Genomic DNA, 60948 nt, shown 5'->3' with positions numbered 1-60948 from the left:
TATGAACTAAAAGTATAAAGCATAACGACAAACGTTGACAAACAGGATGGCAGTCAGCTGAGACACTTCCGACCATCAAAGGAAACAAACGAATCAGGAGACAGCAGAGTGGGAGGAAATATCCATCAAGTACGCATCTACCAAGGAGTTAATATCCTGGATTTATAATGAATTTCCAGTAACCCAACAGCAGAGCAAGCAAACACCGACCAAATAAACAAAATACTCTAATTTGAAAGTGGGTTTAAGGGCAAAAGGGCTCAGAGTGTGTCCACTCAAGCAGGATAACCCAAGTTTGATCACTGGAATCTGCAATAGAAAGAGAGAACAGCTTCAAAACTGATGGGCCTGATCGCCACAGGTGCAGCTACTGGGACACACATTTGCTCATGCACACATCCTCATACAGAGAAATAAAAGTTTAAGTAGGTTTAAGGACTGAATAGATGATTCAAGAGAGAGAGAGAGAGAGAGAGAGAGAGAGAGAGAGAGAGAGAAAGGAAGGAAGAAAGAAAGAAAGAAAGAAAGAAAGAAAGAAAGAAAGAAAGAAAGAAAGAAAGAAAGAAAGAAAGAAAAAGGGAGGAAGAAAGAGGAGAAGAAAAAAAGAATTATATGGTCAACAGACACATGGAGAAAAAATGCCCAACACTAACCTCAGGGAGACACGATGCTTCCTCCCCCAGTTAGGATGGAGAGAATGACAGTTTCCAGAGGGCATAGGGATGATGGTGGAAATGGGAGCTAGTGTAGCCATGTGGGAAACAGAGTGGGGACTTCTGGGGAGATGCAAACGGCATAATTATATGGCCTGGCAATCCCGTTCCTGGGAGAAACCCCAAGGCAGAAGTGAATCAGCCTATAGGAGAGACAGCTGTGTTCTGGTGTTCATTGAAGTGCAACAGTACAGAGTCTACCTTAGTCCATCAGCCACTGGTTAAACAAAAAGGCACCCCATTAAAGCCAAAAGAAAGAAGCCAGACAGGAAGACAAGCCCCTCACAGTCTCACACCCTCACTCACTGGTGGAATTCAAAACACAGTTGATCTCAAGGACGTTGAGAGCAGAGGCTGAGAACGCTGGAGGGTCTTTGCTGGTTTTACGATCTTAGAAGCAAGGAATTCTGCTGTCTGTGGCACAGCAGGGTTAATTCCAGTGACAAAAATGTGTTGAGCATCTCAAAACAGCACACACCAGGAAAACAATCCATGATTAAAGTGATGGGCATGCTAATTACACATTGATTCAATTATTATTCTGTTGCTCCCCCATTTTATATATATATATCACATTAAATACATATGAATAATTATTGTTAATGAAAATACTCAATCTTTGAGGGTTGAGTTTATCCTTATTTTGTTTTGTTTTTATTTTCTAGACAGGGTTTCTCTGAGTAGCCCTGACTATCCTGTAATTAACTCTATAGACCAGGCTGGCCTTGAATTTACAGAGATCCTCCTGCTTCTGTCCTCCCAGGGCTGGGATTATAGACGTGCACCACCACCGCTCAGCATCGGTCATTGACTTGTAATGTCTCTCTTCTTGTGACAGATACAGAAGTCTAGAGCTTCGGACTTGAACTTTGTGATAGCCCTTCTGAGTGCTGAGTGGAGGAAAGAACCCCAGTGGGGTCAGTTTTTTTCTTGGGAAAAAACTTTATTCTTAGGAGATTTCTCTATTCCCCTGAAGTATTTCATTTTCAGACAACTGTGAACTTTAGTCTATCCTCAGAGGTTCAAACTCTCTATAGGAAAGAAAATCAGGACGCTAATCACAAGGGGTTTGGAACATCCTTTGTTCCTGGGGTGTGTCCCTTCCAGGAACATGCTCAGGAATTTGCAGAGGAACACGAGAGACTGAGATTTAGTTCCCCACACACAAATCAGCCTTTGGTGCGGCTTGGATCCAGATCTGTTCGGTGACTAAGATCTGTGGTTACTAATACATGCCCTTTCCCAAAAATGTTCCTTCTGGGATCCTGTCTGATGGTTATCACAGCTTCTCATATATATTCCTCGGGTTTCAAAAAAGCACACATTTCTTTTAATTTTGGTCCTAAAAACTTCTCTCTCTCTCTTCAGAAATTGGAAGCATTGTGCTTAAACCCGACATTTTGAAAGCTAAGCACTTAGTGAATTAACTTTTTCAAAATGACCACACTAAGAAAGCAAATTGTGATTAAAATGAGCTGGGGAGGGATGGCTCTCTCATTGAGGTGTCCAGGGAGAACCTGAACGTTCTCTAATTTGACAAATTAGAAAATGGAAGGTAGAAATGGAGAGCTATAACCCAATGTCAGTTTTCAAAGAGTAACTTTAGTAAATCAACATTTTAGCACATGGTCTGGCCAGCTTGGATCTGTCTGGATGGGATGGATGGACTGTCGGCCGTTTTTTGACAGTTACCAGCTGGATCAGAGAGAGCAACACTTCCTGACCTCCTGACTCCCACTTTGTACATCAGCAACACCTCACTGGCGTTTCTTCTTGCATTTCACAATCATGTAGGCATCTTACCACAGACCAGCGTGCCCTTCAGAAACACCTCCCACTTCTATTGCTGACTGATGGTCCCTTTCCCTCTCCAGCTCTGCTGTATCATTAGTGGTGTTCACAAAAAGCTTGTGAGGTTAAAGACTGGGTCAATTCTAGAGAGGCTTCACACGGGAGGGCTTAGATCACAGGTATCAATTTCTCATTTTCACCGTGGTGTGTTGTCAAAGTGTGCGAGAGTATAGGTTACCCGCATCACACAGGTAGTCTCTTTGGAACCAACATGATTTTAATGGCCATAGAAATGTCAGGAAAAGCCAGAACCTTTTATGAACTGTTCTACATGCATCTATTTTCTGTTAGAGCCTTCCATCCCTAACTACTCTTTTCTGTGCTTAGCCATGATGTTATCACTCACCAGGACCTTTTCTCCATTAAAACTGTGAGGGCTAAAGTTCAAGTCCGAAGATAAGGGGTGCTTAAGAAATCTATAAAACAAAAAAAAATGCCTCCCACCTGTGAACCCCACAGGTAATAGAATGCTGGGGGCTGTTGTTCAGGTAAGATGATAAGTCACATGTTTTCACTTCTGTAAACAAGCTTGGTTGCCCCAACTGCTCAGGAAGTGCTTGACCACACATAGGCAGAAAGCATGTCAGGATGTATGCTTGCCTTTGTTGGATGAAGGAGGGAAGTGAGTAGCCATGGGGCTTTACCTTTCTAAGCATCTGTCTAACATAATTCTCAGCCATTCTCTGGGAATTCAGGATATGGTCTGTCTAGTATTTAATAAAGCTTGATTCAAATTTGGCTCAAAAATTGTGGTATTGAACTTATTTTTACCCAGTGGGATTTACAGTACATCCCAGGGAGAGGAGATGGAGAAAGGCAGAAACAGGAGCAGGAAGTTGTTACTGGCAACACTAAATCATGAGTGTTTATCTAGTTGGTATAAATCAGCATCATTGTTCTGTCTACAGCCAAATCTATCACCAGTGTTTGCTAACTTGCGATTTGCTGCTCATGTTTTTGCTTGTCTCTTTATGATCTGTTGTCATGATCAGAGTATATGGCTACTTGTCTACATACTTTAGAAATTCAGAGTGCATCTCAAAATCCAGGTGATGGAAGAGAGAAGGGAGTGAGTCATCCGGACGCCATCTTGGATCTCATTTATTTCCTCATGTATCTTCCCTCCTGGTAGCCACACAGTAAATGCTTGAAGTGGTGAGTGGGACCCCCACTCTGCCGTTAGAAGTTTGCTCTAGGGCTGGAGAGATGGCTCAGCCGTTAAGAACACTGACTGCTCTCCCAGAGGTCTTGAGTTCAATTCCCAGCAACCACATGGTGGCTCACAACTGTCTGTATTGGAATCTGATGCCCTCTTCTGGTGTGTCAGAAGACAGTTACAGCATGCTCGTATATATAATATAAAAAGTTTGCTCTCATTTTTTCCTGCTTGTTTCTTTGCTTTTGGGGATAGGTCCCATGGTGCCTCATGGACCCCAGATTGGCCTGGTGCTCCATAGGTGCTCTGAGGTTGATCTTGAACTTCTGTTTCCTCTTCTTCCACCTTTTGAATGTGGAGATCACACACATGAGCCACCATGCCTGGTGTATGTGGTACTGATGATCAAACCCAGGGTTAAAAGTATTTCATGACTGTAGGCACGAAGTCTACCAATTACGCTACATCCCCAGCCCTACCCTAGTCCTTTCTATGATGATAACAAAAGCATTTTTTCCTCCAACCACAACTAATTGTATTCTATATTCTTTAAAAGACATACAGTTAATTCATACTGTCCTCAGGAGTTGCAAAGCATCTACAAGTGATGATCACTATTGGGGTAGTAAGGCTTGATCCCCATGTTTCAACTTGGGACAGTTTTACAAGACATCATAGCATAAAGCTCCCCACGGGATTGCCTAAGAAGTTATTATGTTTTTTCTTCTGTCCAGACCTACTTCCATTTCAATACAACTCCCAAGAGCTTCCCCCAGTAAACTTCCTGCAAGGGAATAAAGTCTTTTAACCATCTCCCTGGGCAATATGAGCTGTATAACAACCTGTTTATTATTTTTAAAATTCTTACTTCACCACAGCTTGAATTATGTCAAATATGTTCTTGTGTCTCTTCCTTAAGCCTAGGCTAACAATATGTTGCCATACTGAGACCAGTGGGTCTAAAGTAGGAATGGAATCCTACCGTTGTGACTTGAGTAATTATTTGGGTAGTTAAATATCAACATGTAGCCTCCACATGACTATTTATATCCTACAGGAACAGCCGACCCTGCCTTTCTCTTCTCTCACCCACTCCTCCCCACCATGACTCAACGTTTTCATAGTCAAGTTCACAATAATACTGAACTGTGGTTTCAGAATAGGAAATGACTTATCTTAGAAACAACACGAAGGGATTAAGTCTTTCACATGTGCAGGTATGCTTTTTAAATTCATTTATTTCTTTGGTTTATTTCTACAGTTCTTTTTCTCCAGGGGTTCAGATCCCAGTAGTCAATGGACCTTAGCCCAAAAATTTTCATGTTCTCCACATCTTCATGTAAAGTCTTTGTGGTGAGAAACTAGGGGGGTCAGGCGCAGTCCACTTCCTGGTTTGTTTTTTATCTGCTTAAAAGACCTGGTATTTTTAGGAAGGTAAAGTAAACAGTGTTGGCTCCTATTGGGATTGGTTCGAATGCTTTGTCTTCATTAGACCCCCAAAGCCACACTTCCCTTGGTCTGGGGGGGGGGGGTCCCTGTCCCAGCTGGTTTTGATTGATAGTAAAGTATTGCAATACAGTCAATGGCTGGGCAGAAAGATGGAGGTAGGACTTTTAGATTGCTCAAATAAGGGCAGAGAGAGAGGGAAAGAGAGGGAGAGAGAGGGGGCAGAGAGGGAGAGAAAGGGATAGAGAGGAGGAGAGAGGGGAAGAGAGGGAGACAGAAGAGAGAATCACCATGACTTGGAGGGAGAGGGACCAGATTTAAGAGCTATGTGGGGGGAGGGCTGCCCAAAAGACAATAGGACAGTAAAGAGAAAACATAGATTCAGGTGTTAAGCCAGGAATACCAGAGGGAAATGTATGCTAGCCTCGGGGAGGATTAGAAATGCCCAGTCAAGGCATATCAAAATTATCTGGTGGTGTGTTAGTGTCTTTCATTCGTGAATTCAGAGAACTCGAAGTTCGTTTGTGAAATATGATTTTCTGCACTGAGCCCCTTTCCTGCTGAACTTGCCACTGTGGCTCTTCCTCCATCCCTGGAGACCCCTTAGCCATTGCCAGCTTCCTATTAATTTCTCCCCACAGCATACCTCCTCTCCTTCCCACAGCTTCCTCTGTTCTGCGGATCTCTGTCCATGGCCCAGACACAGTCTGATGGCGTCCATGTCCCGCTGCAACAGGGAGTTCTCTGCTCCATGGATCTTCCTCTAAGGCCAAGCTTACTCCCCTCCTTCAGGAGTCAACCCTGCTTGGCATCCTCATAGCCAGTTAATAAGTATTTAAATGAATGATTGAGTATATGCATAAATGATGCTTTCCCATACTGCCTAATATCCATCCTACCCCTTATCTTCCCAAAACATATGTATTTATACAGGCCTAATGAAGGCAGTTTTCCTTTGAGTCACAACCCAATGAGGCGAGCTCAGAGAGGAGAGCTAAGACAAGTGTATGCATGATAGAGCAATTCATCTGATGCTTCGACTTCAGAGACCCACTGTCCCTAGAAATTCTGACCTTCCCAGCAACCCGAGCATCGGAGAGACCAAGAGCAACGAAATATAAATGTTACCTGGTTGCTGTGGTCTCATCCAAGCATAGGATAATGTACAATATAGTTTATCCTAAGCCCTTTATAGTAGCCTGCTGGAGTACTCGACTCTTCTCTCAGGAAGTATATGGTGGCTATGCGTGGTTGTCAACTTGACTACATCTGGAAACGGAAGTCATGCTTGTAGGAGATATCTTGTGAGATTTGAAGCGGGTGCACCCACATCCAGTCCAGACCGTTGAGGTAGGAAATCACACACCTATGATCTAGATCTTGAGGTGGAAAGACACATCTTTAATCTGGGCCACACCGTCTGCTGGAAGCCTATATAAGAGCTTGCAAGAAAGAGGTTGGTCTCTGACTGCTTGTTCTTGCCTTGCTAGCAAGTCCATTCCATCACTGGCATGAAAGCCTTCGTTTTTTAGGATTCTAATTTCTACTGAAGACCAGCGGAGACATCCACCCTGTGCACTGAGCAATTTCTAGATTCTTAGACTTTCTGTTCATAGCCTGCCATTATTGTATTAGCTGGACTGTAACCTGTAATTAATTCCAATGAATACCCCTCCCCCAGAGAGAGCTTCATTCTATAAGTTCTGCTACTCTAGAGAACCCTGACTAATATAGTTAGTTATGTATGGACCTCAGGGATGGTGAGGCTGATCACCTGTACTTACCCTTCATTATTGTTTTGGTTTAGAAAGTACCACATTTGGTGAAATCATTTCTTTTCCTCTGTATCCTAGAAATACCCTCTCAATTCTTAGGGAATTCCACATTAATGTGCATGAGATTAGCATAAGTGTTTCTTCAACCTTTGAGGTCTCTCTATTTCAACACCAGAGAGTCAGGAACACTTGGCTGCCTTGGCAGGTATCCTGTCCTCCTTGAGAGTGTAGCTCTTGTCTTTGTTTCAACAAATCAGCTCCAACTTAGGTTTCTGTGCTTGTCTGAGGAGATAGACATCTTCTGGGATCTTGGAATACAAGGGCACCAGGGCTAACCAGTTCCTAGAAATAGAAAATAAGCCATTGGCCATTCATGTTTCCGCTGCAAACTAGCTCAGAGACCTTACTGTTGCATGTAGCTTTCTAATACCCTGGCTAAGGTCTGGGATCGGGCTGTGCTACTGCCCCCAGCTTCCCTTGAATCCATGTATAAAAGACACAGACACACAGTTGTTCAATTTCAATTTGCCTTCTTGGCACAATTGCTTGGCGCAACTATCTCCCGCATGCTCTTATCAATATTCTTAGGTCCGAACATCCCACCTGCCCTAAACTTTAGTTGCTAAACTCCCCTGACCACTTGCCTGTAGGAGCAGCCTGTGTGGCAACTCCTTTTCGAGATCTCACATGGCTGGTCATTTCTCTATCAGAAGCCTGGCAAACTTTCTCTCTCCTTCCTTCCCATCTCTCTGCCTCCTCCACGGACCCAGAATTCGCCCCCCTATCCCTTCTGCCCAGCAATTGACCATCGCTTCTTAACTGACAGATCAAGAACCAATTGGGGAACAGGACTGTAGCATCAACACTACCCCTACAGCTTACCCCACCTACTTTCCTGATGAGATCTTTTGCTCTAGCAGCTGTCCTGTTGTCTTACTTGCCCCAGGGTCAGAGTCTAGGCAGCTAAGGACAGTCCTTAAGCCTGTGAGCCTGGGGTATTATTCACTCAGCAGCGTACCCTCCTTCACTCTCATCTGTCCTCACCAGTCCTTCCTCAGGGAAACGGCTGTAAAGGCTTTTGCCCACATTTCCCTGTTGCTCAATTTGCCTCATCAGTGATAGAGATGCTTCACTTGAACATCCTCCCTCATGGCCAAGTGAGCTCTTATTTCTTGTGAGTGCTCATTTTAACACTGGCAATTGTTTCCTGCTCTGGTGGCCTCACTACATTGAGTAATAATGAAAGTGATTTAAAGATAGTTATCCCCAGAATTTCCCGCTGGGCAGGCTCATTTGTTTAAGGAAGTTAGTAAGTGATGTCTTTTTGTTTCTGTAAGCTGTGACTACTGGAGAAGTGACATGATGGGGGGAAAAATACAATGTCAAGGCTTTGATGTGTGTCTTCAGCCTAGTGTCTCAAAATATCCTATGTAAATGACTTTATTATCTTCAACAAGTTTGAAATGAATCTCCAGAGACAGAGACTGGTTCTCCCAAAGTCCAGGAAGGAGTCAAAGCCAAACTTTCCTAACGTGCTTTGTTCTGCCCATGTGCACCCCCTCCATCACAGTTTTCCAAATCTTCCAAGTTATATGTGATAACTGCAGACTTGATACCATGGAGAGAGGGTATGGTTTTACCAGTGGGAACTACTGAATGCATCCAGGCACAAACCACCCAAGATGTCCCGTTATCCAAACAGGAGTGTAGACTCAGGGAATAAATATGAAGTCTTGAGGAATGATTAACCAGTGACAAGGAAACATCTAGAAATGGCAGAAGTTTTAGTAGGCACCAGCGTTAGCCAACAGAAACCTCTTCTTTTGCCTGTTTTGGTTTCACACACTTACAATCCCAGTCCTTCAGCAGCAGAGGCAGGATGGTCTTGACTTTGAGGCTGACTGGTTGCATAGGAAGGAACCCACAAAGGCCTCAAATAAACACACCAACAACCCCAAAGCTCTTCTCCCTAAAGGAATTTCATGCGCTGGTTTTGAGCCCTGAAACCTAATCAGCACCGACAAAGACATGGGGAATTCCTGGCTTTCAAAGAGCCATGAGCTGATGAAGAATAATCCAACTCAACAAATACAAACACACAAACACAAGCATCCAAGATGCTATGGGACAGAATTGCTACAAGACATCATCAACTAGAAAATAAGCCTGCATCTTGTTATCATCTATGGAGTCTGTGCTGGCTATCAGCACGTGCGGAAGAGTGTGAGGATATGTATGGTAAAAATAACCCTTTATTAAACATGCTATGATTTGGGGCTTTACTAAAGCTTAGGGTACTATCATTTTAAGCAAGAAGTAAAGACAGTTGAGGAAAAGGGAAGAGAGAAAATGATGGAGCGATGAACACATTGGAAATGAAAGGTATAAAAGTTGGGGTTGCATGGAGGACCTGAGACCATGTAAATGGGCTTAAAAGAAACAAGGAAAGGGGCTAAGCATGTAGCTAACTGGTAGAGCACTCACCTAGCATGCATGAGTCCCCAAGCTCAATTCCTAACGCACCAAAAACAAACAAAGACAACCATGGAGTTGAAGGTATCCTTAGGGTAGTGATTCTCAATCTGTGGGTTGTGACCCTGTTGGCGGTGTTGACCTTTTCACAGGGTCACATGCCAGATGTCCTGCCTATCAAATATTTACATCATGATTCACAACAGTAGAAAAATTACATTTATGAAGTAGCAATGAAATAATTGTAGGGTTGAGGTCACCACACCATGAGGAACTATATTAAAGGGTATGCTCATGCCTTGGACCCCAGCACTCAGGGGGCAGAGGTGGGTGGATCCCTGTGAGTTTGAGACCAACCTGGTCTACAGAGTGAATTCCAGGAGAGCCAAGGCTACTTGGGAAGACCCTGTCTCGAAAAATTAAAATAAAATTAAACGGTTTAGGAAAAAAAAAAAAAAGGTTGAGAAGAAAGCACAGCCTCCTGGGGGTTTGGGAAACCTCAGTAGGGCATCAGAAAGAATTCTTGAATGTAAATGTCAAAATGTCCAGAAAGCATTCTGGGATGAGCTTGTTTTGTACCTCGGGGCTTGTGCAGCTCTGGGGCGACCTGGTGTCCCTCAGCTCCTGGTTCCTTTGTCACTGCAAGAGTTACTTTCACAGTCTCCTTTCCAGCCACTTTCCATGCCCAGGGGCCACCGGGTTATCCCACAGCAAGGAACAAGCAAGCCTTTCACTCCTTGTCCCTCACTTGGAACCTTCCTGCCGTACATCCGGTTTTTCAGCTCTTCAACACTTAGTTGCTTTTCTTTAGAGCCAAGGGCCTGGAGTGGGTGGGAAGGCTGCGACAATGTAGCATCTGTGTGTTGACAGTAGCAGCCTGTGGGCCAGCGACCCACAGTCAAACTCGACTGCATCTGCTGTGTGCTGGACTGCACACCTTACTGGCAGTAACCGTGGTTAACCCCAGCGCGTCCTGGCGCCAAGTGCCCCTCTTGTGTTGCTCCCCAACCTCTTACCTAATTGACTCCCTGGCTCCTTTGCCACATTTGTACCAACTCTCACGCAGGATGATCTGGTCCCACCACCCATCCCACCCACACAGGGAACAACACATCAGTGGATCACGACCTAACAGGACACAGAACCCTGGAGGGTGGGGCGTGTATCACTGAGCTGGGCAGCTGTGTTTCTCTCCAAAGGGTTTGGCTCTGGGTTTTATTTACTCCATGGGTTGCTGATTTACACGGGGAATTGCAATCTCTAAATGAGCGTAGCTTTTAACATGCTCTGTTTCTGATGCGTTCAGAAACTTGGAGACATCCTTTAACTTTTGGGAGAGATAAAAAAAAAAGCCCCAAAGCAAAAAGGCATTTTTGTTCTTGGCCCCGAGTCGGAGAAGGATATTTGCTTCTGAAGGAGGGGCGGGTCTGTCCTCTGATGACCCCAAAGAAACAGGAGCTGTTGCGTAAGCCGTGTGCAGGGTACCAATTCAATGTCAGTGACACACCAGCATGTCCTCTCTCTAGGAACGCTTGCCCTTCACAGAGATGCATGTCTCTGAAGCCCCTGTACCCCCGGCACTCAGGCACAGTTTGAAACTAGGCATGGGGAGAGGGGATAGGAAGTTGGAAACAAGAGACAAGTGGGATGTGGAAACAAGGCCAATGATTGTGATCCTCCCCCTCCTTGTTAGAACACCCGATGATCATGTGAGTGTTACAGAGATTTGAACAGCTCCCTTTTATTCAGCACAGAATAGACACAGGGCAGGCAGCGAGCACAAGTTCCAGGGAGCCCTCAGAGCTCCTCCTTCCCGGAGTCTCCTTCAGCTTCGAGATCTCTCTGAAAAGAACATAAGAGTGCACCGTTAGTGACTGGAGAAACCTACATCCACCCTAACTTTGTCCTGCTGACCTCTTCTGTTATGCCGATGCTGGTTTTTGTTTTTAAAAAAGAGGTTTCACTACTCAGCTCTGGCTGGACTAAACTTATTATGTACCCCATGCTTGTTTCAATCTGTGGCAGTCAACCTGCCTCAGCCACCAGAGTACATGGCGTGAGCCACCACACCTCATACAAGAGCTCTTTATCTGGGATTTAAGTTATTTCCCATCGGCCTTTTAATTAAAAAAATGGAGAAAACCCAAATTCAGTTTGTGCATACAAGCCCTTTGTAAATCGGCATCTCTAGCTAATAGAGTCCCATGAATCATGTGTTCAGAGTCACCCTACTCTGCCCTCTCCATCCACACCCTCTGTTCTCACAGGGCTAAAGACCTCTGATTCCTTCCATGAGAAACGGAGCACATGGAGAGAACAACACAGGCATGTTTACCTGCAGCATCCCCACACTCACCTGCAGCAGCCCCACACTCACCTGCAGCATCCCCACACTCACCTGCAGCATCCCCACACTCACCTGCAGCATCCCCACACTCACCTGCAGCATCCCCACACTCACCTGCAGCATCCCCACACTCACCTGCAGCATCCCCACACTCACCTGCAGCATCCCCACACTCACCTGCAGCAGCCCTTTTAAGAATCCCTCGCAGAAGCCTTGGACTTTCTCCACTGTAACCTCTGCGATGGGCAGTGTGTCCCACTTGTCATCCACAGATTCATAAATGGCCAGAGCTGGCAGCTGAGACTCTTTTAGTTTGAAATAGGACATCACCTTTCCATTTTCCCTTTTGCTGCTGTCCACCAGAACAAAGAGAATCTGTAGAGGGAGAAAGAGAGGGAGAGGGAGAGGGAGAGGGAGAGAAAGAGAGAGAGAGAGAGAGAGAGAGAGAGAGAGAGAGAGAGAGAGAGAGAGAGAGAGAGAGAGAGAGAGATGAAAGAAAAGGGTCCAGCTAAGATCCTGGGGGGCAAAGGGATGCTTGTCATTACTGTCACTAGGCAGACTGGATTTATGCTTAGTGTCACATAAGTTTAACTTAAGTTAAAGCCTGGCTTGATGGAGTATTCAGGACACTCTCAAAATTCTAGTGCTTGGCAGACAGAGGTAGGAGGACCAGAAGTTCAGAGTTACCCTTCATTACAGCAAGCCAGCAAGTTCAAGTTCAAGGCTGGTGTGGGCTGTATAAAAATCTCTCTCTCTCTCTCTCTCTCTCTCTCTCTCTCTCTCTCTCTCTCTCTCTCTCTCTCTCTCGTTCTCCATCTACCTACCTACCTACCTCTCTCTCCACATACACACACCCCATCTTGATTGAATTTAAGTGAATTTGAAGTTTATTTTTCTTGCTTTGGCATTTTATCTCTTTAGTCAAATGTAACGACATGAATTTGGGATTTGGGGGTTAGATCAGTGATTCTCAACCCAAAGCCACCACCCTCTTAATACATTTTCTCATACTGTGGTGATCCCCCCACCAACCACTAAATTATTTTTGTTGCTACCTCATAACTGTAATTCGGTTAGCGTTATAAATCACAATGTAAGCATCTGTGTTTTCTGATGGTCTTAGGTGACACGGGCTGAGAGGTACGGGGTTTAGAGAGATGGCTCAGAGGTCAACAGTTTATACTGCTGTAACAGAGGGACCTTTAGGTGACACGGGCTGAGAGGTATGGGGTTTAGAGAGATGGCTCAGATGTCAAGAGTTTATACTGCTGTAACAGAGGGACCTGAACTTGGCTGTTAGCACACAGTACCAGTGAGTTCGCAGCACCCTGTAACTCTAGCTTCGGGGGAATCCAACTCGCTCTGATAGTCTCTGGGCATCCTCACCCACTCCCACAACCTGATTAAAAATAAAAAAATAGCATTGTAAGAAAGAGTTTGGGCTTTGAAGACACTGAATTTTCCTTAAGCAAGAAGGTATAGATAGCCCTGTGACTAAAGGCAGAGAATGAAGTTAAGTCCGATTCTGTCTTCCTGGCTGTGCGATCTGGGGCAACTTAGTTTCTTTGAGACTCAGTTTTCTTGTTTGTAAAATGTACTGGTTGCGGTTGGGATAAAGCGAGACAGTGCATTTAGTGATTGTCGTGTGTAGCACGTGTTTGGCAAATGTTATTTTCTAGACCTATTCTAAGAACCCCCACCTCAGTGGCTCGCTAGAGTCACGGATGTGCTCTTTCTTGCTGTATGTACACATGTTGACTCTAATAACTAACAAAACAAAACCACTGCAGTGATGTGCGGCGGCAAAGGCCTTGAAAGCATACGGGTCGTTTATGTCTGGGATTCTCCACTGACTAATTTGAGTCCATAGTTGACTGTGGCAACTGAAATGTAGAAAATGACACTAGAGATGAGCTGGGGGCAGGGAGAGAGGACTGTCTGTCTGGGAAGGAAGGAGAGGATTGTCTGTCTGGAGATTAGGGAAAGAAGACTGTTTAAGTCAAATCTACCCCAGGAAGAAATCTTTGTGGTCTTCTGAAGAGAGGATTGTCTGTATTCAGGAACTCACAGTGCTCCCCATGTCATGGGACCGGTCCTCCCCAAGATAGCTTATGTGATAATCAAATGTATCTCATTAGAAAGGCTTCTGGTAGATTCTGCAATGCAGGATGGCTGTTTCAGAGATCTCAAACAGGAGTGCACTCAGGAGGGAGGGAGGAGGGAAAGAGGGAGGAAGAAAGAGAATAATGATGCACAGTGCACAAGAGGTAGGCACACGGTCCTTGGTAGACTCTCATCATATTTACACATATTCTCTCCCTACAGATCAGTGTGAAACAGCCACGGCTGGAAGATAGATTACATGGGTTTACAACACTAAGTATCTTTAATTTCAATTTTTTTCACTTCTTACATCCCACTTCATACCTGGAAACCATACCACTTCCATCTTCCCAGTCCCGTCTTCCTTGTGGTGGCAGTCATTCCCAGCTCACCTGTCCCTGGAAGAGCTTAGCTGCCTCCCGATATCTGTGCATGCTCTCTTCATACTCTGGGGAAGTCTTCTTCATCATCAGGAGAAGATGGGTCTGAACCATGGTGTTAAATAAGCCAGCTGCAACCTGGAAAAGTAGGGTTTGCTATAGAAGAAGAATAGGAAGAGGGAGAAGGAGGGGGGGAGAGAGGGAAGGAGGAAGGGAGGGAGAGAGGGAGGGAGGGAAGGTCAGAGAAGCAGAGATACCGAAGATTGCCAGTGCAATGAACAGAATAACACGAAAGCAAATAGCCTCTAAGATGGCTCCTAAATACTTCACCGCCTGGAATGTATTCAAAATCCACTGTATACATGTGTGGAATTATCAAATAACACAAATAAAAATATTTGTAACAAGTAAAATCATTGAAGATCCTAAAGATGGTTCATGGGTTAAGAATACATTTAATTTTTTAAATCCTTCTTATAGAGGACGTTGGCTTGGTTCTGCATTCTGTCCAGAGACCCTAAGGCAAAAGCACCCAGCCACCCCATGCCCAGTGGCTGACTCCTAGGATCTGTGTGAGATTTTTCTAGTGCAGCTGGTCATAGAAGGGCCATGGGCAGGCAAGCATGGTCAGATGAAGTGCTTCCTAAAGACGTTTTCTTGGGCTTTAACAGCAGGCTCGGGACTCACTGGGGGCACTGTGTGACAAATAATTGATTCTTGTTATGATAAGATTTGTAATTATAGTACTGACTCATGCTACTTAAATTCAGAGTAGGATCCAGTCTGTTCAAGCAGAAAGAATTCTTGGGAAAAGTGAAGAGAAGAGAACCAAGGAGCCAAACGCATGGGATGGGGGTACAGAAGTTTTATCTGGATTAACCTCAACCGACACAGCAAAGCCACACACGGAGTGTGTACATTAACTGTACACGCAGAAGCAGGGCACGGCTGTGACTTTCTGCCCAGCTTTTCTAGCACAGATGTTTGTACCAGCACAGACAAGAAACAGCAGTTACTGAGTAGGCAGCTCTCCAAGTGAGAAGGGATGATTTCAGATATGTGAGAGCCCCAATATAAGTTAAACATGCCACTCTAGAGAGCTTCTTTCCTGACTTTCTCTTGATGTGATTTGCTTTCTCTACTAGTGTGAAATTTTTAAAAAGAACGAATCACTGTGCTTCACATCACTGTGTGTAAGATAACAGCTGGGGACTTCTGGAAGATGTGTCCTCACACTGGCTGGCATCCAGGACACCATGACACCAGGGTTGTGTGCACAGGGAATATTAGGACATCTTTTCCGAGTCCACATGCAGTCCAGTGGACACAACAGAGACAGTGGTGATTCCCCAGAGAAAGAAGACTATATGGTTACGCTTGTGTTCAACTTGATTGGATGGAGAACGTTTCCGGTCATGTCTGTGAGGGTTTTTCTAGAAGAGCTTCAAGAGAGATGATCAACCACAAGGGTAGGTAGAGCAAACCAACGGGTTTCAGTCCTGGACAAAAGGAAAGGAAAAGCAAGGGCACCGTGGCCCGTGGACTGTACCCACCTCTTCGTGCGTCTTGGTTATGGATGCACTGTGACTAGCTTTACATTCTTGACTCCACACCGCGATGGACTGTATCTCTCAAACCGTGAGCCAAAAGAAACCCTTCCCTCCTTAAGCTGTCTCGACCACAGCAATAAGAAAAACAAAGAAGAAAGAAGCTGTCTTGATCACAGCCTGAGAAAGGTGGTTTTGCAGCTGTCTCAGAGCCAATGACTCCAGAGAGCACACTTACACAGCAAGACTCCCGATTCAGAAGGTTTTCATCCAGATACATTGTATTTGTGTTTTGTTTTTTTCTTATGAGTTGTGTTATAGGTCACTGTGGTCTCCCTTCCCCCCAGCCTGGAACCTGCCTGCTCTAGGGTGGAGCTACCGGCTCATTCGTCCTGCCACGCCCACTGCTGGAACCTGACCTTGCTGCCTGAAGGCACACACGTGTTCGTCCTGCTACTGGACCCTGAGTTACTTGGCGGGAAATTGGGTTCCCTCCCCCTTCCTTTATAAACTGAGTGTCTGGAAATATTAAATTGAGTCTTGATCAGAGTTTTGTCTTGACTCCATTGTTTCTTCCGCCCTATCTAGTTACCTCTCTTTGCAGGGAACTGCCATTCTCAGTTGAACCGTTCGTGTTGTGGACCGCGGGCGGGCCGCAACAGGTCACTTAGCCTTTCTGTGTCTGTTTCTCTCTTTGTCCCATAGGGAAAGAGGAACCCATCCATCTTAAAGGGTTAGTAAAGATAGTAGTGTAAACAACAGGTTAGGTGTTCAGTGAGAGACGGGTACCAGCAGTGGAGAGAACATCTCTGTTCTGGGGGCAAGGACCCTTCCTGACACAAGAGCCTAAGACTGGCCACAGGGACTAGTGTTTACCATAGGGCTGTACTCCGTCACCCAGTGGAGGTTGTTCATGTGAATGAAACGGCTCAGTTTGGCAGCATCGAGATTTTCAATGTCTCCAGCATCCAAATGTAGTTGTTGATTATCAACCTGGATTTAAAAAACAAAAACAAAAACAAAACATATCAAGGGACAGAGTGGCCCCTCTTTTGTACACTTTGAGATCATTGATAAATAGCATTTGATTATGAAAATGAGACAGACACTGAGCACAGCTCCAAAGACAGAACAGGAAGTAAGTTTCCCACCCTCAGGGACTTGCTTTCTCTGCTTGTGTTTTAAGGGATATTTTTATGTAATATAATCACTGATATATTGAATTTCCCATCAGTGCAGCTGTTCTGAATTCCATCTTCTTAACTTCTGGCCTATTCTGCATTTAGTTATTTCCCAAGATTCCTCCCTTGGTTGGGAAGTTTCTCAGACTTGGTTTATCCCTTTAAGGACTGCCGGCATGCATTATGGAATCCGTAGCTTCTAACATTCCAGAATCTAGGATTGTCAGGCAGCTACATCTCCCTGTTGAACATTAGAACATACACACAAAGATGAAGAACTAAAACAAAACAAACAAAACCTTAAGAGACTATCTTAAGCAAATTAAATTTACAAGATAATAAATGCCAAGGTATAGAAAATATACTTCTGAATTCGAATTTTTGGGGAAAACTCCACCCAAAGCCCTAGATACTGTTAAAACGTGAAGTACAGGCTGGCAGTATAGGTCAGTGGTAGGGCACTTGCTTGCCAGGTATATGTGAGTTCCTAGGCTCAGCTCCTAGCAGCAAACACACAGAAATGGCACTAGAGACGTGTGGATTGGCTGGTAGCACGCTTAGATGGCATGCAGGAAGCTGTAGATTTGATCTCCAGCATTACGTGAAATAGCCATGTTAGTGTCTGTAATCCCAGGAGGGTCAGAAACCCAAGGTGCCTCTGCTACACAGTGAGCCTGAGGTGAGAGGTGAGTGACGTCATTCGGTACATATGCAGGTGTGCTAAAATCCACCACGCTCTCGGAAGAAACACTGAGGAAAAGATAGAAGAACAATAGGAAAAGGCTCCGGGGACCTTGCTCAGCTTTGTAGTCCTAATATCCACACCAAATCATAAAAAAGTAGAAGGCTGCTGTGGTGATTCATGCCTTTAATCCCAGAATTTAGACAGACTAGGCAGGAGGATTTCCAGGAGTTCAAGGCCAGCCTGGGATACATGGGAAGTTCTAGGTCTTCCTGGATGATAGAACAAGATCTTGTCTCAAACAAACAAAACAAAAGAAGGAGTTAGAGAGTAGTTGAGAGAGCTTGCTGCTCTTTCAGAAGATCTGAATTCAGGTGACTCCTAGCAGTTTACAATTCCAGCTCCAAGGGGACCTGAGGCCTCTGGGCTCTGCCAGCACCTGTTCCCATGGGCATATATCCACACACAGACACAGAGACACAGAGGTATTCACAGAGCCAGCTAGCCAGGCAGCCAACCAAAGAGAAACAGACTCAGGAATCAGAGGGGGGTGGGGTGTGGAAAGGGGGGGGGGGAGAGAGAGAGGAAGAGGGAGGGGGAGGGGGAGAGGAGAGGGAGAGGGGGATAGAGAGAAGGGGGAGAGAGAGAAGAGGGGAGGGGAGGGGAGGGGAGAGGAGGGGAGAGGGAGGGGAGGGAGGGGAGGGGAGGGGAGGGGAGAAGAGAAGAGAAGAGAAGAGAAGAGAAGAGAAGAGAAGAGAAGAGAAGAGAAGAGGAGAGAGATTAGACAGAGATAGACAGACAGACAGACACACACACACACACACACACACACACACACACACACATACACATGCACAGAGAGATCTTCTCTGTTGCTTAAGGCCTGGCTTGCCAGCTGGCAGAATACCTCACACTTAGGGCTTTGCTATTACAACCCACTCAAGCCATTATTATCATAATCAAGGCCCTCTTAATATTGACTACGTCCAAATGCTTGAGGATTATTTTTCTAGGACGTAGAAGCCTGGCATCTGTGCGCAGCTGGCCTGGCAGCACGTGGACCAGGAGGCTCCGCCCGCCCGCCCGCCCGCCGCCTTTCCAGGCAGTTTTTCGGGTTTCCCAGAACTGGTGAACTGGAGGTTCCAGGAACTCCAGGTGTTTCTGGACAAGGAAATGCAGAGAAGGAACAGAGCATGTGCAGCAAGAATAAAGTTTCTTCCCTGGGCAGCAAGGGACCTTCAATAAGCCGCCCCCTCCCCTGCAGGCTCTCCGATTGCTGGGGTTCTTCCAACAAAGCATACCCGATTATTTCATTATTTCCTAAACTAATAAACCCAGAAGGGTTCGTGTGTAGGGTTCCTGGAGGCAGCACTTGAACAGGAGGCCTGCTTTCTGCCAAGGGGATCGTTTGCATAACGCACTGCAGAGAAAGCTCTATCCTAGCATAAGGCTTTGGGGGACATTTTAAACATCTATTTTGCCAGGGTTTGGAAAGAGTTTTACTTAAGCTATCCTCCCCAAGGACAGAGATGCCCACAGCAGAAGAGAACAGCTGGGGGGAGGGCTTTGAGCTCAGGACTGTTGGTTTAGTGCCCAGTGCTTTGCTAGGAGGGGGTCTTCCTTTGCGTTCCCGAGAGCTCTCTGACCACCTAGCTTTCCAGAAAATGCATTAAAACTCATCTTAGTTTATTTATAGTCTTTCTTTTTAATTTTTAAAAATTTCAGACAGGATTTCATGAAGTGAGGTTGGGTATTGGTTTCCACTGCAGCCAAGACGAATCTGAGTTCCAGCCCCTCCCCGTTCCGCCTCCCAGGTACTGGAATTGCAGGCTCACACCAACATGCCCTGTGTATCTTCCTTTATATTGCAGCTACAATATTTTATGACAATTGAGTCATAAAGTAACTTGGATAGGGCTGAAAAGTGACTTGAGCGTTTGCCTCACGTCTCTGATCCCACACACTCATGCACATGCACACATACGCGCACACACACACACACACACACACACACACGCACACGCGCACATGCACACGCTCACCCTCACACTCACGCTCACACACGCGCACGTGCACATGCATGAACACATGTTGCTCAGATGCCATGTACTTGTAGATATATACTTTTGTTTGTTTGTGTCTCCTGTAGCCCAGGATGGCTTTAAACTTGTTGTGTAGCCCAGGATGACCTCCAACTCTTGGGTCCTCCTGTCAGTCTCCAGGTATGGGATTACACATATGCACCACCATGACCAGCTAAACACATACTTTATAAAAGCGTAACCACTTGATTCATATTACTTCCCTCTTTAACATAGTCATTTCTTCTGACTCATCTGGTATGGTGCATCTCTTATGCCAACTACTCAAAAGTCACTGTATGGGGGTCAAGAATGATCCTCTGTCTCTTATATTTCCCTGGGTCAGAGCTGGGCTAACTTTATTTCTTAAAATAGAAGTGAATAAGAAAACCCGAAGTAGTGCAGATATTCAAATAGCAGGACAGGGTCACGGTCCATTGACACCAGGAATTGGATCTCTGTGAGGATTACATCTCTGTGGGACCGTGTGGAAAAGCAGAGGGTCTCCATGCTGCCACACCCACAGGCTGGGTCCCTGACAGCCACACTGTCACCTGCAACTTCTTACTGTTCCCTGACTTTCGCTTAGGGCTTTCTGGGAACCTTTATAAGAGTCAGTCTGCACTAGTTTTGGAGAGTAAGTTCCTTTCCTAGTTTCTTTTCGATTGCTGTGCTGAAGACTGTGGCCAAAACAGTTTGAGAGATGAGGAAAGGGCTTCTCTGGTCACAGGTCACGGTCTATCATGGAGGGAAGCCAAGGAAGTGAATCGAAGACTGTGGAGGAGTACTGCTTACTGTCTGGTTCTATCTGATCTCTGTTTCAAGTTCCTGCTTTGAGTTCCTGCCTGGGCTTCCCTCAATAATGAACAGTCATCACATTAAACCAAGTCAACATTCTCTTCTCGTATGGGTGTTGGTAACGGTCTTTATCACACTCACAGAAACTCTAAGAAATCAGTACCAGCGTAGACTACTTCCGTGACCAATACGATGTTGTTGTTATGGGGGGATTGTGAAGGATTTTGGGAATTTTGGGCTACAAAAGCCATTGAGTGTTCAGAGCCCTCTCTTCTGTGGGAAGTTTGGGAGAGAATGCTGAGAGCAATGGAGATGTTGGAGGCCTGACTTGTGAAGTTTTGAGGCAAGTCTGAGAGTTCTTCATGTGATATTTTAAATCAAGACTACAGACTTCTGGTCAACTGGGGCTAGAGAGTCAGCTGCTGTCAAGAAGAGACCAGCATCACTGAGGTGAAATCTTCTGGGAATACTTCCTCAGGGTTATCACACAGAAGCTGTGGTTAAGAGGGGCCCAGGCTGCATCTTATGCTGGCAGCCAGACCCCATAATGTATGAGTCTGCCTCATGTTACTGATTTTGGCAGCATGAAAGAGTCATGCAGTGCTGTTGAACCTTGGCAAAAAGTGACAAAGTTAAAGTCCCTCAAGAGAGTTCAGGAAAGGCCATGGTGAAGATTCAGTCTCAGCTGCAGTGGAGACCCCAGCATATTTGCGATGTCAGGACTGGGTGATGACCAGCAAGTATTACGAGCCAATATGAGTCTCCTGGGCGAGCCATGTGTGCTATGACAGGGACGGATGCATAAATGAAAGAGCCACAGTGAATGCTTGCCAGGACCTCTGGAGCCCAGAAGAATGAGTGTCAGACACTGGGCAATGAGTTACTGACAATGAGTTACTGACAATGAGTGACTGACAATGAGTGACTGACAATGAGTGACTGACAATGAGTGTCAGACACTGGGCAATGAGTTACTGACAATGAGTTACTGACAATGAGTTACTGACAATGAGTGACTGACAATGAGTGACTGACAATGAGTGACTGACACTGAGTGACTGACAATGAGTGACTGACACTGAGTGACTGACACTGAGTGACTGACACTGAGTGACTGACAATGAGTGACTGACAATGAGTGACTGACACTGAGTGACTGACACTGAGTGACTGACAATGAGTGACTGACAATGAGTGACTGACACTGAGTGACTGACACTGAGTGACTGACACTGAGTGACTGACAATGAGTGACTGACAATGAGTGACTGACAATGAGTGACTGACAATGTGTTACTGACAATGAGTGACTGACAATGAGTTACTGACAATGAGTTACTGACAATGTTGAAGGGTTTTTGCTTCAATTTGATTATGGCTGTGCCCTGGTTCTCACCTCTTGGAATAAGAAAATATTTAACTTTTAAATATTATTTCTTCCACAGAACTTTGGAGTATTAGAAGGACTTTGGTTATTTTAGAGAGACTTTGAACTTTTAAAGAGGCTTTGGATATTTTTAAAGAGACTGCACTCCTGAAGTGTTTGAAATTTTAAAGGCTGTGGGACTTTAAAAGTTATTTATGTTTTATTTTGTAATATTAGCATTAATATGAGATTTGGGAGATCAACAATAACCCCCTTTAGTGATACATTTATGAGGAGTCAGTTTTACTGGCTCGATTTTTGCCAACTTGACACAAGTTAGAGTTGTTTGGACAAATGGCTCCTTAAGGCGGGCGTATAGGCAAGACTGTCAGGCAGTTTCTTGATTAATAGTTGATGTGGGAAGGCCTAGACCACTGTGGGTATTTCCTCTTTCAGGGTGGTGGTCCCTAGTTGCATAAGAAAGCAAAGTGAGCAAGCAAGCATGGAAAGCAATCTGGTAAACAGCATCCTCCATGGCTTCTGTTTCGGTTCCTGCCTCCAGGTTCCTGCCTTGAGCCTACCCCACCTGATGTCCTGTAATATAAAAGTCGGAGATGATACAAACCCTTCCCCAAGTTACTCCTGGTCATAGTGCTTCACCACACAACAGAAAGCCCAACTAATAGAAAGCTGTGGTTTCACAAACACGGCTTCTGCAGGCCCAATCACAATGAGCCAGTGTTCTTTTACTCAACCATTATTTCCTCTTATCTTTACAAATATTCTTACTCTTGTGAATCCAGTAACCCTAAATTCTGAAAATTTGCTACCACACTATATAATATCTAAATTAAATTCTGATATATAACCCCCGGACTTGATATATCAATACCAGGGGTTTAGGGAAATGGTTTGGGAGAAAGTTTCGGAACCGAGACTTCAGAATAAGGAACATTAAGTAAATACAGCCTAGTGTAAAAATAGAGATTTTCTTCTGGGGCTAGAGAAATGGCTCAGTGGTTAAGGGTGCTTGGAACCCTTGTAGAAGATCTGAATTCAGGTCTCAGTACCCACTTCTGATGGTTCACAGCTGCCTGTAACTCCAGCTCCAGCGGGTCTGACACTGTCTTCCGGCCTTTGCAGCACTCAAAAGAACATACAGAGACACGGACACACAGAGACACATTTGTGTAAACGCAAACAAATCATTACCAGAGTTTTAAGAGGACTGTCCTTGAGTGCTCTAGAGAGCCCTTGTAAAGCAGTAGACAGGGGACTCGGAGTACGGAGTCAGGCGCTACCTGACGGTTGTCAAACTCTGGCGAGTTGCTTCAACCCACCAGAAGCTTATTCACTATTGAAAATCCATGGCTCATAGTCTCTCTTCATATTTTGTGAGAACTATAATAGTGGCTATCATAGTTAGACACACAATAGTTAGACACACATAGTCATACACACAGAGAGGCAGATGGACAAACAGACAGACAAACACACAAGCGCGAACACACACACGCACACACACACACACACACACACACACCAAACTGCAGAAAAAAAAATAAGCAAACTGTGGAAAACTGAAAATGATAAAATGTGGATCGAAGTTGAAAGCCTTTCCCAGAAAGTTTGCAATAGGCTTCTGTTCCCCAGTGTAAAATAAAATGGTCTGGGTTCCCCTTTGTTACAGTTGCTCTGAACTCCTGAAGGATAATCTTATTAACATATGTAGCCAACTTTTGGAAATGTAAACTGAGAAATGTGTTTATGTAACGGTTGGCCTTTCCAGCCTTTCCAAGCACTGCCAAGGAGGTGGTACAAAACCAGCCTGTTTATTTTCTGGCATGGCACATAAATTTTGTCCACCAAAGTTCCAAGACTTCACTCAAAGTAGAGCTGTCACTAGTGGTCAACATAAACCAGATGCTAAGGAAGGGGGCAGAGCTCAAAAGAGCCACCAACAGGGCTTTATAAAGGATACATTGTAAGCAAAGTTAACACTACCAGCAGGATTGCTCAGCTCTTTTGTGTGTGTGTGTGTGTTTGTGTGGTAGCCTTGAACCTGTGGTCCTCTTACCTTAGACTCCTGACTGCTGGGCTCACAGGGCTGAATCTCCTAGCCTGGCATAGCACCCTTTCTATTACTTCTATTGCTACTTCTCCACTATAAATTCTTTATGTCTATTTAAATATATATGGGTGGATATTTTGCCTACGGGTCAGTCTGTGACCCACCTGTGTGCTTGGTGTTTGAGAAGGTCAGAAGATGGAATCAGATCCGGATCTGAAGTTGAGAGCTGCAATGTGGCTACTGGGAATGAAACCCATGTCGTCTGCAAGACATCCAGCATTCTTAGCCTCTGGGCTGTCTCTCCAGCCACTGCAGACCTTCAATAAGCGTCACGGAGTCCATTTTGCTTAGCTAGCAAGGTCTCTCACTTCGAATACCTTTTTCCTAATAATCCATCTTATTCTTTGTTTACAAAATAACCTTGCTAAAGCTCACTCTTGTCCATGCTACTTTACTGATCCAAAGGCTTTGGGTGCTTCCAAATCCCAATCAAGTTAAGTACAAATCTAAGGTGCTGGTACTGCGGTTTTAGTACAAATGTGGTTCTAATAAACCCTCCCTGTCTTCTATGCCTTTCCCTGTACCCTGTGCCTTGGGGTCACGTTGGCATCATTGATTCTTAAGTACATTTAGTTTTTCTCCTTTGGCCATGATCTTTCTTTAGAGTACCCTAGTTTCTCTAACATACACTTCCCAGTTTAGCTGTCCCCTTTGTATTGTTTTTTTTATATATATATATTTTCACACTATTTCCACTCCTGTAATACCTTACCTATTGTGGTGTTCTGTGTTAGTATATTGATTATAATCTTCACTCCGATGTAAGAACTATGAGAGCAGACAGTATATTCAATATGTTTTTATCACAAGCTCCTTCCACGTAAGAGCTGTCTAATAAAATGTTTGATAAACTTAAGTCAAATAATCAGCATATGAACAGATAAAATTATGGGGCTGGGCATGTAGCTCAGTTGATGGTGCGATTGCCTGAAGCACATGAGGCAACAAACATGGGTTTGATTCCCCTGCGCTGTGTAGGTGGGGCACACCTGTAATCTCAGTATTTAGGAAGTGGAGGATCAGAAGTTTAAGGTACTCTTCATCTATGAATCGAGTAGCCATCCTGAGCTACATCAAACCTCATTATATATGTGTATACATATGTACATGTATGTATGATATATATCATAAAACTCCTGGTCCCTGTCTTTGTCTCTGTCTGTCTGTCTGTCACACCATCCCTGGTGTGTGTGTGTGTGTGTGTGTATGCGTGTGCACTTCCTTGTTTAACATGACCTTGGAGATAATATGGTCAGACCTTTTATTCTATAGATATAAGAAGCTAATAAACACTAAGCAGCTGACCCGCTCCGTTTTTCTGGCAAGGGACCAAGCAGCACCTTTACCGCCCCATCTTGGCTCTCAGTTCCTGTTCTCTGCAAGCCGCATCCCCACCTGTTTTGCCACCCTGAACTGAGTCACTCTCCTGGTCAACAATGTCCCTGAACTTGGCACCAGCGTTAGTGTCAAAGACATAGAGTTCTTTCCCATCTCACAAGGGAAAACTAGAGGAAGGCTGGAGCTGCCAGCCCGGCTTACCAGTCGAAAGAGGTAGATGCTGTTGCTGGTGACGTTGTAATGGGTCAGGACCTCAGAATGGTTGCTGATTCCAAACGATACATCTTGGAACTGTCGTGCCATGCTCCGGAACACAGACACGATCGGAATTTCTAAATCCTACAGACAAAACAAAGCAAACAAGTGAAGAGACATAGAGGGAAGAAAGATATGCTCATGCCAGACGTTATCCTTACACATGCAGGCTATACTTGCAGTGTCATTTTTGAGTGTCCCAGGCTCTGTGAGAATATAGGTAATTATCAAAATTGTGTGGGCTAGTCGTACAGCCTGAATTCTACCTGTAGCTGAGGGATGCCTTGGTGTCCAGAGGTCTGTGAAGTTGGACTGTATAGCCATTCATGCACCCAGAGAAGCAAATGTTTGGGGAACAATTTGTGGAGGAACAGGAAGATGTAACATAAAGGAGCAGGGGCTTAGCATGGTCCTCGGGAGATGTGCAGGAGCTGAGGTCATGTCCTCCCCTTCCAGGGATCCTTCAGGCTTGCGCATGAGGGTACTTAATGGCCTGTGCACCTGTGGTACCCCAGGCCTGCAGTTAGGAAGCTGGGAGGCCAGTCATTAGTGATGGCCTCTCTCCTCCCACAGACACTGACTGGCACTGTAGTCCTTGCTGTGTCAGGATGGCTGTCCACAGAAGCTCCAGGCAGTACACAAGAGTACACCTACTTCCCCTGCATCTCAATGAGCTAAAGGCCATGTGAAAGGAGAAGGAAAGGTTGCTACTCTTGAATCTGGGCTCACAAGACAGAACTGGAGACTCGCTCTTTTGAAAGGAAGAGGGTATTCACTTAGAAGCTGTGGACATTTGTTGGAGGGCTCCCTGGTTTGTAATCTGGGCTTTGGAATAGAATTGCTCAAGGACCCGATGGCTCCATCTGGTGGTCTTTTATGTTACTACACCTTTCTCATTCTTTGCTCTTCCCTTTCTGAAATTCAGTCCCTTAGCACCAAAACCGGACTCCTGCTGGCACCCCATCTCAGCCATTTCCAGCTGTGTACACGGAATGGACAGGGTGACTGTGGGTTGGAATCAAGGGATGGAAGTAGACAAGAATTCTGAAGAGGGGCTGGGTTAGCTGTGAGGATTGCCATCTGCTATTAGCAGAGCGAGAGGGAAAGGTTGGGGTGAGACCCTCTTGTGTGTGACTGTCTACGTATTAGCCTACAGCCAGCGAGGAAGCTGTCAGTTATCCTGTCACCTTCCTCAGTATTTGGAGAAGGTGAGAAAGACGAGTGAGGGCCTCCGTATATTTTTAGCATATCCTGTGAAAAGTGTTTCCAGGTTTTATTGGTTTGGCCTGAGTGTGTGGCATAGTCCTTTTAGACCACTACTCAGGAGGCTGAGGCAGGAGGATTGTCCATGTGAGAGAAGCACAGGCTACACTGCAAGTTCTAGGCTGGCCTTAGTTTTGAGACCCTATCTTGAATAATAAATTAATGAATAAATGAATAAAATTTAAAAGTGCCTCTACTTTCACTTCTGCCTGTGAGCAGGGTTCTATGGGTCCAGACTCAGGGCGTTTAGGGCATTTAGGACAACGATGAGATTTGACTGACTTCCTGCCAACAGCTGCTTTCTTTCAAAGTGTCCACAGATAAGGAGATTCAGCCATGAGACTCAGAGACCCCGAAGCAAGCGAGAGAAAGACCTCATGCGGAGGGCAGACAGCTTTGAAAGAAAAGAACCTTGGATGATGATCTGAAAGCAGAGTGTGTGCCCTTTTGCTCCCAAATGTCACTAGCCCAACAGGCCCCTTGGATTGACTACCTTAAGGCCGAGCATGCTCGATTATGGGTTTACAGGTGGGGTGTATCACAAACCTGGAAGAAACCTATGACGGCCACTTCAGCAGCAGCGATGAGTTCCACGGTGGCCGGGACGTCCGTGAGCCATATGGGTTCCTGGGTAGTGCTGAGACCATCTGCAGTGAGAGGAGAGGAAGTATGGGCAGTACGCATCTTAACCCAGAAACGCCTGGAAAATGTCTAGGTTTGGAATGAAAGCACGTATGGTATTTTCACGCGTCCCTGTCCCTGTCTTCTCATGGCAGCTTCACTGTGGCCACACCACTGCCCCACCCCCACCTTTTTTCTTTTTCTTTTTTTCTTTCTTTTACCCGTGGCTTCTTCCACATCTGCTGTAACCTCTGGAACCAGCCCGCACACGAGGGCAAACGAGAGGATTAGGCATCTCGACCTGGTGATTTTCATTGTTGCTCTCTGGTGCCCACCGTAGATGTCGAGTGTGGGTGCCGATCCAGGACAGGCTGGTGAACTGAAGTGGCTGTGCGTTATAAGAGCTCTGGGAACCGTGCAGCTGACTCCAGGGGGAACTTTCACCTCCTGTGATAAGTGGCTCACGGTGGAAGAGCTCTGGAACATATCCAGCCAGAAGAAAGTCGGGTCTATTCATTTAAATAAAAAAAAATGTAGGTACTCTATGTGGCTTATTGATTTAAGCAGTCTATAAATATGGCTGTGAACTGACCCAATGCCTCTCAGCTTACATTTGTTTTTGTTTGTTTGGTTGGTTGGTTGGTTTTGGTTTTTTGAGACAGGGTTTCTCTGTGTAGCCCTGGCTGTCCTGTAATTCACTCTGTAGACCAGGCTGTCCTCAAACTCAGAAATCTGCCTGCCTCTGCCTCCCAAATCCCAGGATTAAAGGTGTGCGCCACCACTGCCCAGCTCAGCTTACATTCTTGATGGGAGAAGTGAACACAAAAATCCATTACTTAAACATGTATCAGAGAGTGGTAAAACACAGAAAACTTCATAGGCTGCTGTGAGAGACACGGGGAACTCTTAGGGCCATGTGGGATTTGATGGAGGATGTCTGCCTCAAAGTCGCTACAGACAGAGGCCTGGGCGAATAGGCTCTGGGCATCAAAATGTGGAATGGACTTGTGTTGCTCTTCTCTGCTGTGAGAAAATATTTTAAGTGACCAGAGCAACCTAAGGAAGGTGGGGTTTATTTTTGCTCCCAGTTTGAGGGTGCAGTCAATCACAGCGAGGAAGGCACCCAGCAGGAGAGCGAGACGACTGGTCACACTATGAGCACAGTCAGGAGTGATGATGAGGGATGGTGGTGTTCAGCCTGCTCTCTCCATTGTAATCGGTCCCGGCACGGAAGGACACCGCCCATAGGTAGGGTGAGTCTTCCCACCTCCATGAACCTAATTTAGAAACTCCCTCACAAGCAGGTCTGGGGGCTCTTCTCCTAGGTGGCTCTAGAGTCTGTCACTATTAACCAATCACAAGGGATTTAGCGGGGAAGAGCCAAAAATCTAGAGGTGAAAACAGAATGTGAAAGAACTTTAGTCACTGAGAATCATGGGAAGGAAGAGAGTGATCCATGTGGAGGCCATCTTGCGATAGGCCTTTATGTGACGTAATAAAATGAAGTAGCGTTGAAGCTTCCACTACTTCATCAGTAGATGTTGGGAGCCCACGCAGCAGGAGACAGCTTGATTTGGCCCACGAGTCAAGGCTAAGAAGAGGTTTCTACAGGCAGTGGGGTGTACATCTCAATCTTAGATGAGACCACTCTAAGAAAATATTACACCATCAATGAGATTTAGAATGTTCATCCTCTGTATTATTAGCATTCAGTGACCATCATATTGTGACAACCCGTTGGCAAAGACATACATATCCCCTGTACCATGGCTCTCACCCAGACGCCCATGCATATGACAACTCACAATGTGGGCTTTCTGGTACCACATTTATTTAAGGGCAAAAGAAAGCAATGAGGTTCTCAGTCACACACACAACGATTTTATTCTTTTCCTTTGGTGTTGTTTACAGTGTCTCCCACAAAAGAAGAGCTCCCCTTGGCAGAGAAAACAAAGGGATTTATCGAACCAGAAGAACCCAGTGGCAAGAATAAACTTCTGAACAGAAGGCCAAGGAGGCATCAGCGGTAGTTTGCCCATTCCTTGGCCTTCAGGACTCAAGGTGGGAGGAGAGAGGAGGCCAGGGTTTTAAGTCTCATTTGCAGGGAACACTCTGAGAGATGGGGTAAGATAAAACATATTGGTGATGAAATGTGTGTGTGTGTGTGTGTGTGTGTGTGTGTGTGTGTGACCGAGAAAGGGCCTAGCTAGGAACAGGGAGGGAGGAGGGAGTTTGTGATGACCAACATGGTTGGGAGAATTCTTCTGGTGGGTGGGGAAGGTGACAGGAGGGATGGACAGACGCACTCATTCTGTCCAATCCTTCTTAATGGCCAGGTTCCATTCCCAGGTGAGGTGGTCCTGTTTGTCGTCATCCGTGAAGAAGGACTTGTTGTGGTAAGTGCCTCGGGCCAGCATGCCCTTGGGAGCTTCCTCTACTGGAGTGAGGAATTCGTACTCTTCCGGTCGGGGCCCATAGCTGCCAACCATGAATGTGGCTTTATCCACTGGGAAGAAAGAAAGGGCCATTAGTGTGAGAGTCTGGTGTCAGAAAAGCAAACTAAAAATGGGAGAGCCTGGGACGCAGCTCACATGGGCAGAAGCTGAAGCAACAGTGTCCAAGCCTGGCTGAACATCTCCCTCCCTTCCTCCCTCCCTCCCTTCCCCCCTCCCTCCCTCCCTCCCTCCCTCCCTCCCTCCCTCCCTCCCTCCCTCCCCTCTTTCTTTCTTTCTTTCTTTCTTTCTTTCTTTCTTTCTTTCTTTCTTTCTTTCTTTCTTTCTTTCTTTCTCTCTCTCTCTCTCTCTCTCTCTCTCTCTCTCTCTCTCTCTCTCTCTCTCTCTCTCTCTCTCTCTCTCTCTTTCTTTCCTTTTTATAACTAAGCCAGGTGTGCACAATTCCATTTGTAGTATCAGGGAAGCTAAGGTACAAACAAGGTCGAGCTGCATGCACACATAGGAGACCTTGTCTCAGAGCCCAAACAGTCCCTCCAGACAGATATATTACAGCATCCTTAAGACCCCAAATTCCTTTGAAAAATGTGACTCATTTTGCCCCTCACTCCCCATACTTGGGGGGTGGAGGTTCAGTAAAAGTGTCAGAGTTGACTCTGATTATTAAGCCATAGTATGGGGTGACTTAAGTCTGTGGGCCTGAAATCTCTTTCCAGAGATGTACCAGATTGCACCGTTAAACACTGACAGAGGACAGACAGGTAGGCAAACAAGTTGAGACCTACATTCTGACCCCAGGTTTGAAGTAGTTCAAGATTGGCAGCACATAGGGCTTTCTTTCTTTCTCTATATAACAGACTTCAATGTCATTCTATGAATATCTTAGAGAGGGTCACTGTGACATCTGGGGATCAGGATATATAGAATTTAGGAAACTGAATGTTAGGTGGGAGGGGAGATCAGCAAATTGGTCAAAAGTTTTTTAAAAAGTGGAGAATTTGGTACATGAGGTCAACCAACTGTACTTACGAGGGAGGGGAACGCTGGGGTGTGAATTCAGAACAGCTGGGGTTTAAATGGCAGCAGATAGCTGGGAGGCGGGTACAGCTGCCCTTTTAACTGTTGCACACTTTAGAGGGACAGCTGTACACATGCCAGGGGCTGCTCGCCGACGTGAGTCAGCGCTGCCTCTGGGCTGGGAGGAAGTAGGAAATTGAGCTGGGTTTTCACCACAGCAGACACTAGCAAGACCAACAGTGTGTCTCAGCCCCCCCCCCCCCATCGTCTCTGGAATTTGACAGACCGGTTCCTATGTCCTGCTGTCACATCAAATCATAACTTCCCTTGGCTCTTCTGTTGCTTTGGGGACTGGGCTCTGTCATATTGTCCCCACATCTGGCACAGGGAGTAAGAAGGGCCAGGAAGGACTGTGGAATTGTTTGGGTTACCTTCCTGCCCAAGGTACGTCCAGAATGACAGCAGAAAGAATATGCGGTTAGTTACGTACTTCAATTACACTGCTTTTTCTCAGGCCTAGAGAGATGGTCCTTGTTTCTTTTTTCTTTCTTTTTTTTTTTTTTTGTTTTTTGTTTTTGTTTTTTTTTTTTTTTTTTTTTTTTTTTTTTTTTTTTGAGACAGGGTTTCTCTGTGTAGCCCTGGGTGTCCTGGAACTCACTTTGTAGATCAGGCTGGCCTCGAACTCAGAAATCTGCCTGCCTCTGCCTCCCAAGTGCTGGGATTAAAGGCGTGCGCCACCACGCCCGGGTCCTCATTTCTTTGTTAAGAGACAAGAACACTGTCTCTCTGCCTCTCCATGTTGCACCCCTGATGCTCACCCCAACACATGACCTCTCTGCTCCTCCCACTCCCATGGAACTCCTGATACTCACCCCTAGGACACAAGCCCAGGGCTCGAAGTTCTTGTTTTTCTGATGTGGTTTCACACTGTGAACTGCTCTTACTTTTGAATATCTGGTGTGTGTGTGTGTGTGTGTGTGTGTGTGTGTGTGTGTACACATAGAACGCACGTGGTGTGCAGGCCGGCAGTTGGCCTCAGGTGTTCTTCCCAGACACTAGCCACCTTGGTTTTGTTTGTTTTGTTTTGTTTTGTTTTGTTTTGTTTTGTTTTGTTTTGTTTTGTTTTGTTTTGTTTTGTTTTTGAGACAGGACCTTTTCACTGGCCTGGAACTCACCAATGTTATGTTAGCCATCCAGTGATGCTCTGGGATCCTTTTGTCTCTACATTTCCAGGATGGGATGCATACCACCAGGCTGGCTTGCTTCTGTTGATTCTAAGGCCCCAGTCTCAGGAATTTGTGCAAGCACTTTACCAAGGGCTATTTCTTTATCCACTTCTTCACTCTCGATGACTATTTTTTGACCTTGTCTTCAATTCATCTTGATTAATTTCTCCATAGGAGTAAAAAATTTAAATCCAGATTCCAAATGTTGAAGGCCAGTAGTTTGCCTTGTCTTAATGATGTTCTCCGTATCTTGGTCTGATGTGTCTGTCTCCCTTTCCTTAAAGTGGACATGCCATCTACCTGTACCTGTACCTGTACCTGTACCTGTACCTGTACCTGTACCTGTACCTGTACCTGTACCAACTCTTGTAAGTTTATAAGCAAGCAGAAGTAGTTGTGGCCAATCTCTTACCTCTCATGCCAGTCCGGTATGTCTGCTGAACATACTTCAGGCCAGACACAATATCCTTATTCACCTGTAGGTGAGAAGCCCACAAGCAATTCAGATTAGAGACTCTTTCTGGTTTTTCTGTTTTGTTTGTTTGTTTGAATATTTCCTACCATCCCATCTAGCTAAACCGAAATCAGAGAGACCCAATCAGAAGACTTAACACGGCCAATGCAGGTTTCATCCTTGACTGCTGTAGCATTTCTCCATCTAACTACGTTTGGAGACGGTGTTAATGAAAACAACGTCTCAGTATTCTTCACCATATTTCTCCTTCTTTGGTGGCTTGGGCAATAATCTCTAGCTAGTGAAAACACAGCCCCTGTTTTAGAGGAGGTTATGAAAATACCAATGGAAAATTTTATGTCAGTCTGTGAACACCATACCCTCAGAAATGATCCACATAGCCTACAATAAACAAGCAAGTGGGAGTGAAGTGGTAATGGAAAGTCAGCTAGGAGAGGCTGTGTAACTGAGACTGGAGCCTAGAGGGAAGGTTGTGGGTCACCAAAACACCCTTTCCCATTAATAATGGATGGAGCCCACTGGTGCCTGGTGCGCACTGCCAGACTCTCTCACCATGGACGTTATCTGAGCTGTCGCTACTTTCCCTAGATGCTCAATGAAAATCCACCAGATGGAATGAAACTGCAGACAGTCTAGCATTTTGTTTTCCATGACTCATTATACCTGGGCCAGAAGTAGGCTGTCAGTTTTTCACTGTGGTCATGTCTATACAAACAAGTTAAGGAGGACACTGACTCATAGCTGTAGGACTTGGGGAACGTTCAACTGCAGAGGAACGAAAGCATCTTCGATAATGTCCTCCATGAAATATTCTGGCTGTCTGTACACATAGTGGGTACAATAGTTAAGACCAAACCGCCAGGGTTGTCCTTCATTCTTCCGATGGTGAAATCACCCAAGAGTGAACACTGTCACCTTAGAGTCTAAACCATCTAGGTTAGCATGGGCGATAAAGCAACCAAAAGCAGCTGGAATGAAAACAGCCTTACAGAGAGATGGTGATAAAATGAAGATCCCCGTTTCCTATCACCCCCCTCTTACATCTAGCCCAAGGGAACGGGAGGAAATGAATTCATCTTTATATGACCCTTCAGCCTGACCCTTGGGCCCAGTGAGACTGCATAGCTGAAAAGACAATCCAGCAATAGCAAGAATTTTTAAAAGAGGCATCTGCTGTGTGACTAGTGCTTCACTTAATAGAAACATATTTAGGGAAGAAAAAGATATATATATATATATATATATATATATATATATATATATATGGCTACTATATATCTCACTCCCAAAGCAAGAAGGTTTGATGACATGAATGAACCTGAGAGATGTGGATATCAGAGATGCTTCACACACTTAAGAGGCATCATACAGGAGGTGGGGACCCACAGAATCACCCTCGTCCAGGGTTCTAGGGTGCTGTCAATTTTAGGATAAGAAGAACCCTGAGAGAGACAGAGTGCTGGAGGATCGTAGGCAACTGCTATTATAAACGTAGTGTCCTTGAACATTTGTCAAGAGATGTCATTTATAAACACGAGTTTTCTAAATTGACAGCTCAGCAGTGTAAATGACCAAGTTCTAGACTGGTGTGAAGTTTTTCTGTGCATTTTAAATGTGAGGCTCTCCCCCAAGCTCCAGTTGCTCTGGTAAGTAAACAGCATGGCAGGAAGCAAAGCCATCCACAGTTCAAGGGACAGTGTCAACAAATATCTCCAGGATGAGCAGAATTTAGGCATTTTAGTACGTGGTAGAGGGTGGCTGACGAACCACCTTGAATCATATCCTGCTCCCAGTAGAAAGATGAGCCCAGTGTGTACCAGAGAGAGCATATGGGGTCTTCCCTGGTGGAGCCCTGGAGAACATGACTGAGTGGAAATGACCAACAGCCAAGGCAAACAAACCCTGAGATGCAAAACAGTGCGTCTCTCACTTATTTGCTTTCAAAGTCAAGGTTGTTTTCCCGGGATCCGTAATTAGTCACATATGTCTATTCACGAGCGGTGAGCTTATGTCTTGTTTAACTTTGCTATTATCTGGTCCCCTGATCCACAAATGCCACTGAGATTCCTAGCCACTTTGTTAAGAGCACGGGTCCTGTATCTGAATGGTCATTGAGCAGTTGGGGAATCCTGGGTTTTTTGTTTTTGTTTTTTCTATTTGTTGAATCTTTGGTTTGTCCATTTCTTGCCATATACCCATGAAGACCTGCCATTTACAAAGTCGTGTGAAACAGTGGAAGGGAGGGGCACACAGCTTTAGCCTGCCTCTGGGTGCTTAGGTTGCGGAAGGAGGACTCGGCAGGACACCCAGCAGTGTGTGCCTCATGGATGCAAGCAGCAGGAGTTCCGAGAAAGGGTGATGATGTCCCCGCTAGGTGAAGATGGGAAGTAGGGGTGGATCTCCACAGGAAGAGCGGAAGAGCTCAGAAGCAGACACAGGTTAATCCAGAACCAAGCTGGAGAAAGGACAGCAACAACCGTCACCAAAACAACAGTGACGTCAACAGAATACCAGCACAATGATGCAAGAAATGGGTTATAGGAAAGATAAGAGCCCATGGGGGAGATACTTACTTTGAAGTTAATTTTCACCCTGTATTCAATACCTTCCTTTAGCACAAATGTATCCTTTTTGAGGGCCTCGAGATCGCCTGTAGAAGAGGAGTTACAAAGTTACTGTCCCCAGGAACTGCCCCATGAAGAATGAAAGCCAAGCTTCGGCATCTTCTGCTCGGCCCATCTTGGGTTATGTGATTCATCAGAGTGTGAGATTAGTGTAAACACACACACACACACACACACACACACACACACATCCTATACTGGCTGAAATCTTACAAATTAGTTATTAAAAAATCAAAACAGTAACATAGTAAAGGGTTTTCCGACAAGTTTGATGTCTATGCCAAAAATACAGTTTTTTCCAGTAATTAGTTGTGAAGATAAATCTTTTTTTCCCCATAACTTCTAATCAGTACTCAGGAAGATAACTATATTTTATTGTTGCCAGTAACAAAAAAGTGTCAATCAACCAACCAGCCTAGAAGAAAGTGAGCTAATATTCTGTCTATTAAAAACGTCATGTATATACATAGCTAGATGGAGACATGAGGATTTCTTTCAAAGAAATGTAAAAATATAGATATATAAGAGCATCAGCCTTTGGCTTTCAAAGAATTGATAGGCTTCAAGAAAATTTCCCTCCATCAATTCATACAATTGATATTAACAATTGATAACATATGGTCTTTCCTAGCTTTAAGAACTACTTTTAGTTTTTATAATTATTTAAGTAAGCGCTCACTTTGGACTCACTAGACTTGCATTTGCAACATTATTTTTTAAAGGAAGAACATTCTAATTGTAACAGCTTTAGGGTTCATAACCCCGAGATCTGCCATTAATTCTTAGGCCCTGCTTAGGAAAGCTATTACGATGCTTTCTTTAGTCTTTCCTCCAAATATTCCTGCATAGCTCAGTTTGTGTATGTGTGCATATACATGTGCATGTGTGTGCACATATGTATGTATGTGTGTGTGTATGTGCATGCATATGCGTATACTTTGGGAAAGTGTTTGACTTCATAAACACTTATATGACTTTAGCCCAGCACTTTCTTTAGGACAGAAATGCAGGTTTTCTCTTCTGAGAGAGGAGGACAGAGACCAAGCTCTTCTGCCTGGTCCTCTGTCCTGTCTGGGCATGTCCTCAGCAGCGCCAGACCGACTCCTGACAGTTGTACCTGGCCACGTGACACAGCCGAGTGCAGGAAGAGGCCTGAGTGTGGATGAGAGAATGAGTTTCTGCCTAGGGTGATGCTGCAGCTCGGGGCCATGCATGTGTGCCTGCCGGGTGTCTGCTCTACTGATTACAGTTGAACAGGAAGCCTGTCTTCTCAGGCCCTGATTTCCTCCCCTTGACAGAAATATCCATATAAGGCAAAGCACGCAGGCCCTGTGAGAGGAAGCTCTGCTGCTAAACTTACTGCTCTAGACCCGTGCGTTCTTCCGGCTTCTGCAAAGCTTTGACTTTGGTGACAGATCTACCTTGGATGCCCCTGATTTGGATTTCTGACCCCTTTCCCAACCCTCAATAGGTGTTTATTTTCCCATGATGCCCCCCCTTCCCAGTTTCTGCTCATCTCCTCAAGATCTGCCTAATGAAAGCAGTTGGCTGTTAGTCACAAAAGGTGAAATAAACACCAATTAGTATTTTGGGGTTTTGTCAGAGAAATTGTTTAGGAATAGAGTTTTAAGCTTTGGGTGTGCGGGGCAGGGGAGTGTCTGTCATTATTGTGGAGTGTTGGGCTTTCCTCTCCTTCTGCTAAGGCCATAGCTGGGATAAGATCAGCGCTTTCACTGGTGTTCAAACCATATAAGTACTGCGAGTTTAGCCACATACAGCATTTCCGCCTGCATTATCTCCTACAAGAATAGCTGTTTCTTCTGTTACCACGTGGAAGCACAGATCTGAAGTCAATACTGCACAACTGAGTAACTGAAGGCTGAAGAGATCGCGAGATCAATAAAATGCTTGCCAGGCAAGCACGAGGATTTCCTGAACCCACATTTAAAATGTTCTGAGATAAATCAATCAATAAATAAATAATATCCCCCCTTATTAAATAAAGATGTGCATGCTAGCTCTGGAGCAAGGGGGACAGGTGGATCCCTGGAGCTAACCAGCCAGGCAGACTAGCTCATGTGAGAGAGCCTGAGGTGCACTTTCTTGACTGATGCTTGTTGCGGGAGGACCCAGTTCATATGGACAATGGTTCCCCTGGGCTAGTGGTCCTGGTGCTTTAAGGAAACAGGCTGAGCACGCTTTGTGGAGCAAGCCCATCCGTTAAGCAGATCCCCGAGGTTAACTTGCATGCACACATGTATTCTTCATATGAACACGAATACACAAGCAGAATAGTGCATAAATACACACTTACCCACAAAAGGTGTCCAACTCTCAATTGTTCCACTACATTGAGTCAGGAGCTGGGTTTTTTTTCCATTAAATACAGAAAGCAGTGGACACTGGGAATGCAATGGTTGTGGCCTGGTACCAGCACATGCATCTCTAAGAGCCATCTGCTAGTTTTCTCCAGTGGGAATTAGGGACAAAGATCAAAATTTCCCTGTGACATCTTAGACCCCTCTGAAGAGTAGAGATGTTTTCACTTACCAGTAAGGTCCATGGTGATGGGTCCTGGTGCACTGTCACAAACAAGGCTAAGCCGGGTAACAGTCACATTGGGAACTGTTGGGTCTGCAGGGTTCAAAAGAAACCATGAGCACACAGAAGGGCATTAGGTGGAGAAGAGCTCGTGAGTGCATGCATGGGAGTGTGTGTGTGTGTGCACGCATGTGTTTGTGTGTGTGTGTGTACATACAAGTGTGTGTATGAGTGCATGTGTGTGCATGTATGTGTGTGTGTACATACAAATGTGTGTATGAGTGCATGTGTGTGCATGTATGTGTGTGTGTACATACAAATGCGTGTATGAGTGTATGTGTGTGCATGTATGTGAGGGCGTGTGTGTTTCACGCTGTGGATGATGAAAGAGAATATAAAGAGAAATTTAAATATATAGCAATCGAAACAGAATGGCAGATTCACTATGTTTAGTATTGATTCCTATAGAAATGGAAGAATTAAGAATTTTCTAATTCAGGCATTTATGGATTGTGTTCACTACTTTTAGGTCAAGTCGGCACAAGCTAGGGTCATTTTGAAAGAGTGACCCTTACTTGAGAAAGTGCTCCCACCAGACTTGCCTGTGGGCAAGCTGGTAGTGCATTTTCTTGATTGATGATTGCTGTGGGAGGGACCAGCGCATATGGACAGTGTTTCCCCTGGGTTAGTGGTCCTGAGTGCTATAAGAAAGCAGGCTGAACAAGCTATGGGGAGCAAGCCAGTAAGCAGCACCCCTCCATGTCTCTCATCTTCAGTTTCTGTCTCCAGGTTCTCCCCAGAGCTCCCGGCCTGTCTTCCCTCACTGATGCACTGTGATGGTGGAAACATAAGACAAACAAACACTTTTCTCTCCAACTTGCTAACTAAGACACAGACCCATCTTAATTATAAGTCTCAAATACTGAGACATTGTCTAGTCAGGCCTGTCGCCATGTCTTGTTCTGGCAGTGTGTGTGTGTGTGTGTGTGTGTGTGTGTGTGTGTGTGTGTGTTAGAGAAAGAGAAAGAGAAAGAGAGACAGACAGAGAGAGACAGAGACAGAGGAATAGTTAAGAAACGTCCAAGAAAGAGAGAGAGAGAAAAAAGTAGGGACTAGTGGAGACCAGAATAGAGTGCAGTTGTGGTCTGAAATTCTACATGCTCCATGCGGGTGATTTTTGTCTGCTTCACTTCTGACTCTCACACAGTCTCCAAAGAAAACATAATTATACAATCCATGACCTTAGGCAGCAGGTACAGATGGTGCCTCACCCACCTAACCAGGAAGCCCTTTGCTCCTGACTGTGGGTGACAGCAATTGCATGCATGTCTCCGTGGAGGCCTTGCCCTGACCCCTCCCGACACGCACACACCTGCTACCACGGGGACATCTCCCAGCAGTGTTTTCTTGTATTTGGTTAGACTCTCGTCATCCTTGTCCATCTCCTGCAGCTCCTTCAAGGACTTCTGAGGGGGTGGCTTGTAATTGAGCTTGCTGTCCAGGTCATCGTCCGCATCTTCCAGCTGTGGCTGTGCATCCTTCTCCGTCATCTTGATTGTTCTCTATTTCAGAGAGAGAATGGTGGTTCATTAGGCGTGGGGGTTGCTACAGATACCACCTTAGTGGAGATCTGTATTCATCGGTGATTTTCAAATTGTTCCTCAACACATATATTCCACGAAATAGATAGTATTCCCAGTCATTTCTCTGACTTGTCTTAATTTTTGCTTATAGAATAAAGCTATAAACAAGTTTTCTGTGAGCCATGCACTACAGTGAAGAAATGTAGCATAAACAATCCCAGTGATCGACCATTCTAGCTTAGCTCTGTTGCTATTCCCAATATGCGCAATCTGAGTTTTGCTGACTTATGGACACAGGACAATTATCTGTGGTCAAATGGCTGTTTTCTTCTTATTGACGTATTCTTTCCTTGAATACTTATCAGACCTTAAAGGGGAACCCTGGGGAAAGCAGACTTCTAATGCCTGCCTGGTAGGTATGAACGGTTCTGCCCCATGCTGTTAATCATAGCTTGAGAGCAGACACTGGGTGGGTTCTCGGTTCTTCTTGAGTGCCAACCCCACCCATAACGCCTGCGCAGCTCTGCATTTTATGATTATCATTGGTGATTGCTTCCTTCCCCTCTGTATCTTATGTTCTTTTGTCATGCCACAAAATTAGCAAAGGACTCAAATTCCTCTAGGCAAGATAATAATTACACATTTGTTATTAGGGGCCTTCAGCCAGCTTCCCATTTTCTTTTGTATTTTCCTGTATTTCTAGTGATCTCATGCTCTCTCTACACACTTCAGGTTAATTATGAGTGTGGCCTAATACAAAATCATCAGCTTAAAACATTATGAGATTTTTCTTTAATTTTTTTTCTTGATGGCATGATTCTTGAACATGACATTTATACGTGACAACATTGTGGAACTTGTCAAAAGGTTGGACACACCCAAAAAATCTCACATAGGCAGATCATGACACACTCCTTCTCTAATCAGTGTCTGCATTTACTTGACTTGTGTAAACAAAATTGAGAAGGAAATGGAGTAATATTATCTTTTGTGTGTGTGAGTGTTGATGAGCACCTATCAATGCCGCTTTTTAGAGTTCAAACAAGGTTAAAAGGTAAAATAGTCCACCTTCTCACTGAATCGCTGGGAAAATTGAGACCTGAGAATTAAGGGACTGGTTCCTCATGACACAGCTGTGACTGTCATAGCATGTGTCTGCAGACCATGGGAGATGCTGCCTAGGTGAAGTCCAGGCAAGAATGTCAGAGCCTCCATTTCTCACAAGTCACACACCTAAGACATTCTCCATCACATCATCCCATCCAGAGGCACTGGGAACGTCTGGGAATTCTCTGGGGATGAGGAAACTGATGGACTAATTTGACTGCAGTTCTGGGTCTTAATGTTACTAATGCAACAAGAAGGAAAATAATTTAGATATGAAGACTAACAAAAGCAAACTTATGGAACGAAAGAAAAAGAAATGGTGAAGTATGGAGGTGGGATGAGGGGAAAGTTGAGATGGAGGAAGGGAGAGAGAGAAACAAGGGTCCTCTTCATTTGTCTTCCAACAAAACATCAGGCCAAACACCAAAGCCCCTAGTAGCTCTGAAAACTACATTGCAATGCCCAGGCCCACTTCCTACACAGAAGGAAGCAGATAGGCCAGTTGCTATGGTAACCCTTGTCTCACTTAAACCACTGGCATTGCTCAAAGAGGAGACTCTAGAGATCAACAGCCATGACTCTGGAGATCACCAGGGAAAACATAAGGACTAACCCAGCTCATACTCCAAACAGTGCACAGAGAAAGAGTAGAATGAACTGGAGGTAAAAATAAAGAAGGATGCAGCTGGTGGATGTTGCAATTTGAGGACAACCTTTAAGGGGCTGATGCAGAACAAGTTAGAAAAGACGAATCATGTGAGGCACATTCTCATCTGGTGGTCATGACAGCCTAACGGATAGCCAGAGTGGAGAATCCATAACCAACCCGTCAGAGGATGAGGCTATTTGCATGGAGAAGTGCAGCTCAGCTCACAGGACAGAACCTTCTGGAACACAATTCTAACAGTTCACCATTGAGCACTTGACTGTTGGATGGTGTCACTATACCCAGTCGTTAGCTCACGATCTCATTGCCCTGCAAAAGCTGTGGATTCTCATTCTTGAAAAGAGCAGGAGAAAGAGGGAGGAAAAGAGGAAGGAGAGAGAGAGAGAGAAAGAGGGAGGAAAAGAGGAAGGAGAGAGAGAGAGAGAGAGAGAGGGAGGAAAAGAGGAAGGGGGGAGAGAGAAAGGAAGGAGAGGCTGATATAGGACTTGCAAACTTGTAACTGTGTGGACGTTGCCAAATCAATTCTTCCATCTGGGTTTTAATCTTATTATTAAATTTAATTATTTATGATTTAAATTTATATAATTTAAATTGTCATAATTAATTGCAAACTTATAAGTATCTCATAAAACCGGGACAACTTTTTGAAGACGTTGAAAGGTAGAAGACAATGTATGGTGTCTGAAACTGGAGCAGGAAAAGCAGATATTTCCCAGCTACATTACAATGATTTGACAAGAATTGTAGCATAAGAAGGAGATAAGAGACCAGATGATCCAAAGTCACTCACTGTGCAAAGGTGGCTACTACGGTAATAAACACAAAATAACTGAAGAGGTTATTCGCCATCAAAGCCGCGGGAAGGTCGCAGCTGGTTGGTGAGCTCCGAGAGTTTACAAACCCCTCCCTTCAGAGCACACTGACATTTAAGTTGCTGGTCAGAGCCAGGGAAGAAATAGAAGTTGGTCATTTCTACAAGGTCCAGCTGGTCTGATTGGTGATTCTTCACGTTTTGGAGATGACAGGACTCTTAAAAAATCTGCTAAGCAAAGGCTGGAGAGATGATTCGGTGGCCTGGAGCACCAGCTGCTCTCCCAAGGGACTCGGTGTTGATTCCCAGCACCCATGCAGAAGCTCACAGCCATCTGTAACTCTAGTTTAGGAGATCCAGCCCTCTCTTCTTGCTTCTATGGCACACACAAAAGCACGCATGCAAAACAGCCATACACATAAAAGTAAAATCAAAAGAACTCTTTCAAAATATAACAATCATCCTGGTCCTTAGTCCAAAGAGGAAAAGAATAAGGTTATGATTCTTTCTTCCTTTAGTCCACAGATTCACAGACCCTGAAGTCCTCCATAATCTTATCACTGTCTAAGACAATGTCTAAGGTTAAACAGAACCTTGAACCTGTAACTTTCTGGTGAATGCAGTCCAGTTGATTGCTGTAGAGAAAACTCCCTTGCTCCTGAGGCATTGCTGGATCGTTGAGATTGAACCCAAAAATCAAGACGGTAATTATCCACCCAAAATGTCGGATACACAGGACCAGAGGATGTCAGGTGGTATCTGTGTCTTTGAGTGTAGCCATGTGGCTAGTGGTTAGATCTACTCCATTTGGGGGTGATCATCTCCTTACTGAACAGCCCCCCTCACATATGGAGGTTGCTTCTGGCTCTCTGGCAGTGAACTCTTGGGCACATGTTTCAGCAACGAGGACTCTCCTTTCTCTACCTTGAGAGATGGTCTTTAGATGAGTCACTCACTGTCCCCAGCCTCTCTCTGTATCTCACTGCCTGCAGGTGAGTGACCGCTGAGTCACTGTTCAGTTACTTCGCCTCATTAGTGTATTTAAGAGCAGAGTATAAGTGTTTAATTATTTGAACTTCATACTATTTTCTCAAAGGTGCTACATTTTACATTATTGACAATTCCACTAGGTTCCGCCCAACAGCTACCTAGCAATAGCCTGTGGTCTCCACTTGCCAGGTGCCAGCCAGGAGCCAGGTGTATAAGAATGCTGCTCTTTCGTTCTCTCGTTCTCTCTCTCTCTCTCTCTCTCTCTCTCTCTCTCTCTCTCTCTCTCTCTCTCTCTTTTCCCCCGTCTCTCTCCATCTCCTATTCTCTCTCTTCTCCACTTGTTCCCAGCTGTCATCTTCCTCTCTTCCCCTCTCTCTTCTCTGTCATTCTGTCCTTCTCTGCCCCCTCTCTGTCTCTGCCCCTTTTCTAGGTCCCCTTCCCTTCCCCCAGTAAACTTCCTTTGGTACTAGGCCTGTCTCATGATGGCGATTCCTCAGGGGAGCACCACTGCAGGGCCCATGGAGGTGCTCCCTCCCACCTTATTATACCACAATTTTATAAAACACAACATAACCTCCCCCCCCCCCCGGGTAAATCATCTTTCTTTTACCTAAACCTTTTGCATCGCAAGACTATCTTAAAACAGTTACCAAACTGTTCTGAGTCAAAACTTAGCAAATTAGGTACGCGGTGCATCCCGTGAATTATTGCAAGGAATCACCAGCCACCATGCAGGAGACAATGTGAGCCACAGGTTACAGGAACAGAAAAGGACAAGAGGAAATCGTAAATACGACTTAACCTTGAGTCAGTGCACACATGTCTGGCTGTTAATATAGCTTCATATGAGTTGATGGCCATAAAAAAAAAATACGAGATCCTACGTTTCTAGGAAATAAATCCCACCCCAGGTGAATTTAACAAAGTGACCTACATGTTTGACAAAGCATGAACTTTGAGGAAGGTGGACCAGGGGTCTCAAAGCCTGGCTCCAAAACCAACTTCTTATAGGACCTAAGCAAGCTATTAACATCCACCAGAGATGTAGAAAAACTGAGCCTTCCTCAAGGTATCAAAAGGCTGGATTGGAAGCTGAATTGGCCAGTAGATGTTTAATAAATATTAATTCCTTGCCTTGCCTTCCTTCGTGGCCCTGTCATTATGTGTTTTGTGGGACCTAACGTCCCGAGGAGGAAGGGCTCCCCCTGGGTATAACTGGTCCTGTGCAGCCCTTCCTCCTCAGCATGCAGTCTGTTTCTCTGCGGAGGAAGGACAGGACCCGAAGGTTAGGAACCTGTGAGGATTATTTATAAATGAAATCCAACGCAAAAATGGGACAGTGACTACTGCATTTCTTTTGAAATACCTCACATTAACAATTCTATTTTCGATCTTATTTCTTGACCCTTTGCCTGACAGAAGGTTCGCTCTGAATGAGATGAATCAGCGGGCTCAGAGAGCAGTTAGTGGACACACTGCCCCTGGCTAGGGGAAAATGCAGGAAGATCTCGCAACGTTGAAAGGCTGGGTCGGCCGGGGGTCTTACCCTGCACCTCTGAGTCACTAAGGGGAAGACATGGAGAGATGTGTGTGTGTGGTGGGGGTGGGAAGAGCAGGAGCAGGGGATTTCCCACAGGAGGGCCAAGCGCCCAGAGCTAGGTTCTTGCTGAGAACTGCGCATGTCACAGCCTGCCCTGCTGCCTCTGCTGCTGCCTGGCGTCAAGAGACCCCAGATTGTCTGCCAGCACACCCACAAGGCCTCTTCTCTTGCTTCTGGAGAAATCCCTTCAGTATTTCTAGTCACGTGAAAGATCTGGCCCTTTCTGGGGCATCCCAAGGCCATTTTCTACCAAGGCAGCTGCATGGGCATCCAAAACTGGACGAGAAGATCCAAGCTAGTGGTTGAGAGGAACCCATCTTGTATGACGCAACGAAGGGGACATGGTTCTAGAAAGATCTCTCTCTCTCTCTCTCTCTCTCTCTCCCTTTCTCTCATTTTAAAAATGCCCCCCCACACACACACCTTTTTAAAAGACGGGGTCTCACTCTGTATCTCTGGCTGACCTGGAACTCACAGAGATGCCCTGCCTCTCAAATGCCGGAATTAAAGTCGGGCCTCACCACTCCCACTGAGGACCACAGACTATTCTTTCCTGCCTGTGCATTCCAAGCGCGCTCTTCCAGCTCTGTTTTTCGGTGCAGAAAGAGATAAGAGTATGAATCACTATGCCTCCCCCCCCCACACACACACACAGCGTGACACTCCTCTTTCACAAATTCTACTTTAAATAATCTTAAAAGACAGCTGCACTCTGGAAGCCATGACCAGGCAAAAAAAAAAAAAAACTAGACACAGTCACCAAGGTTCTAAATTAATGTGACACGTCAAAGACAATTTCATGGACACTCGAACTTAGATTATTAGACCCCCAAGGAATCCCCTGTGGAGTTTTAGCCAGCTTGGGTTGAGGAATCCAGAATATTATCAATAAAGGGCAACCTGGTAAGATCTTATTGTATGGATGAAAGTACCGGTGATCTTTCAGGAGCAAGCAAGACCTGAGGCCTGCAAGACTCTACCTGGGACTCAACCCACCATCCACCAATGTAGTCCATCTCAGCAGCGAGGCTGCTGTACAAACAAAGACATATGTGGGATTAGAGAAATCTTCTTCCAGAGACAATGTCTAAGGCTATCAACTCTTACTGTACCACTACATGAACTGCTGGACACTTCCTTAATATTCTTCTCCATTCTCTCAGTATGAAAACCGTGAGTTTCTCAATACCAGGCTTGGCACACCAGAGGGCTCTGAGCCAACGCTGGCTGTCTTTTCTCTCTGCTTAGTTTTCACCCCCCAGGGCTTCTTCTCCCTTCCTGTTAGCTCAAGTTTGTCACGGAGTATTCCTGTAAATCCCCCTCAGAATAACTCTGCCGTTCTGAGCTTACAGTGGAAACCAAACTGTGCGAGGCTGCGCAAAGCCTGTCTCTCTGGGACAGACTCACAATCTCCAAAATGGTGAAGGACCAAATTCCGAGGGCAAGAAGATGCCCATGAGGTTTAGGCCGGCTAGTCATGGTTGTTTCTCACTGGCAGAGTGTGGGCCACGTGGAAGGAGAGCTGATGATGTTCTATCAGAAACCTGAAGGACTCACAAAAGGATAAGCTCATTTTGTCAGTAAACTTGCGCTGTGTTTGAAATGGGCAGGGGTACACTCTTAGAAATGCCACAGAGAGAAATGGCACCTGCTGGTGACAAATTCCCAGCCAGCAGGTCACCGCTGATCTCTTCTTGAGTTCTCATGTGGGGAATCCAGTGTGCTAAGCCTGACTTCAGAAGGCTCTTCGTGTCTTTGTGGAGGGGTGGTTTGGGGGCCTTCCTGTAAGAGTCCTCTGACTCCCTCACCCCCGAGTGAAAAACTGCTCAGAGCTTCTCAGACCCATGCTACAGTTACCCGAGATGGGGCATTTAGCACTTGCTGGCTGGAAAACCTGAGAAAGAGAGGAAAGCATACCAAGTGATGCCTAGAGCCCTTCTAGCAAGGCCAAAGTTCAGACCACAACAGCTGGAAGGCCCACCAACCACGTTTATAGCTGGGCCCACGCAGACTCTCCTAGTGCCTCTCCCACAGTTTTCTCCACATCTTCTGGGTCTGCACCAGTTCCCCTTGATGTGAAGGGCTGCTTTGTTTTTTGGCAGTCACAGTGAATATCTTCTTGCCCAGCCCACTGCAGGAATTTAATGCCCCTGGTTTTTGCTAATAGCTTAGCATTTGACAGCTCTGAACCATATTTTCTCTCTTTTCAAACAGTCTCTTTAAAGTGTGCTTAAAAACAGGAAACCACACATCTCCACCCCAGCACAAGCCGCCATCCACAGCACAGTCAGTATCAGAGGTAGGGTTTTCCTTTTCCTGAGCACAGTCAAATTCCAGCTCCTGCCTAGCAAGGAAACCACCCAGTGCTGCCCCCCACTCCGCCCCCATTCCAGGTATCCCCAGAGCCCTTCTCTAGAACATTCTGATAGCAGGGTACTCTCTCCTACCTCCTTCAGCTTGTCTCCCCTTCTCAGGGCTGACTTCCCCTTTTCTGCTCCAGCAATCTCTTTAGCACTTTCTTATCATGAAGTTCGGTTTAAAGAACCGCCCTTCCTAAGAACAGCAACAGCTCCTCTGGCAAGGGCAGTAGGGTGGTTCTGAGATTTCCTACAGGACTCTGCGCCCACCTGCAGCCTCCCCACCTCAGGCATTCAACTTACATTCCAGGCTCTCGTCGGCCCTGTGTCTCTGGAGGTTACCTCTGTCTCTCAACTCTGACTGAGGACTGGCAGAACAGGAAGGAAGTTGAGAGAGAGAGAGAGAGAGAGAGAGAGAGAGAGAGAGAGAGAGAGAGAGAGAGAGAGAGAGAGAGAGAGAGGAAAATGTTTTAAACCTACTTGACAAGGAAACCCTGGGCTGTCTCGATATCCTGCTCTGCCTATCTTCCGATCAGCCGTCTGAGCAGCATTCTTGACAATTAATGACACATGTGGAGCAAACCAGCCCATGTGACATAGATGCATGAGTGTGCATGCTGGGGGAGGGTCCCTGTAGCCGTGTGTGCTTTCAATGACTGTGTGTGCGTGTCTAAAAGCCATAATCTCGGGGAGAGACATAGGGCCCCTAAACAGAAGTAATAGGCTTTATTGTGTACCACAAACTTCTGCTCCTCTAAGGCTCCTGTCAGCTTTCTTTTATTTGTAATTCATTTATTTATAGTAAGACAACTTGCTGGTAGGAAATGAGGAGTAGAAATTATGAATGTTAAATGTATATACTGGGTGCTCAATTTAAATAATTTGTCTACAGACAGAGGTTTTTTTTTTTTTAAGCTTTATTTATTGGTCCTAATTTGAAGATATTGCTGTGGATTGCACCACAAGCCTTCAAACGAAATAAACAAAAGTAAAAACAAAAGCAAGAACAAACGCTGTTGGTTATATCTAGGAATGCAGATTGTAAAAGAAAATGCAGCTTCATTAATTCCTCATCTAACGCAGAAATCTGTGACAATCACATGGATGCTAAAATTGACTTTGCAGCTATTTGAGGAGTGGCTTGTGAATAAATTTAAATGAGAACAAGCTGCCAACGCTGTGTGCAGTCCCGCTGGAGACAGGGCTGCGGTGTCTGCGTTTCGTCGCTTTCTCTAACTTGCTCCTAAGCTGCGGTCAGCAAGGCATGCTCGTTTATACTAACATTCCAATAATCAGTATTTGTATCAATATGTGTAGTGACTGCTACCTCAACCAAGGCACTTGGGGAAAATGGCACTTTTCCTCTCTTCATCCAAATAGGCTGCATGCTCTTCACTTATTTTGAACGTCACTGTGGGTTGTGTCTGGTGCTGAGATGTATTCAAATGCTAAGTACTAGCCACCAAGATCTGGTTGTCCCCCAACATCCTCAGTAGACCAAGTGATGCTATGTAAATCTCATTCCCCAATTGAAAACTATTGGTTAGATAAAAGTGGTTACAGCCAATTACCGGGTAGAATAGAGGCAAGTGGGTTTTCAGTTACCAGGATGAGGGTCGCAGGTAGGGACCATGGGAAAAGAGAGAGAAGAAGAGGAAGGAGAGAGGACGAGGGAGGAGAAAGGAAAGAAAGAAAACAGGAGGTCTTCATTAGACATGATGGACCAGGAGTATGTGGCCGTGAAATGCCCCGCCCACCAGGATAGACTGATGGAGCAGAAATAACCTGGGGTGTGTGTGGGGGGTGATGGGGGAAGACTCAAACATTAACTACTTGTGGAATCACAGTTGGGAAAGTAGATAGTCCAGTGTATAGAAAAATAGATTAGCTGTGACCCCACCCTCCCACCCAATAATTGTGCTAAGCTGATTAAATAAATTCATAGGGCTTTGCCTTGATTATTTGGGGCTGTCTGAGTCATATTAATAGAGAATAGAATTTAATAAAATCAATTGACAGACTACATTATGTCCTTAGAGTAAGGAGAACTGCAGTGATCCAGAGACTGGCAGTCATATGGTCAGACACAGGCTTCTGATGTAGGGAACGTATAAGAAGGAAATGAGGGAGCATTGTGGGCTGTGTGCTGGACAATTTTATGTCAACTTAACACAAGCTATAGTCAGCTGAGAGGAAGGAACCTCACTTGAGAAAAATAGCTCTACTTGATAAGAAGGGCCCAGCCCATTGTGGGTGGGGCCACCCCTGGGTTGGTGATTCTGGGTTCTATAAGAAAGCAGGCTGAGCAAGCCATGAGAATCCAGACAGTAAGCCACACCTTCCAAGGCCTCTGTACCTCTTTCTGACCTGAATCTTGACATGGAGCTCTTGAGGCATAGAGGCCCAGCCAAGGTAGTACATGCCTTTAATCCCAGGAGACTGAGGCAAACAGATCTCTGAGTTCAAGACCAGCCTGGGACAAAGCAAGTTCCAGATCCAGGCATGGTGGCACACACCTTTAATCTGGACCACAGCTTCTGTTGGAGGCCTACATAAGGACAGAAGGACGTGGAAGAGGGAAGACTTACTCTTCTTCTCCTGCTTGCGCTTGCCAGCTCGTCTGTTGGTACCTACTTCTTGAGGATTCCAGCTTATGCAGAAAGCCAGCTGAAACAACCAGCCTCATGGGATTGAGCAACTACTAGATTTTTGGACTTCCCACTCATAGCTGTCCATTGTTGGGTTAGTTGGACTGCAGACTGTAAGTCATTCCAATAAATCCATTTAATATATAGAAACTTTCCATAAGTCCTGTTATTCTGGAGATCCTTGACTAATACACGTCCCAAGTTATTTTGGTCATGGTCACAGCGATAGCAACCCTAACTAAGACAGGGTACAAGTCTGAAAACCAGCACGCAGGTGGCTGAGGCAGATCCGAGGTCGGCCAGGGCTACATGGCTAGATAGTAAAGCCCTCTCATTAGAGACAGACAAAGAAACAAAGAAACAAGCAAAGAAACAGATAACAGTGCATAATTACACTTAACAAAGTTAATAAAACTGCAAAACAGAGCTATTGTATAAATTGCAAGATAATATGTAGGTAGTTTAGATACAGTGGACAGTTATGCTCTAAATAAAAAGACCCTCTAATTGGAGTTAAGTTCTGCTCAACAGGAGGAGACTATGCTGCTACTGGAACCCTAGCTAACAACCCAGTGCTAAGAAGTCGTGGTTATTGGTGGAGAATCTACAAACACCACTTGACTAAAAGAGCATAATTCCTGACAGCCATCTGTAAACATTTGCATGGAGTACACACACAGATAAACGGAGTCCTCACCCCTCATCAAGAAAACTTCTCTTTGCAACAGACAGAGATCACTACAGAAAACCACAACCCATCAGAATGCAGAACTGTGGAGCTCAGTCCCGATGAACACATCTACAAAACACCCCCACATCTAAGACTCAGAGAACATTGCAGAAGAGGGTGTGGAATGATTATAAAAGCCAGGAGGCCGGGAGTTTGATGTGAGATTGTGTTTCCTAGTAACCTCAGAACCTGCACCCGTAAAGCCTCACAAATATGACTGCCTGAACGGGAGCCTAACAAGAACACCATCAATGGATGTGCCGAAGTGGACTGGGAAAAGCCCACAGGGCCTCACTCAACCCCACACAAAGAACTACAGGCAACCAAGGAGAGCTGGGAGCAGGAGAGGTGCTCTTCCCAGAGAACAGCACCCCGATTATTTGTCCAGTGTTGAAACAGTTCTGAAAACACAATGCAAGTAACATACGACCGAGCTGTCCATATTTAGGAATATATGTATGTGTAACTCCAGCTTTCTGCCCAGATCACCTGAGGGAGCCATTCTGGAAGTGAATCTCCTGAAGTGATGAATATAGTCCAGGCTGACACCTTGTTAAAATCTAAGACCCTGAACAGAAGCCACCCAGCTGTGACCTGAACTGACCCTGAGACATCTTCAGAAGAGACAACATCATTATTTCTGTCTTGTCCATTCAAGCTGGGGCTTGTTTGTCACACGGCGGCAGCAGCTAACTAATACACTCACCTCTGGTTCCTTGAATAAACTCATGCCCACACTCGTCTGTATCCTGTTTACTCCTTTGCAAGCTCCCGCTCCTCTCGTCTCTTCACCAAAAGTTGTTTTCTAATGTGGATAGCGATTTTCTCTGCAGGATGGAGGAGTCTTTCCCTGGATTCCTGTATGTAATTTGTTTCCTGTCTTTATTAGATTCCTATCCAAATATTAGGCCAGCAAAGAGGCCCTCTCCAACTACACGTCTAAAGACTGGAGGGACGACTCAGCTTGTAAAGGCACTTATTGTCAAGCCTGACAGTGTGAGTTCCAACCAGAGAGCAGAGGAAGAGAATCGACACACCAGGTTGTGCACACACTCACACACATGCACACTCTCACACACACATACTCACATGCACACACACACACACACACACACACACACTCACACACTCACATGCTCATACACATACATACTCACATGCACACACACATACTCATATACACACACACACATACTCACAGGCACATACTCACACATACACATACTCACATGCACACACACACACACATACTCACATGTACACACACATACTCATATGCACACACACACATACTCACAGGCACATACTCACACATACTCACATTCACACACACACATACTCACATGTACACACACATACTCACAAGCACATACACACACATACTCACATACATTCACACTCACACACATGGATGCACACACACATGGGTGCACACACACACACTCTCTCTCTCTCTCTCTCTCTCTCACACACACACACACGCCATAGCACACACACATGCACAGTTCTCCTCCCAAATAAATGAAATAGAAAATTAAAATTGTGCCCTCTTTGTACATTTACCCAGTTTATTATCATTTCTCCCTGAGAGTGAGAGCTCTCCTGCAACAATGATTTTGTTCTATCCTTTCTCAGGGGCCAGAACACTGCCCACACTCGTCGTAGGCTATCAACAAACATGGCAGAATGAGTGTTAGAGAACAATACACTGGGGAACAGGATCTCTAAAAGCAGAAGTTGTAAGTAGCAGCTAGGGGAAGAGGAAGGGCCCTGGAGAGGGCAGGATGGCTTCAGAGAAGCAAAGGGAGAAGTGAGGCCAGGCAGCCATGCCAGCGAACCAGACCACCCACACTCAAGCTTGAACAAACATTCATTTAATTGCTTCTGTGTTGATGTTTCTTTATGGCCTTGTTAAATCCTTTAGGACCTTTTCAGGACATTGTGTTTGTAAGATGGTGATAGACTTACAGCAAGCTGTAAAGAAACACGCAACCTCTTTGGCTGTGTCTGCCATCCATGGTCATAAGGAAGGGAATTGAGAGAAAGGCAGAGAGAGAGAGAGAGAGAGAGAGAGACAGAGACAGAGACAGAGACAGAGACAGAGACAGAGACAGAGACAGACAGAGAGAGAGACAGAGACAGACAGAGACACACAGACAGAGAGACAAAGGGAGGGGGAGAGAGAAAAAAGAAGAGAAGAGAAGAGAAGAGAAGAGAAGAGAAGAGAAGAGAAGAGAAGAGAAGAGAAGAGAAGAGAAGAGAAGAGAAGAGGCCGGCCATGAGCATGTGGTGGGGGGGGGGGGGGAGGGGGAAAAGAGGATAAGGGAGCAAGAGACAGAGCAAGAGCAAGTGAGTGAGGCGGGGGGCAAGCAGCCCCTTTTATAGTGAGTTAGGCACACTGGTTGTTGCCAGGTAACTGTGGGGCGGGGCCTAGACTAAATGCTAACAGTGTGTGTGTGTGTGTGTGTGTGTGTGTGTGTGTGTGTGTGTGTGTGTGTGTGTGTGTGTTTCTGAGCCTCATTCAGGGCTGGATGTTCAGTGTTGCATGGTACAAACATACCACAGTTTGTTTACTTGTCAGAACACTGGATAGGTTCCAGTCTGGGGCAAGTATGAATAACGCCACCAGAACATTTGGGCATAAGTTTCTGGGTGAACTAAATTTTTACTTCCCTAGAGAAATTGCCTAGGAATGCAATTGCTAGGTCATATAAGAAATTCATATTTAACTTTAGAAAACTTATAAAACATCCACCAGCTGTTTGACAATACCAAACCCAGTGACTGGAATATTTTCTATTCTACTTGCAATATACAGGCAGTCCAGTTTTTCCACATCCTTGCCAGCATTTACTGTCTCCATTTTTTTTAAGAGATTCTCATTGGTCATATCTTACAGTTCTTCAACATATCCATTAGTGAACATCCTATGTGTCTGTCATGTATGAATCATCTTCTGTGAGGTGTCTGGGCTTCTTTGTCCCCTTCATGGAAGTGACACCAGTGGTATACATGTCCTGCTTAGGGCAGAATATTCAATTGTCCCTTGTTTTCAGAGCTGTGGGGAGACAGGAGTCCCCATGTTCACTGCATTCATTCCCTGTATTCCTCTCATTAAGGCTGAGATTAGCGATTGCCTAACACACTCAGGTGTCTAGAGGCAGTGTGATGCCTTTTCTATTCTGTAGAACAGCAGCAAATTCCCCTAGGGCCTATGACCACTCCAGTCACGAGCTTTTTAAATCCGGCTTACAGTACCAAACATGAATTCCTTTCTGTGGACTGGGCCCGGAATTCAACTAGAAAGCTGTTACTCATTTCCATATCAGTTGGGCCACTATTAAATCGGTGGGAAAGCCATGCTGCCTGTCGGGTGTTCTGGGTTATGAGAGAGAATTGACTGTGGTGGTGGCTGAGGTGGTGGGTGTGGTGGTGGGTGTTCAGCCTCTCAAGGGCTGAATGCCAACCCCATTTTGCAGAGCCTCTTTACTGTACAAAAGGCATCTTTAAGCAAGTCAGTTTCTGAATATCAAAACCTCTTATCTGATCTAGGGGTTGTCTTGAAAGAATTATCGTTGCCTTAAGCAATAGTCAGCCACAGGAGACTTCCTGTTTGGCCATGCTTGTCCCTAAGTTATGTAAAGCCTGAGAGAATCCCTAAAAAAAGAACAACCCCATAAAATCTATGATGATAATTACTAACAAAAGGCTTCTTCAAAGCCTAGGTGCAATCACTTAAAATTCAAGCCAGATACAGCTACGACTCTGCTGCACCTTGTCTCTTGGTTTGCTATTGGAAGCTATGGGGCTCACAGCTGGGTAAGACCACAGTGCCCTTCTCCTGCCCCAAACCCCAGCAGCCTGCATATCACCTTCAGTTATGAAAAGCAAGTACCAGGGAGTAACTTGCCAGCTCAGTTCTAGTTTGATTCTTTTAAATCTGACAATCAGGGCACAGGATGTCTTCAGCTTTAGGGTCTTACCATACAGTTCTGGTGGGTGACCAAGAGAAATGGCGAGAGCCACTCTTGTTTTGGGCTCCTTGAGGCCTCCTGATAAGCAATGCATAAGGATGTGTATGGCTTTTTCCACACAGCCTTGCTTTTTTGTTATCTGCCCCCGAAGTGCTTTCTTCATCAATGAGTAGACCACATCAGTTTTCTTCTTTGCTCTGTTAATAGGATGAATTACATGGATTGATTTCAATCAATCCCCTTGTTCATCGTATTGTGTTTTATAAAAAGATAGAGAAGGCCAGGGATATGTTTAGTGGAGGCGAGGTAAGGTGCTGGGGATGGGGATGCCTCAGCGGGCCCATGCTGAGGCATCCCTTCCCCTTGAGGGACCAGCCTCATGATGGTATAGTATAGAATAGAGTTTATTCAGGGCATGGGGAGGGGAGTTGAAAGAAAGGCAGAGGGGTGGGTTGGAGTAGAGGAGTAGAGGCTAGTCATGAGCCTGGGGGGGGGGAGAATGGGGAGAGAGGGGGAGCAGGAGCAAGAGCAAGAGGAGAGAGCAAGAGAGCAAGAAAGTGAGGAGGGGGCAAGCAGCCCCTTTCATAGTGAGTCAGGCACACCTGGCTGTTGCCAGGTAACTGTGAGGTGGAGCCTAGACTCAATGCCAACACATCCGTGTACTATTCTTTACATGTATTAGATGTGTTAAGCATTTTTTGTCTATAAACCCATTAAAGGCACTGGTTTGTACATTTCAGAGTTTTTTGTCATCTATTCTGATTTTGATGCTTTGGGAAATCAGGCCTCGTGGAAGGACTTCTGATGTACTCTCTACCCTCTCTTTTCTAGAAGAGGATATTACATTTAAAGCAACAAGTTTCCTGTTTTCAAGGTGCAAATTTCTATTCTCGTTAATCAAAATGTGGAACACTATATAACGAGGGACCCAGGCTGTAGGCTTCACTTTTGTGTTTAGAATGCTCCCGTTGGGCTCGATGTGCATTGGTAAAAGTGAGGAACCCTGTCTAGGGGGCTCCAAACAGAAGGAAACACGGATTGAACCCTTGTTTTCATGGATATTTTCAGAAACACCAAAGAGAGCTTAGGGATTAACCCTGAAGTTAAGCATCTTACAGTGCAGCTAATCTTTTAATTACTTGCTACCTGCCCTGTAATGACTTCCCCACACTGAACCAACAATCCTTCTTCTGTCAGAAAGGATCAAAAGTTATAAAGATTATAAATGTATGGCACATAGAGTTTTAAACTCTATGCTTACTACATTGACTTTTAAAGGAACAAAATTATAATTCTTTCTTTGTGGTGTACTTTTCTTGGTATGTACATCAGTTATATATCAGGTACCAGGTTCTGTATCTCTCATAATATCCCTTTTGTTTTCCCTCTGCAGTACTGACTACCTTGTTCAACCTCTGGTTTATTTTCTAGGGCTGTAGTTCTGACGTGCTAGAATGTTACCAATGAAACCAGAGAGTATAGATATTTTAATGACTGTGAATCATATACATTGTAACTATCAATAGTCTCCCTAACCACCCCACCCCCCACCCCAGACACACACGTCTCCTTGTCTTCCTTTTTTTGTGTTTTGGTTAATGATATCCCTGTCAGTTTTACTTCTTGATACAAAATCATAGAGGGTTGCCCATCTACAACCCTCTTAGAGGAATTCTATACTGATTGGTCACCTTGCTCAGAGTCCTGGCCTCAGTACCTGGTTGATAGATCACATATAACATCACCTAAAGACTTCTAAAATGACACTAGCCAATGGCCAATGATGTGACGCATAGAATAATTCCATCCAACAGAGATAGCCCTTATGGCTGCCAGTGGGCCAGCTTGAAGTAGAAACTTCGGGGTTCTTTGGAAAGTTGGTTGGATGGTGTTTTGCTGGGTCAAACATGTGAAAGAACGTTTTGTTAAAGTGGACACAGGTGAAAGACTAAGGCAGATTTGTGAAGAAATGTTCAGCTGAAGCAGACACAGGGGAGAGGATATTCTGCTAAATCTATCTCTGTCTGTGAAAGGACACATGACAAAGGATTTTTTTTGATAACAACATGCACATATTTATCCACTTTATATTTCGTAGTTGAGGTACATTTGTCAGGACACCATAGAGAAAAACACACCAAAAATTTCTGGTGGTGTGCTGCAGTTTGTTGTCGCTTCCAAGGACACGTGGTGATGGGATGCACGAGCTGAGGCAAGACAGGTGATGGCCATGTGATGTTTGGAGGGTTCAAATAGGTCTCCACAGAATGATGGAGAGAGCTTGGCTTGCTGGTACAGCTAGCTGTGCAAAGCTTGTGGATCTCCAATCTTCTGAAAATCTTCACTTCCCTGAGAGAGGCACAGCTGAAAGCTTCTGATGTTTCTGTTGGTCCCTCCTCCTGACTCAAGCTGAGACTGAGGCCTGTCTGTCTCTGCTAGGTCGTATCAGTGTTGTTGCTAACCCGACTCTACCAAACTGGACTGCTGGTGTATCCACGAAGTGTTTGCGAGTGGATCAAGCTGCCGCTGCTAACCAGTGAACTGAACTGCCAATTTACAGACAACACAGATGGGAGTTGCTCCAAAGAACCTTTCTAAGCAGGTCCATTTTTCCCATATCCTTTCTTTTCCACGACCTCTGGTTGGTGGTTGACTATAAGGGAGGTTAAAGCATTTAAGAACCATCGTTAAGAATAAGATTTTAAAACATAAAGTTACCCCAGCCTTCTCCAACAAGCTGAGACTCGGGAGACACAGACTCATAAGGAAACAGAAGGAGCAGCGCTTTGCATAGAACACAATGGGTGCATTCCTTACATACTCGAGAGGAGAGCAAAGGGCTCCTTAGACAATCTCAGTGTCCCAGCAATGGCTTTTCTCTCCACCCAGCCCTGCTGAGGGAGGCCGAGCTCCTTTCTTCCCACAATTCCCTTTGATCATGCTCCCTTGTTGTTGCTCCTTTCTTTCCCAGTGTTACCAAATCCCTTCTGTTCTTATTTCTTTTTTATTTTGATTAGTGACTTCAGTTATTCTTTTAGACTACTGGTAAGGTCTGGGAAACGGATGCTTGTCCAGCCAGCCATTTTGATCTGTTACTGATGTTACTGATGTTACTAGGAAACTTTCTCAGGCCTGAGTTGATTGGATACTTTGTTATGTTCTGTGCTTTGGTGTTCTTGGAAACCAATCACACTAGAAGTCAGTTAGAACTGCTTTGCACAGTTAGCCACAATAAGCTTGGACCAGAACCAACCACCCAGCAGCACTTTCTGCACCTGTGTACGACAAGCTGTCCCTGGGATAGACCCTAACATAAAAGAGACACCTATACCAATATAAGAAGCCATTTGGAATAAGACTTCCATTCTGAGTCGGGGGTGGGGGGGGTGGGCTAAAAAAGTTTTAATTTCCCAAGACCTCCCTAGGAATTAACATCCTACTTGGAAGAAAGAGACATTTACATGTGTAGCTGATATCCTGATTGATAAGTTAAGACATGAATGTTAGGTAAGGCAAGTCCCCCACTACAGTGGAATATCCCAATCAATAAGAATAGGATAACTGTACAACAAAGATATGTTCCTAAGGAAGTCTCCTATCCCTAAGTCTTAGTTGGTGTAGTAACTTGGCACACATGTTTGTGGATTTCTGTAGAATTCTGGCTAAGGGTTCAGCCCCTGACTCTGCACTGTGTCTCTGGTCCATTAGTCTTGGGTGTGTGCGTTCAGTAAATCAGCCCTGTTTGACCGAGATCATTGTCTGAGTGTTTTGTGTGATGATTCTCAGACCCCAACATACACAGTTTGGGTTACCCACATGCTTAATTGTTCTTTGCCTTGGTGTCTTTATATCCTGTAAGTTCAGTAGGATACACTCATTCCATATAGACTTTAAGGTTGTTAGTCTTCTCGGTAAAAACTTGAAGTCTCTGACCTTCCTGGTTTCCAATGAGAACCCCACTGTTATCTGAGGTGTTTGCTCCCTAATGGGCAGGTGTTTTGCTTCTTCTAGGTTTTGGTTTTGAAGACAGCCTCCCGACACTTCTGGGATCTGGTTATGATCTACCTTGGCATAGGTTTCTTTGAGTTTAATCTGTTGGGGTTTGCAAGGCTCTTGAATCCAGTGTGTATGTCTTTTACCCAGTCTGTGAAATTGTCGCCCAGGCCTTCACTCCCTTTTCTGTCCCGTTCTTTGTTCTCTTTCCTTCACAGATGCTGACGGTGTTGTGTTCTTTGTTCTCACAACTCTATGAGTTTGTGTTAAGCGATCTTGATGAATTCCCTGGCTTTCTTCACGTGGACTCATTTCTATAGCCCCATTTTAACCTCCTTGGTCCTGTGTTCTGTGGCTCAGCTTACACATTAAATACATTTTATTTTATTTTATTTTATTTTATTTTATTTTATTTTATTTTTTAAGTCTAAAATGTGCATCATATTTTAAATTTTCTTTCTATAGACTCTTTATTATTATTATTGCTTACTGGAGGTAAAAGAAATAAAATCAAAATTTCACTTAAGTGTTACTGACACTATTTAGGTGAAGGAAAAGGAGGGCCCATGAGGATGGGCTAGATAGGAAGGAGCTAAGCCAAGACAGAGAGTGGGTCCTCCTCTCCATCTTCCTGAAGTCTCATTGCCACGATGTTTGATGGCAATAGAGATTATATCTACATATTTTCTGTCATGCTGGACTGCACTCATCCTGCCCATTTGTCTAGAGAGATGGGCTTTCAGGGAGATATGTTCACTGCTTTTGGAGTGTTTTGTTTGCTGCACATTTCCAAACACAGGGCAGGATCCACAAAGCAAAAAGAAAATACAGGAACTTTAAAGCCATATTCCTGGGGTCCCAAGACTTGCCACTGGTCTGCTAGCTCTCCAACAATTTTTTATTTATTTATTTATTAATGTATTTATGTTTTATTAATGTATTCATGTTTTATCAATGTATTTTTATATTTTTATATTTATAAACACAGACACACTAGAAGAGGGCATCAGATCCCATTACAGATGGTTGTGAGCCACCATGTGGTTGCTGGGAATTGAACTCAGGACCTCTGGAAGAGCAGTCAAGTGCTCTTAACTGCCGAGCCATCTCTCTAGCCTCTGTTTTTATTTTTTAATTAAAACATTATTTGATGTTTATCAAGGAAAAAGTTCACACACCAAAATTAAACCAGACCCAAAGTCCACACATTTCAATGGGCTTCTATGTGGTTAGAATAGCCATTCTGCGCTAGAACAGCCATTCTGCATTACAACAGCCATTCAGAAGCTCTGGAACTTCCTACTGGATTTTACACTTTCACTATTAAATACACGTACCCACCACTGAAAAGTGAAAAGTCCACCACAGAGTTAAAGCTAGAAGAAAGTGTCAGCTGTGTACTCTCTCCTATGGCCATGGGCTGTCCTAAGAGTGCTGGATGGACGATCCTGCCACTGGCAACCATTTCTTTTACAGATGAGAAGATGGTGACTCTGAAAGGGGACAGTCTTCACCCAGAGCAACAAGTGCTGCATCTGAGCCTGGGACAGCACTTCTCAAGTGTTACCATGCTAACAGGTCAGTGTAGGCCTTGACATTATGCAAGTGGATGCAGTAAATCGGCAGCAGGCACTGAAGCTCACCCTGTTGTGTTTTATAAAAAGATAAGGAGAGAAGGAACATGTTTGGTGGAGGTGTAATCAGGTGTGGAGGAAGCGGGTGCCTCTGCGGTCCCATGCTGAGGCATCCCTTCCCCCTGAGGGACCAGTCACACGATGGTATAGTATAGAATAGAGTTTATTCAGGGCATGGGAAGGGGAGTTGAGAGGGTAGTAGAGACAGAGAAAGGCAGAGAGAGAGAGAAGTAGAGGAGTAGAGGCCAGCCATGAGCACATGGAGAGAGAGGCAGGAAAGGAATGGAGAGAGAGGGAGTAAGGGGCAAGAGGACAGAACGAGAGCAAGAGAGTGGGGAGGGGGCAAGCAGCCTCTTTTATAGTGAGTCAGGCACACCGGCTGTTGCCAGGTAACTGTGGGGCAGAGCCTAGACAAAATGCCAATATACTCTATCAGGAGTCTGGGACGTACTGTACAAGCATGCATGCATGCGTGTATGTGTGTGAGTTTTGTTAGCACATGTGTGTTTGTGTGAGCATGCACGCCTATGGACATAGGACCCAGAGTACTTGTTCTATCACTCTCTGCTTTATTTCCTTGAGTCAGAGTCTCTCACTGAGCCTGGAGTTGACTAGTGGCCATCAAACCCATGTGTGCATCCTGTCTGCCCCCAGCAGTACTGTGGATACAGACCCACACTCGACCACGCCCAGTTTTTCCTGGCTTTGGATATTTGCACTCAAGCCCTCATGCTCGGACAGCGAGTACTTTTATCGCTTGCTCAACTCTCCAGGGTGCTGCTCTTTGAGCAACAGCATTCTGGAACACCTACCTACTCGCCTTACAGCTCTCCATGCCGCCACCTTTGTGAATTCATTTCAGGAAGTGGAAAAAAAAATGAAGTAATCATCTAAGCCTGATGTTCCTGGAGATGCGAATGGACCTGCAGCCTCTGAGGAGAGAGGAGGAACCCAGCCCAGGATTGAACCCTCTGCTTGTTCTACATAAAAATTGTAGTGTTCAGAATGGCTCTAA

At 45.1% G+C, this 60948-nt stretch overlaps 2 protein-coding genes across 4 annotated transcripts; both read right to left on the bottom strand.

Moving 5' to 3' along the window:
• Nucleotides 1-11154: 11154 nt before the first annotated feature.
• Nucleotides 11155-27863, bottom strand: Erp27 (endoplasmic reticulum protein 27). Its single transcript, XM_085839553.1, has 7 exons — nucleotides 27728-27863; nucleotides 27432-27532; nucleotides 25569-25706; nucleotides 16667-16783; nucleotides 14256-14381; nucleotides 11938-12135; nucleotides 11155-11255 (listed from the first exon to the last, which is right to left on the bottom strand). Exons 1-7 carry the CDS (start codon nucleotides 27819-27821, stop codon nucleotides 11211-11213), a joined length of 819 nt encoding a protein of 272 aa, XP_085695679.1. The 5' UTR covers nucleotides 27822-27863; the 3' UTR covers nucleotides 11155-11210.
• Nucleotides 27864-29364: 1501 nt separating this feature from the next.
• On the bottom strand, nucleotides 29365-47505 carry Arhgdib (Rho GDP dissociation inhibitor beta). Of its 3 annotated transcripts, none has more exons than XM_021165171.2 (6): nucleotides 47435-47505; nucleotides 39212-39401; nucleotides 37849-37932; nucleotides 35248-35324; nucleotides 32612-32675; nucleotides 29365-30012 (listed from the first exon to the last, which is right to left on the bottom strand). In XM_021165171.2, the coding sequence occupies exons 2-6, from the start codon at nucleotides 39387-39389 to the stop codon at nucleotides 29813-29815; spliced, it is 603 nt and encodes a 200-aa protein (XP_021020830.1). In that variant the 5' UTR covers nucleotides 39390-39401; nucleotides 47435-47505; the 3' UTR covers nucleotides 29365-29812. The 3 variants fall into 3 exon arrangements, with proteins under 3 accessions (XP_021020830.1, XP_021020828.1, XP_021020829.1); XM_021165169.2 differs by lacking the exon at nucleotides 47435-47505 and adding an exon at nucleotides 47258-47341; XM_021165170.3 differs by lacking the exon at nucleotides 47435-47505 and adding an exon at nucleotides 47045-47138.
• Between the last annotated feature and the right edge of the window lie 13443 nt (nucleotides 47506-60948).

The sequence above is a fragment of the Mus caroli genome, unplaced genomic scaffold (assembly GCF_978045245.1).
Source record: "Mus caroli unplaced genomic scaffold, Mus_caroli_1 scaffold_7, whole genome shotgun sequence".
In the NCBI taxonomy this organism is placed as follows: domain Eukaryota; kingdom Metazoa; phylum Chordata; class Mammalia; order Rodentia; family Muridae; genus Mus; species Mus caroli.
Note: the sequence above shows the minus strand (reverse complement) of the source record. Positions and strands in the feature narration are given on the sequence as shown.

Excerpts from the sequence above, each read along its gene's own strand:
- Erp27 (XM_085839553.1), bottom strand. The coding sequence starts at position 27,821 with ATGAAAATCACCAGGTCGAGATGCCTAATCCTCTCGTTTGCCCTCGTG. Across the intron at positions 27,533-27,727 it reads AGATGTGGAAGAAGCCACGG|ATGGTCTCAGCACTACCCAG; the intron begins GTAAAAGAAAGA and ends CTCTCACTGCAG. Across the intron at positions 14,382-16,666 it reads TGACGGAGTACAGCCCTATG|GTTGCAGCTGGCTTATTTAA; the intron begins GTAAACACTAGT and ends CTACTTTTCCAG.
- Arhgdib (XM_021165171.2), bottom strand. The coding sequence starts at position 39,389 with ATGACGGAGAAGGATGCACAGCCACAGCTGGAAGATGCGGACGATGAC. Across the intron at positions 37,933-39,211 it reads AGATGTCCCCGTGGTAGCAG|ACCCAACAGTTCCCAATGTG; the intron begins GTGTGTGCGTGT and ends TGAACCCTGCAG. Across the intron at positions 35,325-37,848 it reads CATCACCATGGACCTTACTG|GCGATCTCGAGGCCCTCAAA; the intron begins GTAAGTGAAAAC and ends CCTCTTCTACAG.